This window comes from Pipistrellus kuhlii, unplaced genomic scaffold, assembly GCF_014108245.1.
Source record: "Pipistrellus kuhlii isolate mPipKuh1 unplaced genomic scaffold, mPipKuh1.p scaffold_m20_p_16, whole genome shotgun sequence".
Taxonomy (NCBI): Eukaryota; Metazoa; Chordata; class Mammalia; order Chiroptera; family Vespertilionidae; genus Pipistrellus; species Pipistrellus kuhlii.
The window spans coordinates 14,944,366-15,012,983 of NW_023425471.1; the positions used below are offsets into that span (position 1 = coordinate 14,944,366).

General features: G+C 39.5%; 2 protein-coding genes and 1 non-coding gene across 3 annotated transcripts; 1 reads left to right on the top strand and 2 right to left on the bottom strand.

Moving 5' to 3' along the window:
* Positions 1 to 26,406: 26,406 nt before the first annotated feature.
* On the bottom strand, positions 26,407 to 45,963 carry TASL (TLR adaptor interacting with endolysosomal SLC15A4). The gene is made up of 2 exons (XM_036440040.2): positions 45,735 to 45,963; positions 26,407 to 27,342 (listed from the first exon to the last, which is right to left on the bottom strand). Exon 2 carries the CDS (start codon positions 27,339 to 27,341, stop codon positions 26,448 to 26,450), a length of 894 nt encoding a protein of 297 aa, XP_036295933.1. The 5' UTR covers position 27,342; positions 45,735 to 45,963; the 3' UTR covers positions 26,407 to 26,447.
* Positions 45,964 to 58,093: 12,130 nt separating this feature from the next.
* Positions 58,094 to 58,793, top strand: LOC118720078 (barrier-to-autointegration factor-like). The gene has a single exon (XM_036440035.1). It carries the CDS (start codon positions 58,169 to 58,171, stop codon positions 58,427 to 58,429), a length of 261 nt encoding a protein of 86 aa, XP_036295928.1. The 5' UTR covers positions 58,094 to 58,168; the 3' UTR covers positions 58,430 to 58,793.
* A 1,831-nt stretch (positions 58,794 to 60,624) lies between these two features.
* On the bottom strand, positions 60,625 to 60,730 carry LOC118720304. The gene has a single exon (XR_004988398.1). It is a non-coding gene; the product is annotated as a U6 spliceosomal RNA (small nuclear RNA).
* Positions 60,731 to 68,618: the final 7,888 nt, after the last annotated feature.

Consider the following 68,618-nt stretch of genomic DNA (forward strand, 5'->3'; position numbering starts at 1 on the left):
CATAGCTAGTGTTCAGACCGTTTTGGGGAGCTCTGTCTGTGGTATTTGCTTGCTGCTACCTCAGCACATCTACACACTAGATTGGGGCCTGCCAGCCAACCTTCTGTGCTCATCCCCCTACCCCCACTGCACAAATTTGTGCACCAGGCCTCTATATAGTAATAGCTATTTATGGTGCCAGGTGGGTACTGGTAATACTGGAAGAAACACTTTGTAAAGTATATGATTGTTTAAGCACTATGCTTTACATCTGAAACTAATATAAAATAATAATGAATGAAAACTATAATTTTTAAAAATGTTTAAGATAAAAAATGTAAAGGGCTCTTTTGAGGATTGCAATATAAATAATCTCTTTCCTCAGAGAATTCCCAATATAGCAGGGATAATAAACATGCACAAATACTTATAATGTATAGAATAGCAAGATAACTGTCTTACAAAGGTGTCAAGAGTGCTATAATTCTCAGAGAAAGAAGAAATACCTTCAACACTAACCAGGACTGGGAACATGAGAGCATTCTAGTCAAAGAAAATGGAATAAACATGGGACCGAGGGTCTTCGGGAAGAGGCAGAGTCCACTTCCACTAGAAGTGAAGAGAGCCATTGAAGATAGTCTGAAAAACTAAATATGTAGAAGAAATAATGAGTGGCCATGAGTATCATGGTCAAGAATTTAGATTTTATAAAATAATCAAAGAGAATGTTTCAAAGAAAGGAAATAGCACGGAGGAACCTTAAATGCATATTACTGAGTGAAACGGGCCAATCTGAAGAAGCTACGAATGGTATGATTCCAACTATATCACATTCTGGAAAAGGCAAAACCATAGAGACAATAAAAATATCAGTGAGTTCAGGGAAGTGGGAGAGGGTAGAGGAGGGCAAAAAGGAAGAGATGAATAAGCAGAGCACAGAGTATTTTTACTACCCTAAAGTGTAGTAAAATTTTACAGAGTAGTAAAAATACTCTATATGGTACTATAATGACCACATATGGTTATACATTTGTCCAAACAATAGAATATACAACACCAAGAGTGAACTTTAAGGTGAACTATAGATGTTAAGTGGTTATGATGTATCATAACCTTACAAGAAGTACCTTTAAATATTTTTTTTATTTCTTTTAGAGAGGAAGGGGGAGGGGGAGAGAGATAGACACATCAATGATGAGAATCATTGACCAGCTGCCTCTTGCATGCCCCACACTGGGAATCAAGCCTGAAACCCAGGCATATGCTCCAACCAGGAATTGAAGCAGGACTTCCTGGTTCATGGTCTAACACTCAACCACTGTGCCATGCCAGCTGGGCAAAAGTACCTTTTTGATGAATGATATTGATAATGAGAGACACTATGTATGTGTAGGGGCAGGAGATAGGATTTATGAGAAATCTTGATAACTTAGTCTCAAGTTTGTTATAAACCTAAAACTGATCATTAAAAAAAAAACTCTTGCCCTGACCGGTTTGGCTCAGTGGACAGAGTGTCAGCCTGCGGACTGAAGGGTCCCAGGTTCGATTCTGGTCGAAGGCATGTACCTTGGTTGCGGGCACATCCCCAGTGGGAAGTGTGCAAGAGGTAGCTGATCGATGTTTCTCTCTCATCAATGTTTCTGACTCTCTATCCCTCTCTCTTCCTCTCTGTAAAAAATCAATAGAATATTTAAAAATAAATAAATAAATAAACTATTTTCCATTTGCAACAGCATGGGTGGAACTGGAGAGCATTATGCTAAGAAAAATAAGCCAGTCAGAGAAAGGTAAATATCACATGATCTCACTCATTTGTGGAATATAATGAACAACATAAACTGATGAATAAAAATAGAACCAGAGACATAGAAGCATAGAACAGACTGTTCAACTTAGGAGGGAAGGCGGGGGTGAGGGGATAAGAGATCAACAAAAGGATATGCATATGAGCATAACCAATGGGCACAGACAGTAGTGAAGTGAGGGCATGTGCTGGGGGTGGGGTGGGAGTGGCTAGGGTGAGGTCAATGGGGGAAAAAGAAGACTTGTGTAATACCTTAAACAATAAAGATTTTAAATTAAAAATAAAATAAATAAATAAACAAACTCTTTAAAAAGGAAGACATAGAGGGATTCCAAGATGGTCGTGGATTAGGTGAAAGCTACATTGATATTCCCGCAGGACCAAAGTGGAATTACAACTAAAATATAGAAACAACCAGCCGAAACTGGTTTGGCTCAATGGATAGAGCGTCGGCTTGGGGACTGAAAGGTCCCGGGTTCGATTCCGGTCAAGGGCATGTACCTTGGTTGCGGGCATATCCCCAGTAGGGGGTGTGCAAGAGGCAGCTGATCGATGACGCTCATCGATGTTTCTAACTCTCTATCCCTCTCTCTTCCTCTCTGTACAAAATTAATAAAATATATTTTTAAAATAATAAAATAAAATATAGAAACAACCAGCTGAATACTAGCTGGAGAAAACCCTTATAACCAAGCACAGAAAGTGGAAACCGCATAGAGACTGGTAGGAAGTGCAGAGGTGTGAGAGTGCTGTCCAGTCTCCCACAAACAGCAGCTGAAGTTCTGGGTGAATATCTCAGCTGTGGGGGGTTCCCACTGAAAACTCTGAGGTTTAAATTCCAGCAGGGCTCCCCAGCCCAGAGCACCAAAACTGAGAAAGATGCCCACAAAACACCTGGCTATGAAAAGAATCAAGGTTGCTATCTACCAGTAAGAAATGGTTGGAAATGAAGAAACCCTCTTAAAGGGCCAATGCACACAAAATTCGTGTGCAGCCACTTACTTTGAGCTTGTCAGAGGGCAGAGTGGACTGAAACGGTGTGAGCAGAAACCTGCTCAGTCACTGATCAACAGAGAGATGCAAATTAAAATGACAATGAGGTATTACCTCATACCTATCAGAATGGCTACCATCAACAAATCAACAAATAACAAGTGCTAGGGAGGATGTGGAGAAAAGGGAACCTAGTGCACTGCTGGTGGGACTGCAGACTGGTGCAGCCACTGTGGAAAATACAATAGTATGGAGGTTCCTCAAAAAATTAAATATGGAAGTGCCATTTGACCCAGTAATACCACTTCTGGGAATATATCCTAAGAAACCTGAAACACCAATCAGAAAGAATGTATGCACCCCTGTGCTCATAGCAGTGCAATTTACAATAGCTAATATCTGCAAACAGACGAAGTGCCCATCAGTAGATGAGTTGGGGGGAAATGCTGTGATACATTTACATCATCAAATACTATGCAGCATTAAAAAAGAAGGATTTCTTTAATTCCAAAACCAGATAAATACACTTCAAAGAAAGTGAGTTACAGCCAAACCGGTTTGGCTCAATGGATAGAGCCTCGGCCTGAGGACTGAAAGGTCCCTTCTGCTCAAGGGCATGTACCTTGGTTTCGGGCACATCCCCAGTAGGGGGTGTGCAGGAGGCAGCTGATCAATGTTTCTACCTCTATCTCTCTCCCTTCTCTCTCTAAAAAATCAATAAAATATATTTTTTTTAAAGAAAGAGAATTACAGACCAATATCCATGATGAATATAGATGCTAAAATCCTTAACAAAATATTAGCAAATTGGATCCGGCCGTATTTTATGCTAAGTGAAATAAGCTAGTCAGAGAAAGGCAATTATCACATGATCTCACTCATATTTGGAATCGAATGAACAAAATAAACTGATGAGCAAAATAGATCCAGAGACATAGAAGCGTGGCACAGACTATGGAATCTCAAAGAGAAGGATGCGAAGGTCTTCACATTCATATACACGTGAATGGGAAGAGATCAACCAAAGAACTTGTATATGTATATGCTTAACCCATGGACACAGACAATAGGGTGGTGAAGGCCTATGGCAGCGGATGGGGGTGGACTAGAAGAGGTCAATGGAGGAAAAAAGGGGACATATGTAACAATTTCAACAATAAGCATTTAAAATACATATACTAGTATATATTCATGTATGTGTGCTTATGCCTCATGCGCCATAGAATTTAACATAATCTCAATAACTTCTAATTCACCTCCTTACAGAATTACTGTTAGAATTAAATGAAATGATGTGTTTGAAGGCACCTGGAATACAGTGGTATAGTTTGACAAACTTACAGAGTAATAAAATGATGCTTGAAAAAATAGTTATAGCTATGTACATATCCTTATGATTCTTTTTAACATGACATTAAAAATGAACTTATTTTATTTTGATGAATAATACCTTGTAGCCTTATTAAAGTTCTAAATATTCTACATGCTGAAATGAAATTGTAGTACATTCCCTGGAGTATTTTTAATCACTATAAAAACCATCTAACTGCAGTGCATATTTTTTAGATGCGAGCCATATTTGAATTTGAAACTATGCTGACAGAGAGAAAATGCAGTGTTGATTAGCTTTCTAAGCCCCACTAGATTTTCAAGATAATCATCTTCTTACTTTACATTTTAGTTGTGTAAATGTGGCTTTAAACTGTTTCTATGCAATCTCTAAAATTTAGATTAAAAAGGTTCCAAACCCATAGGTCTCTGACCCCTTGCAGTAGGTAGTTGCCAAAGGTCTTCACATTCATATACACGTAGAATGTTAATTTCTCATTAACTAAATAATATGTTTCATGAATATTTGTGCCAAGCTTTTAAATATTACTTGCTCTTGGGGATTATTAAAATAAAAGATCAGAGCACTGGTATTAGAAAAGACCCTTGCTTTCAAGGAAGGAAAAACATATTTAAACTGAAAATGTTATTTATGGGCTCATATATCTGAAAAGTATATGAATAAATTCAGGCGTGAATAGTTGTAGGGACCCAAACCATGAAAATGGCACTCCATCTCTTTAAATATATCAGCTATATCTCTTGTCATTGAGCTTTATTCTCATGCATACTTTATCATTGTGAAGGTGGTGCCAATAGCTAGCTACAGGCTTATATAGGCACATTCCAAAAGTCTAGGACAAAAGGGACTGTCTCGCTCTCAACAGTCCCAGTAAAAGTTCAAAGACCACCTCTAACTGGGTAGTCCATGCTCATCTTGGAAGTATTTACTGTGGCAAGGGAAATGGGATGCTCTGATTGGCCATGCCTGAGTTACATGCTGACACCCAGAACCAAGAATTGAATCAAAATCATCCAACATGAATAGATTGAGAGTAGGAAAGTACAGATGCTTCATCATCGGAAAATTGGGGTACTGGAACAGATGCTGACCAAAAAACAACAAATGGCCATTATAGCATTACAGAATCCATAGTAGTAACTTGTAACAATGTATTTTCTCAACCTGTATGGATCTTAAAATGCTTTGATTCTTTAAAAGGTGTTCTTGGGGGGGTGAAATGGGGGTTGAGGACAAATATGTGATACCTTAATCAATAAAGAAATTAATAAGAAATATAAAAAATAATAATAAATAAATAAAAGGGGTTCTTACATTTGAAAAGCTTGAGAATCTCTAACCAATTAGTCTTTCTATAGGAATATATAAGTTGATATGATATAGATGAAGTACATGGATATCTAAAGTTTCTGTCTCTCAATTTATATGATTAGTATGATGCATTAGACGGTTGCTTTGAGACTTCCTGAGCCTGTAAGTCACTAGCTCAGTGAGTTTTTTTTTGGCCCATTCAGTAACTTCACAAATCATTGCGTTTTCCAGGGAGCAGGAAACACTATGAAAGAAAATGAAATAAAGCACATTTTCAGCAAGAATTTTCTTTCAATTGAAGTGTTTATTCTTGACTCTTCTGATGTATCCAGGTCAGCTGTTTACAGAATGAATTTATGAATTTTCTTAGTGCTATTTGAATTAGTTATGCATTTTACAGAGGAAGCCCTTTAATCATTTAGTACTTCCTTCTGTGAGAGAAATTAGCTCATAGGAATTTATGAGCTTGAATATTACAGTGCACTCTAAGTGAGCACAATTGTAATAATTATATACTCCTAAGTGGCAAATGCACACCTTCCACTTGTGTATCCTTCTAGCTACCTGGATTTCCATCCTTTCTTAGAAGTAACACCTTTAGCCTCATAATAGACTACTTCATAATTACTTTATGCATGTTTTTTAGAAAGTAAATACTACACATGGTAAAGCCCATTTTAATCATACATTCATTCAGCAATGTGCAGTCTTGTAGTTTAAATCTCATAAAATGCTACAGAAATGAAAAACTCCAAACTCTTCATAAAAAATATTATTGTGTCTCAATTACACTATAATATTTAGACCCCCACATTCTCTTCCCTAACAAGTTGCAATAAAATAGTTTTACATTAAAGATGATTCTGATGCATTTTTTTAAAAAGTTGATTGTTCAGCCGAAACCGGTTTGGCTCAGTGGTAGAGTGTCGGTCTGCGGACTGAAAGGTCCCAGGTTTGATTCCAGTCAAGGGCATGTACATTGGTTGTGGGCACATCCCCAGTAGGGGGTGTGCAGGAGGCAGCTGGTTGATGTTTCTCTCTCATCGACATTTCTAGCTCTCTATCCCTCTCTCCTCCTGTCTGTAAAAAAGTCTATATATATATATATATATATATATATATATATATATTTTTTTTTTTTTTTTTTTAAAAAGTTGATTGTTCAAAGCAAATAATGGATTAGTGATGTCAGAGGAATGGTGGTGTGAGAGAGTCCCTTGTCCTCTCTCCCTGAAATTTCAACAACTTAACCAATTACAATTCAACAAAGAAATGCCTGCTCAATATAGATGGAGACTTGAGTGACACATGCATTGGAACATCTAAAGGTGGGCAACTGGGAAAAAACAGGGAGATGAGGAGGAAGGAAAGCAAAGATGCCCCACAGCCCTGCAGCCAGGAGCAGGGAGAAAGCTAGCAGACACCTCCTCTGGCCAGGAGAAACAGAGAGCTGTGGGGGGTGGGAGGACAGCTCAATGGGGTGAGAGAAGATGGAGAAACATCGAGTCAGCAGATGCTTGACAGAGCAAAGGGTTCAGTTGTGCTTGTGACTCTCCACTACTGGGCAGGGCGGTGGTGTTTCAGACAAAGAAAGGGAACCACAGAGCCTTGCCTTTGTTTAGACTCCCAATGTTCTGGGCTGCAAACATTGTACAACTCCAGTGCCTGGAGGCAAGATGTCTTAGGACAGAGGGAGGTAGAGTATATGTCACTGAACAATGGATTGTTTGGAGTTGAGAGGGAGGTAGAGGTTTAAGCTCCGGCCAAGCCTGCCCAGGTGTTGCACCTGTGCCCTGAGTTCCTTGGAAACAGCTGAAATCACTTTTGTAAGCTTTGGGTTGTCATTGTAACTGTCCTAACTCCCTCTTGTGGTTTCTGAGTATAAATTTGCTATAACACCTGTGATCTGCACTTCAGTTCGGACTTGACCGTGGTAGAGTGCTGCAACTGCAGTCACTGGCCAGTTTATTAAGGGCTCACAAATTTTTATCTCTGTCTCTGGTGGTTGTCTCTTGCGAGTCGCCCCATAACATCAACACTCACCTCCGGTTGCCCTTGGAGTCAGGTCCTGGAGCAGATTATGTGTAAACCAAGAGCTGTTGCGGTAGAACTGTTGTTTCCCTCTGTGACTGATCCCCAGGAGGGGTGCTTGGGTGAAATCCCATGGAGGTCAGAGGTTGCCATTAAGGTGAGAGAAAAATAAAGTCCACCCCCAAATAGCATAGCTGTACTGTCTTACAAAAGCCACAGAGGTTCAAGACTGGGAGATAACAGCCCTAGCCAGTTTGGTTCTGTGGATAGAGCATCAGCCTGTGGAGTGAAGGGCCCTGGGTTCGATTCCAGGCAAGGGCAAGTACCTCAGTTGCAGGCTCCTCTCCTGCCCAGGCCCTGGTCGGGGCTCCTGCAGGAGGCAACAATCAATGTGTTTCTCTCAAATTGACGTTTCTCTCTGTCTTTCCCTCTCTCCTCACTCTCTCTAAAAAAATCAATGGAAAAAAATATCCTTGGGTGAGGATTAAAAAAAAAAAAAAAAAAAAAAAAAAAAAAAGACTGGGAGATTACAGAGGTTAAAAAAAAAATCTTGCAATTCAGCACCATCTATTTGGAAATATTTTATTGATGTTTTACAGAGAAGAAGGGTGAAAGAGAGAGTCAGAAACATTGATGAGAGAGAAACATCAATTAGCTGCCTCCTACATGCCCCCTACTGGGGATGTGCCTGCAACCAAGGTAAATGACCTTGACCAGAATCAAACCCAGGACCCTTCAGTTCACAGGCCGATGCTCTATCCACTGAGTCAAACCAGCCAGGGCATCTACTTGAAAATAGTAGAAAGACCTCTTCAGAGATAAATGCATTGGCAAAGGAGGACAGCAAATACCATGAATAAGCTGGATGGTAACGATCTGCCTGAGGAAGACATCCTCTGCAGTATGGGAGAATGACTCATTACAGGGAAATGGGCAGCTGCCTTCTGAGCTCTAACCCCAGATCCCTCAATCCTGACTTCTGCTCACATAGCTCCAGTCCACTCTGACCTCCATCTGCTGGATCATAAGGTGAGTGGCTCCACAGGGAGTTTTGTGCATTGGCCCTTTAAGAGAGTGCCTGCATTTCCAGCCATCTCTCTCACTAGTAGATAGCAAACCTGCTGCCATTTATAGCCAGATGTTACATGGGTACCTTTCTCAGTTCTGGTGCTCTTGGCTGGGGAGCCCTGCTTTGGGTGTAAGCCCCAGAGTTCTCAGTGGGAACTCCCCACAGCTGAGATATCCCTCCAGGCCTTCAGCTGCTTTCTGTGGGAGCCCGGCCAGCCCTTTCATACCCCTGCACTTCCTACCAGTCTCTTGCGGTTTTCACTTTCCATCCTTGGTTATCAGGGTTCTCTCCTGCTAGCCTTCAGTTGATTTTTCAGGGTGTTTTTTTCTGTTGTAATTCCAGTTTGTTTGTTTTCTGTTGTAATTTTTAGTTGTAATTCCAGTTTGGCCCTAAGAACATCTCAGTGTAGCTTCCACTTACTCTGCTGCCATTTTGGAATCTCCTCTCTCTTCTCTTTAGTCATCAGTCTACACAGATTACTGCTACATCTTCTTTGGCCAATGGCAAGGCCTTTTCGAGTGGGTTGTCTCTCTATCAAGTCTTCTCAGCCACAAGTAGGTCCTGTGTGGTCATATTTAAATGTTATAGAGATGTCTCAGGCATATTTGCCTCTATACTAGGGGTGTCGAATTCAATCAGAAAAGGGGCCAAAATCTAAAATCCAGCCTAAATCGCGGGCCGAATGGATTACGGAACAGTCATAAACTGTCATTGTGATGGAAACGCAGCGGAGTGCAGTGATGACAGCGCGGTGCGGGCCACATTGCAAGGCCTGGCGGGACGGATTTGGCCCGCGGGCCTTGTGTTTGACACATGTGCAGTCTATACCATTAGTAGGTGGATTATAAATGTTTCCCCATCTCAGGGACATCTGAAGATTTGACACTTGGTATAACTTCTTGCAATACTAAATCAAAGGATGTATAAAAGTATACTAGATCCGAGGTAAACAATGGTCCTAAGAAGGTTGCTATGTACTGAGCATGTTGTATGGGCAAGCTGTACATAGTTACTAAGAGTTTTTATTGGTTAAGTGTACAACCTGTGATTTATGAGATTCGGGAGCATTGGGAATAGAATCTAGTCATGCACTAGTGAAGATTTACAATACTATAAGAATATAAATGCTCAGGAAACCCCAGAACATCCTGGCTTAAAGTGGTCCATATACACTGAGTAGCCAAATTACAGATTATTATGATCTATGAAAGCATAATAATCTGGCCACTCAGGATGTGTGTGTGTGTGTGTGTGTGTGTGTGTGTGTGTGTTAGAGGCCCAGTGCATGAATTCGTGCATGGGTGGTCTGGCCAGCCTGCTTGCTGGTCAAACTCCTGGTGGAGGGGACAATTTGCATATTATCCTTTTATTATATGGAATATACACTGAGTGGCCAGATTATTATGCATTCAGAGATCATAATAATCTGGCCACTCAGTGTATACTCAACATCCTCTCTTGTGATCTTGCTAGCCCCTGGGTAGAATAATTAAAGACATTGAAAGCCAGGTCTGGGAGTTGTAAGGCCTGTGCTGTCAGTATGTATGCTGTTTTTCCTGTCCTGCATCCTTTGGTAAAGGTAGGTAAACTTGGTGCTATGTGAAGCCAATGGTACCTTTTGAATGTGATAGTAAATCTGAACCTAAACAACCTTTAATGGTTGTGGAGAATTCAAGTCTCCCTCTCCCACAAGGACTTGTCCCAAATTTGGCAGAGATGGACATGCAAAGGGCCTCTTTTCAGGAACTGCTTTAATACCCAAGCTCCTTCCATTTACAGATCTCTATCTAGGCTCAGGGGCAAAAACAAAACAAAAAACAACTATTACTGATGTTCTAATCTTCCAAATCTTTTGTCGTAAGCCATAACTTTGGCTTTGTGTGTGTGTGTGTGTGTGTGTGTTTTAATCAAAAGCCAACACTCTGGCTCTGTTGTCAGTGTGTGCTGTAATGTCAGTCCCATCTATGAGGAAGTAAAGGTAAAATGCCTTAGCTATCTTGGTTCTGTCTCTAAATATAAACCTGTCAAATGAGGCAGAGTATTATATTGTGGGTTGAAGAGCATATTTGGTACCAAATACGCCTTGGTTCACATCTCACTTTCAGCTCTTAGTGGCTGTAGCATATGCCACAAATCAATTCACCTCTCTGAGTCCTTTAATAAAAGCTGACAGTTTTAATTACTCTTTGGTTGTGCCCATTCTTCTTTCAGATACTCTAAGTTCTTCCCAATGCCAAAAATATTTCACTTCCCTTGCATGAAAGTAAGATGGTATATTTAACAATCATTCCCTTCACAAATTTAAAAAATGAAATATCATATTTGCACCTCCATCACCTCTGCTCCCTAGTACAACAAATTTTAGAAAACTCAGTGGCAGATGGAAAAAAGCCACACCTGTATCACTGAAACAATTTCTATCTCACTTTCCTAAACCTCTCCAATGTCTAGCAGTGCCAGATCACGGATCTATCGTACCAGCACATCTTTTCTTTAACCTCATTATCTCTTCAACCTCTGTCAGATTATGCTTACCAGAAAATGAGTACCTCTCTCCGCCCCCCCCATCTCTCTTTTTCTCATCTTGCTTATATTTTCTTTATATCTGTGATTATCCAAACAGCCTTGACAGAGGAAACAAATATTCTCATAAAAGTGATGATAATACCTATTTCACAGGTTTTAGAAAATATCAGGTGAGCTCATTGATTGGAAATCCCCTTGCAGATTGTAAAATGCTGTACACATTTAAGTATTATTGTATGGGTAGTGGTCATATTCATAATACTCCTGGCACCGCACCGGATAAATCCCATCAGGGATACAAAGCTGTCTGGCCTTGTCTGGCTAATTGTTGGAACAGGTGGTCAGAAGTTTATTTGCATCAGAGACTGAGATGCTCCTGGAAATTACCTCGTTTTGAAGACAGGAGGAAGCACTGTGAATCTGACACAGTTACAAAGCTACTGAAGATGATTAATTAATAGTGCAGCAGTTGGAGATCCTAGAAACCTAATCTCAATCATAAAGATCTGAAACCAATATTAAAAGTTTAATCACTGAAAGGTAGTAGTGATTCTGAGTACAATGTGGTGGCAGTCATTTGAACTTGCCCCCTCCATCTGAAGGATTCTTGGGTCATTAGGAGAAAAAGTGGCTGTAATGAACATCTAAACGATTCTTTTTAATCCTAGGAAATAATGGACCACATGCACTGTGGCTTTTGTATTCTAATGGAAGGCAGCATACACGAGATTGCAAAATGCCAAGAAGTGTTGGTACATTAAAAGCTCCAAGAATATTAGGGAATATTGGGGGGATAGCCAGGGTAGCATGCAAAGATGGATAAGAGAGAGCCTCTGAAATAACAAGTATATACTTTAGCTTGGGAATAGCATTAACATTAAAGAACCACTGAGAACAAATAAACACAAACCAATTAAGCCAAACCTACACCAAGTTCCTGAACTAGTTATAACTATTTTTGAACTAAAAATAATTCGCAGACCAGCAGAGATTTGTAGGTCACAATTTGATCAGGTATGAATTTGAGAATAAGTAATTTCTGTTTCACACACACACATACACACACACACACACACACACACACACACACGTATGTTATGCTCCTCTGAACTTTTCTGTATTACTACACTGAAGTTTCTACTTATTTATATCTAAAATACCTTCCTTCCTTAGTGAGATAGAAAAATGGAACTAACTTTATTAATTATTCCATTTTCCTTGAGAGTCTTCCTAAATTTTTAAATAATAAGAAAAATATTATGATTATTAAAAATAAACAAGTCCATGCATGTAGTATCACATTGTTTAGTTGAACGCAAATATTTGGCTCTTTGAAAACTGAAATTTCTCTTCTCTAGCTTGGGTTTCTAACAGACATTTTCTTCTCTAGACAGACATATACCCATTGTGTGTCTACATACATTCAACAAGGGCAAGACAGTAAAATTGCTATGTTCTCATTTTGTCTTGAAGTATTTTAGTTTTCACTTATCTCCCACAGTGCCAGAAAAAGATTAATGAATGATTCAGAAATAGAAGAGTAAGAAAATGCCTCCTCACATGGGGCACCATCTGCCGGAGCTGACCGGCAGACTCTGAGTGATGGATGAATGATTACTCTGACATATGTTTCTGTGAAAGAGAGGGCTAAGGGGCTGCTTGGCTATAGGAACTTGGCAGCCATGTTTGCCTGCCTTCTTAGGCTTTTATTATAACAACAGCTTGAACTAAAATTAACTACTAGATGGATGCTATCAGCAGGATAAGCATCCTTGAGAAAACACATGCATCTATAGTGTCTTTTAAACAAGGGCGTTTTGAAGTCTAATCATAAAGATTTCAGTAAAATGGCTGTGGGCTCAGACTTATTTGGAAAAGTCAAGGCAGGGTCTGCTGCCTTTGGCAAGGTTCCCCCTAGAGCAGCTGTCGCCAAACCAGTGTCACTGGTGGTCCGTGAGGTCTGAAAGGTTGGTGACCACTGCTCTAGGGGCCTCTGACCTTTCAGAGAATCCTCCTCATAGACTTTCCAACCAAGCACTGTGCTTCCCCACAAGAATATAGATTCTTCTAGCCATCAATAAATTGTTATTTGACTGTGAATAAACCACTCAGGTTTTAAACTCTGGCTGTAGTAAACAAAAATAATTAAAATTATTGCACAAGCATCATGTCATTAAAACATTTTTCAATGAATGCATTCTTATAATCCTTGAATCTTAGACCTAGAAGAGACTTTAAAAGTCATATAGTACAATATAAATTTTCAAAACCAACACCATAAATATAGTTCAATATCATTAAAGATAATTTGGAAAATATGAAAAGACAAAAAGTCATGTCTAATCCCATTACCCATTACGTAAAATCACTTTGAATATTGTGGCCTTTCTCCAGCCTACTTTCTATGCAAAGGTGATTCATCTCATAAAAACATAACTGTAAGTCATACTGGATATAAAATATTATATCATGATTTTGCACTTAATATTACAGAGTAAGTTTTTCTATACTGTTACATAATTTTCACAAATGATATTTTAGATAGTTTTATCAAAAAATATCATCAAATGTTCTACCGTAGATTACTTAAACATTTTTCTTTTAATTAATGTTTAATTTGTACATTAATTTACATGATAATAAATTACACTGAAACTAATGATTTGTTAAAATATATTGCCTATTCTGAGTCACTTTATGCTAACTCCATCTTTTACAACTGATATATTCTTCTTCACTCTACAAGATAGAATAAAAATTAAGTTTTAGTCCAACCTGGTAACTTCCATGAAGTCTAATGATTTAAACTGAGTTTGTTTTGGATGAGCCAATGTTTCAGGTTTTCTTTATATTGCCTTTTGTTTCTAAGAAGCCTGTAGGGCTTACTCTATCTACCTCATGGCACTAGGGAAAGAAGATGGAGTCCATAAGATGGTATTGATCTGATTCCAGCTCTGTGTGTTCTGCCGGCATTCGCTACTGAAAGCAAAGGTGACTCATTTTATAAAAAACATGCAACTTGTGACCTGTTTTCCTGACAATCTGGCCCAATCTCAGTTCCCCACAATGCCTGAGAAATCTCTGAAGTTTTGAAATGTGTGAGTTAGCTTTAGCTGCATAATAAACCACCCTAAAATTTAGTGGTTTCAAACAAGTATTGGTATTATGATTCAGCTGGGCAGTTCCTTGAATGGGCCTGTCGCAGGTAATTTCATCTAGGCTTCCTCATGCATCTGTGATTGGATGGCTTCATAGGACCCCATTCACATGTCTGGTGGTGGGCAAGGGCTATGGGGATTACTAGCCCACATATTCTTGGTTACCCGGCAGGCTAACCCAGACTTTTCCATATGGCAGCTGAGTTCCAGAAGCAAAAAGAGGGCAAAGTTCATGGCACAATTGCTTTTCAAGGCCAATTTTTTAAATTGATTTTTTACAGAGAGGAAGGGAGAGAGAGAGTTAGAAACATTGATGAGAGAAAAACATCAATCAGCTGCCTCCTGCACATCGCCCACTGGGGATGCACCCACAACCAAGGCACATGCCCCTGATCGGAATTGAACCTGGGACCCTTGAGTCCGCAGGCCGACACTGAATCCACTGAGCCAAACGGTTAGGGCGAGCCAATTTTTAAAATAATGTTTGCTAATGTCCCATTGGCTAAAGCAAGTGTTAAGAGTACACTACCAGCCGAAACTGGTTGTTTTTTTTTTCTTTTTTATAAGAGCACTGATCTGGCCCTAGCTGATTTGGCTTGGTGGATAGAGCATCGGCCTGTGAACTGAAGGGTCCTGGGTTAGATTCCAGTCAAGCGCACATGACCAGGTTGCAACCTCGATCCCCAGTATGGGGCATACAGGAGGTAGCCAATCAATGATTCTCTTTCATCACTGATGTTTCTCTCTCTCCCTTACTCTTCCTCTCTGAAATCAATTAAAAAATAAAAATAGTGCCAAAACTGGTTTGGCTCAGTGGATAGAGCGTCGGTCTGCGGACTGAAGGGTCCCAGGTTCGATTCCGGTCAAGGGCATGTACCTTGGTTGCGGGCACATCCCCAGTAGGGAGTGTGCAAGAGGCAGCTGATCGATGATTCTCTCCCATCGATGTTTCTAACTCTCTATCCATCTCTCTTTCTCTCTGTAAAAAAATCAAAAAAATATATTTTAAAATAAATAAATAAATAAAAATAAAAATAAAAATAGTAACACTGATCTGATTCATGAGGGCTCCACTCCTATGACCTAATCACCTCCCAGAGTCCCACTTCCTAATACCATCACCTTGAAGGTTAAGATTTCTCATTATCAGTATCATGCAGTCCCTAGGGCCTGGGTTTTATTATTATTTTTTAAGATATTTTTCTTGATTTCAGAGAAGAAGGGTGAGGGAGGGAGAGAGATAGAAATATCCATCATAAGAGAGAATCATGGATTGGCCACCATCTGCACGCCACCTAGAGGAGATCAAGCCTGTGACCCAGACATATGCGCTTGATGGGAATTGAACCCAGGACCCTTCGGTCAGCAGGTCAATTCTCTACCCACTGAGCAAACCAGCTAGGGCAGGGCCTGGGTTTTAATATATGTGATGGTAGAGTGGCTTGGCATTCAACATCCATTTCACCCTCTTCCTGTTCTGCAGAGGCCAGAAAGAAAAACTAGGCTTCCTTGCGATTAGAATTCTGGGTGTGATTTAAAATCAGGCCATCAGATGCATCCATGCAAAATTTAGAAAGTGGAAGTGAGACAGAGGCTAACTTCTGCTGCTTAAACCATTTTTGGTGGCAAACCTGGTTTTGTAGGCATTTGGTTTCCTGTGGCAGCATTGATAAAGGTCTCAGAATTCAGTCATAATGTTGAAACACAGATGCAGGGCATTTGTTTGTTTGCTTGTGTGGATCATAGCAGGAATGACACCGCTCCGGAGCTCACAGAAGCAGTTTCCTGATCATGATTGTGGCAATAACAGCAAATTCTGGAGCCAGGAGTCTCCTGACTATATAAGAGGCAGCAGTTGTCTTGATGGCCAGGTTCAGTGGTGAGTCTGTGGAAGTTGTTCCTGAAAGCTCAAACTAGAGTTGTTTTCTTCAGCTCTCCCCAGAATTCTATAATCTCTTCCTGCTTGAACTACTTACAGTGGAGCCTGTTAGTACAACTGAATCCTGGCCTAAACGATACACTAAAGGCAATTATAAGAATTTAACCCCCCCCCCCCTCCAATTTTCCCCCATTGACACCCTCCATCCTGCACCTCAGGCCTTCACCTCACTATTGTCTGTGTCCATGAACTATGCATATATGCATATAAGTTCTTTGGTTAATCTCTTCCCTCCAACCCCCTCTCCTTTTTGTATGTATATTATGTGAGTTTTGCTTTAGTTGGCCTGATGATCAAACCAACCAAAAAGTGTTCTTAACTCAAATTCCATTTTAGTGGTCAAAACTTGAAGATTGATTTTTTTTTAAAATCTCTGAATTACTGATGTAACAGCCTTATCTCCTCATGTTCATTACTACACATATTGCATCAGGCCAACTGTAACAGTCATATACAGCAGTCATATACAGCCCTGGTCAGTGTGGCTCAGTTGGTTGAGCATCATCTCATCCACTAAAAAGTCACCAGTTCAATTCCTGGTCAGGATTCCCAGTCAGAGCACATACCCAGATTTCAGTTCAGTCCCTGGAAGGCAACCAATTGATATTTGTCTCTTACATCGATGTTTCTCTCTCTCCCTCTTTCTCTAAAAAAAATCAATAAAAAGATATTTTTAAAAATATATACATATCAGCACAAAGAAGTAAAATTACCTTGACATATTTTTTTTTTTTTTTTAATATATATTTTATTGATTTTGTACAGAGAGGAAGGGAGAGAGATAGAGAGTTAGAAACATCGATGAGAGAGAGTCATCGATCAGCTGCCTCTTGCACACCCCCTACTGGGGATGTGCCTGCAACCAACGTACATGCCCTTGACCAGAATCGAACCCGGGACCCTTCAGTCCCCAAGCCGACGCTCTATCCATTGAGCCAAACCAGTCTTGGCTACCTTGACATATTTTTAAAGTACTGTACTCTCTCTGTTATCTACACTTTAAAACCATTTTTAGGATACATTCCCAGAAATGAAATTGCATCATGGACACTTCTCACTCTGAATATTTATCCTATCTAATAAAGAGGGAATATGCAAATTGACCATCACACCATAACAATATGACTGCCCCCACAGTGGAGGCAGGGATTCCATAACAGAAGATGGCTATGTCCATAGCAAAGGCCAAGTTCTCATAACAAGCCTTAACAAGCAATCAGCAGGGACCTGAGTCTGTGTGGCTCTGGGCTGGGGCATGGGACCTGAGGCTGCACCCTCCTGCCTGGTGGGCCTTGACAGGAGACCTCAGTTCACGGCCCCCACCTGGCAGGGCTTGACTGGGGACCTCAGGCCTCGACCCTCACCCTAGTGCTGGGCCAGAAACCTCAATCCGCACCCCCTGCCCTCGTATCAGGCTATGGGACCTGAGGCCACACCCCTGCTTGGCAGGACTTGATGGGGGACCTCAGACCATGCCTCCCACCCCAGCACCAGGCCAGATGACCTGAAGCCACACACCTACCCAGCTGGGCTTGACCGGGATGAGGCCAGCTGGGTCTGGATCTAGCCCAATAGGAGTGGGGCTGGCCGAATCTGGGCCTTGCACAATTTTGAGGCACAGGTGGGTGGGTGAGGACTTGACTCTGGTTCCCATGGTATGTCCTAGACTGTGACAGGAGAAATATTTTCATATACATTTTACTAATTTTCTTTCATCTCTGACACTTCTATTATAGAGAAAGGGCAAATAGCAATATTAAAATTATTTCCTCTAATTAAATCCTATTATGTGCATGAATTTCATGCACAGGTTACTAGTTTAATATAATTTCCTAAAGTTTTGCACCAAAGTATTTTGTTTTCACAATGTAAGATTCCTTTCAAGCATACATCCATTGCATATGCCATCCAAATAGGAATCCTGACAAAGGTTTGGAGCTTTTTTACTAAATTGACTAATAAATGATGGTCTCTTATCATTGTCTTAATTTGCATTTTTGGTCACCGAGGATACTTGAACCATTTACAATATTTATTTGACTAAATACATTTCTATTTGTTAATGGAGTCTTTAAAGTCTGAAACACTTTTGTGTGTAGAGTAAAAAATTACCACGACCTGGACTTTGCTTTAATGTTCAATTTATCAAATGTGTATGTATAATGAGCAAAACTGGGAAAGTCACTTTTTCTTAAAGACATAAAGATTAAATGCTGCCTTAATTAAATTGACTTAAATAAATTAAGCTACAATAACAAATTTAGTGTAACTAATGTTTTTGAACACTTGAGAAACCTTATCAGCAGTTTGAACATTTCAAACAGCAGAAAGAACATGAATAAATACAGTACGGTGATTATAAAACTCATTCCTACAAAATGACTGCTCAAGTTTCAGTATCAATCAACATGCCAGATTAGGACAGTTGGCTCCCTCAGCTGAAACCAGTCTCTGAGAGGTCACTTTAAGCCTTAAAGTGAAGGTATGGAGAAAACTGTGAGAAACCCTTCAGAGGTTCAGCCCACTGGTATGGGTGTTTTCAGAAATTAAATCAGGGCAGTACATAAACAGTGCTGAGGATCTGAGGAAAATGGGTGCACATGGTCTGACCTAGGGCTGGTGCCTTCTCTGAAGTTTCTGCAGTTGGGGAATGAGTTGTTGAAGAGAAAGCCTTGACATGAATAAATAGCTTGGTGAAGTGAGGAGAGATTAAAATGGGGCTCCCCATTCGAGGGGGCTTGTTTCCTCCATAGTGACTCCTAGAACTCATTTAAGTGGGCCCAGACTGAGACCTGGCTGCTGACCCTTTCCCCATAGCCATTGCTTGGAAGTAGCCTGTATTACGGAAAGTATGATTTCACAGGCCATACACTAGATATCTGAAGATCTCAATCTTTATACGTATTATGAAGTGAAAGAAGCCAATCTGAAAAGGGTATGTACTGTGTGATTTCAACTATAGGACATTGTGGAACATGCAAAGTTATAGAAAGAGTGAAAAATCACCGGTTGCCAGGAATTAGGAGGGATGAATAGGCAGAGCACAGAGGATTTTTAGGGCAGTAAAACTATTCTGTATGATACTATAAGAGTGGATACATGTTATTATATGGTAATCAAAGTCCATAAAATGTACAACACCACGAGTCAGCCCTAAGATATACTATGGACTTTAGGTGATAATAACATGTCAATGCAGGTTTATAGGTTGTAACAAATGGACCACTCAGGTGCTGGATATTGGTAATCAAGGAAGATGTGTGTGTATGGGTCCAGCTGATATATGGGAACTCTGTCTTTTTTTCTCATTTTTGCTGTAAACCTAAAACCACTCTAAAAAATAAAGTGTATTTTTAAAAAGAAAAAAAAATAAGTTAAAGGTATGTGCAAACATTTCACAGAACAGAAAACACTTATAATCATTAAACATATGTAGAGATTTTTGGTTTCATTCATGGTCTAGAAAGTATAAATCAAGGCCCAAAAGAAATACCATTTTTATATATTCCACTGGCAAAAATTTTAATGTTTTGCAATGTCAAGATTTGGCAAGGATATGGATTGACAAGCTGTCTTGTATATTACTGATGAGAATGGATTTATCTCTTTAATTTGAAAACATATAGCCTTTAACCTAGCAATTAGACTCTTAGGTCTAACAGTTAGTGAGGTCAGTGGGAAACCTAGAAAATTACCAGTGATGTGTATATGTAGCTATATGGGAAAAAGAGCTGAGAAGTTTTCAGAGAGAAGTGTTAACATTCTTGCTACAAAGTTTTGTCACTTATTGACTACTATAAATCTGCTACCATTTATTTATTTTATTGTATGATAATGCATTGTATTTTGTACTAAGCCTTTTGGTATGTAAAATGGAAGATTAAGTGTAATTAAGAACTGAATTTTCATTTCTCAAGAAAAAATGGTGAGCCTGGCCGGTGTGGCTCAGTGATTGAGCATCGACCTATGAACTAGAGGACAGTGGTCAGCAAACTCATTAGTCAACAGAGCCAAATATCAATAGTACAACGATTGAAATTTCTTTTGAGAGCCAATTTTTTTAAACTTAAACTTCTTCTAATGCCACTTCTTCAAAATAGACTCGCCCAGGCCGTAATATTTTGTGGAAGAGTCACACTAAAGGGGCCAAAGAGCCCCATGTGGCTCTCGAGCCACAGTTTGCCGACCACAGAACTAGGAGGTCACAGTTCACTTTCTGGTCAGGAAACATGCCTGGGTTTCAGGCTCAATGCCTAGTGGGGGGGGGGGGGGGGGTGTGCAGGAGACAGCCAATCAATGATTCTCTCTCATCATTGATGTTTCTATCCTTCTCTTCCACTCCCTTTCTCTCTGAAATCAATAAAAAAATATTAAGAAAAAAACATTTGTCATCAGCCACAGCAATCACAATGACATTACCGACTACATGAAAACACAAATCTGCTGAAAAAGCACCAACATCTGACAAAATTTTATAGTTATTTTATAACTGTACCTGAGAAAGATCAATGGTACATGACACTTCACTTTTCATTGAGATCAAATACCCATTCTAAATTAATTTTTCTAATTTTCAGTTCCATTGTGCATGTATAAAAAAAGCTAATGTAATTATTATAAATAGGCTTGTGCCAAGAACAAAAGAGGAATTGCTCATGAAGTTAAATGACCCCAGATGCTTCAAATAGAAAATCGGTTAATTCCAATAATGGCTCATTTTTTTCTATTTAATTTATGTAATTAAAATAAATCTTTGAGTGTTCATTCTGTTGAAGATGAAACATCTGACATTACTGTCAATGCTATTATAAATTAAAGAGTTATTTTTTTTTCTTTTTTGCTTGATTGCTGGCAACTTTATAGAATCAGGGGTTTAATTGGATGCCTGAGTAAGTGAAATTTATGGCTGTGGAGTTTGTGGTACCAAGGTTTACCTCAACCTATCTGAGGGAGCTCTGGGGATCACATGAGAGGGAAGCACCTCTGGGGGCCGCTTGCAGACTGGGTCACAGGTAGAGCAAACAAACCAACTGGGATAGGAACCCATGAGCCCCTTTAGCTCTCTGGCTTCATCTAAGGGTAAAAGTATGGGTGTTAGACCAGCACCTGGCATTAGACTGGAGGAATCAGATGGGACCTTGGTTCAGCAGTCTTGGTACTTCAGTTCCAGCTAAGAAAGAATTCAGAGGCAAGACTCAAACTATAAGAGAAAGTTTATTTAGAAAGTCACAGAGATAGAAGAAATGAACTGTAGGAAAAAAATTAGCTCATGAAACAAGTTACTGAGGCAAAAGAAGGGCCCTTGGATCTTAGGAGAAAGAAAGACAAAGAGAATATGACTGTGGAGAGGGGGAAGGAAATGCACAGGCATGCTCAATAGAGAGAACCATCAAAATGTTAAACTTTGAAAACAAAGTCTTTACTTTTGAGAGGAAGGAATGATTACTAATTTTGGTAGAGCACAGTATTATGGTGAAAAACACAATGTGCTCACTAAATTAAGAAATCTATAAAGCAGCCGGGACCGGTTTGGCTCAGTGGATAGAACGTCGGCCCGCGGACTAGAAGGTCCCGGGTTTGATTCCGGTCAAGGGCATATACCTTGGTTGCAGGCACATCCCCAGTAGGGGGTGTGCAAGAGGCAGCTGATCGATGATTCTCTCTCATCGATGTTTCTAACTCTCTGTCCCTCTCAGTTCCTCTCTGTGTAAAATCAATAAAATATAAAATAAAATAAAAGAAATCTATAAAGCAAAATGGTATTCAGAATAGGTCATAGTGAACACAAAATTAATAATTGTATCCAAACTATGAATAATAGTCTACCAATTGAAATGAAAGCTGTAAATATTTTAAAGTATTTTTTTGAAAGATAGAATGAGCGAACTATAAAATATTTATTATGAAGGTGTTATTGAAAACTTCCACAAGGAATGCAGCCCTGACAATGCCTTGATTTAAGCCCAGTGATGATTTTGGACTTCTGACCACCATTACTGTAAGATAATGTTTGTGTTGTTTTATTTATTTTTTTGTGTGTGTGTTGTTTTAAGTCATTAATTTTGTGTTAACTGGTTACAGTATCAGTAACAATTCATTCATTCAGCTCTGATTATATCATACCAAACCCTCTCATGCCTCTGCCTAGAACACATCTCCCATCTATCTGCCTAGATCCAATCTTGTTCTTCAAGAGTAATTAGGCCCACCTGGCCAGTGTGGCTCACGCTGAGCATTCACCAGGAATGGATGTCCCCAGTTCGATTTTGGGTCAGGGCAGATGCCCAAGTTTTGTGCTCAATCCCCAGAGGGGGGCGTGCAAGAGTCAGCTGATCGATAACGTTTCTCTCATCAATGCTTCTATCTCTATATTCCTCTCTCTCTCTCTAAAAATCAATAAAAAACATGTTGAAAAGGAAGTGTCACAACATCTCTATCCTCCCAATCCAAGATAAAAAAAAAAAGAAAGAAGAAAAAAAGAGTAATTAAACCCATCATTTCTCCTCTTTTCCTTGGAATCTTTGCCTACACCAGGCTCTTCCACTTTCCAGTGTCTCCTAACATGTCTCCTGGTCAGCACTTATCACACTTGGGTTGCAATCACTGATAATTGTATTCCTGTTTGTACCACTTTGCCAATTTCTTGCTTATTGAGTGGCTTTAGTATTAGTTCTCTAGTTATTTACTAGGTCTCTCCAACAATATACACCGAGTGCCAGATTATTATGATGCCTGAATGCATAATAATCTGGTCACTCAGTGTATATTCTATATAATAGAGGGCTAATATGCAAATTGTCCCCTCGACCAGCAGGCAGGCCAGCCAACCACCCATGTCCCGTCTCCCTGGCCAGGCTGGCCAGACCCAACCCATGCACAAATTCATGCACCGGGCCTCTAATATATATATTAGTTCAGAGATCTTAATAATCTGGCCACTCAGTGTAGTAAGCTTGCAGAGAACAGTGCCTACTCCTCTGTATATGTATATGTATGCACACACAGGTGTGTCTTCTCTACATATGCTTAATGAAAATCCCCCCTAGAAAAATAGAGCATCAAATTAAATGCTCATTGAAAAAAATGAGCCAGTCAACAGGCACACCTTATTTTATCACATTTCACTTTATTGTGCTTCACAGATGTATTTTTTACAAATTGAAGCCAAAACCCTCCACCAGCAAAAATATTATAATTCACTTTATTGTGTTGGTCTGGCATTGAACCTACAATATCTCTGAGGTATGTCTCTACTTTGTAAAAAATTATTTCTTAGTAAGTAAGCAAAAGGAAAAGTAATCATGATAATATTTTATTATATTGCATTTTATTATACTATTTACTAACTTGCTATAAGAAATTAAAGCTCATTATTCAGTCAATTTTTTTCTGAAGGAGGAACTCTCAATAGCACATTTTTCTAGTCAAAATTTTGTTCTTCATATTATTGCATTTCATTTTGGCCATCAGATGCAGTACCCCATACAACCAAAACTTATTTATTCATTTGACATGTATTGATTGGGTATCTACTATGAGCAAGTGATTTTTGGGACATGGAGAAACAAATGAATAAATCAAGGCTTATATTCTAGAAGGGGGAAGATATGCAAATAAATATTATCAAGTAAAACATGATAAAGAAAAAAAAATGAAGTAGCAGAATGGTAGAAATTGAGTTCTTTGCCCTTGGAGTAGAAAACCAGTCTTTAATGAGGCAAACATAGTGGTCAACACAAGAGGAGGTGGTAGTGGTTAAGAACCAGGATTTTCAGGTTAAATGGAACAAGATTTAAATCCAGTTCCACCAGTTCCACCCCTCATTGTGTGCCTCTGGGCAAACTCCTTAACTTACCTGAGCCAAACTGGCTCTTCTGTTAAAAAAAAAAAAAAAAAAAAAAAAAAAAAGGCACTTTCTCTCATAAGGTTCTTCTGAGAATTATATAAGATAATCCATACAAAATGCTTTATCTGGTGCCAGACACATAGCAAGTAATTAATACATAGCAGCCATTATTATGATATATTTTAAACAGTGATTAACATTTCTGAATAATTACTTAACCGGGTTTCCTTATACAATATCATACGTTGTTTTTTTTAAAAAAATCATTCACTCTACAGATACAAATACTTAGAAATGTAGAGGATGCTGTTCTGCTCCACAGATCCCTCCTTCTGGGTGAGGAACTCATTCCTTCAGCAGCTGTCAGAATTCGTCTGCTGAAGACTCACACGTGATTCCCACTTTGGGAATTTTGCCCTCCACTAAATAGCCTCAGCTAAGGTTATGTCTCCTTTCTGTCAAGCTGAAGAACCAAAAGCCTTGGGTCTATTTTGAAGGCCCACCCAATACCAGAACCTCAGACTGAGGTGGCCTGAGGCCTCAGTGGAAACCTCTTCTGCTTTCCTTACTCCATCACAGAGGTTCCCAACACTCCCCAATAAACATGCTCGCCAGTCTCCATCCCAGAGTTAGCTTTCCCCAGAGAAGCTGGATTAAGCAAAGCAAGCATTATATAGGCAAGGCACTGCTGTGGTGCTGTTTTGGCAAACTTCTTCTGTAAAAAGACCATAGTGTTTTAGGTTTTTGGTGGGCCATCTGTTCTCTGTCACGTGTATTCAGCTCTGCCATTCCAGGATGAAAGCAGCCATAGACAATACATAACTGAATGGGTGTGGCTGTATTCTAATACAGCCTTTTTTATGGGCACTGAATTTGAATATCACAATTTATTCATGTCACAAAATATTACTGTGATTGGCTTTCCCATTTTTTTTAAATGGCTTAAAAAATTCTTGGCTCCTGGGAGCTTAAAATTGATGTAACTAGATTTACTGTGGTGATAACTTTGTAATATATACAAATCTTAAATCATGTTATATACTTAAAGCTAATATACTGTTATATGTTAATTATATCCCCCAGTAATTGCGGGCACATCCCCAGTGGGGGGTGTGCAAGAGGCAGCTGGTCGATGTTTCTCTCTCATCGACGTTTCTAACTCTCTGTCCCTCTCAATTCCTCTCTGTGTAAAATCAATAAAAATATATTTAAAAAAAAATTATATCCCCCAGTAAAAAACAGGTGGCAGGCTAGAGTTGGTTGATTTTGCCAATAGTTTGCCAATCCCTGAACTAGGGGAAGGAGGTAAAGCAGGGCAGCACTCACAAAGCCACCATTCTGGTGCATGGATTTACAGAATTTGATATCTTCGGACCCTAGACCTTGCAACCTTGTCTTTGGGATACAGAAAACCCCTTCCTGGCTCCAGAAGAGTCAAGAGAGCATGAAGAAAAGGAAGAGCCCTAGCTGGCTTGGCTCAGTGGATAGAGCATCAGCCTGTGGACTGAAGAGTCACAGGTTTGATTCCAGCCAAGGGCACATGACTGAGTTGCCAGCTCAATCACCAGTGTGGGGTGTGCAGGAGGCAGCCAATCAATGATTCTCTCTCGTCATTGATGTTTCTATCTCTCTCTCCTCCTCTCCTCTCTGAAATCAATAAAGAAATATTTAAAAAAAGAATATGAGAAAAATAAGATTACTAACTTTGTATCACCAAGAAAATCATATATAGCAAAATCAAAATAGTTTAATATTCACTCTGTGATATTTTCCATTTAGGACATTTCATCTCCACTAGAAAACAGAATTAGGAGATTTGAGTGGCTCTTGTGTGGCTATATCTAAGTAACCATTCCATTTGATAATAAAAACACAATTGCAACTTGCTACTGTTTTCATGTTTATAGAGAACATAATTTTAAGTGATTTCCTGATACAGAATAGAAAAGAGAGAAAAACATATTTTGATACTGAACCTATCTCTCTACCCAAATATAGCAGCCTTCTTCAGTTTATTTCCCTCAAGAAAAAGCAACTTGAGGGACTTTATGAATAACAAACATTTTTAACTCTTTACCCTGAAATCTTTGACCTTTTACTTTTGCCATGATGTGTGTTCTTTTTGGTTTGTCTTCTTTTTCAATTTCTATACTCCTTGAAATGAATCTTACCTTTGCTTTTTTGATCATTTTTATTTTTTTGCTTTGTTGCTATACAACCCTGGCTTTGAAAGCACTCTTTATAGCTCCTTTTCCCACATTCCTTCATCATGTGTAATATTATGAGATTTCCTCTTAATTCACACCTGACCTCCAGCCAATGTTTACTTCTCTAGCTCTTGACTCCTTCACAACCCCCTCCTCCACATTCTCAGAATAAATGAATGAAGTGTTGTTTTAGCTGTGAGAGTTGATAAAGGGGAATGGAAACATCCTCCCCATTATGGATTCACATTGCTATACTGTGAAATATGGAGACTAGGAGTACTGATCTCAGTGGACACCAACTGCAATAGGCGGTTAATGACTATATCCCTGGCTTTTGAGGTCTCCAGATTCTTCTCTCTCGACACTTGGAGGCTAATTTGGTCCACACTTGTCATGATGAGTTCAGATGCCAGAATCTGGGTAGGGGAACTGTCATGAAACACGGTGTCCATAATGTACTGTTTATATAACTCCACCACCTTCTGTTCCAGATACTCGTTCAGCACAGCATTAGAAATAGGCTTCTGCATTTGCAGGCTGTTTTTCTCCTTGATGCTGGTTATTCTCCAGTAGGATGAATACCGCTGGATAGGTTTTTGGGGCAAGTCACTGGGCTGAGTAGAAATGGAATCCTCCATTGGCAAAGGAATCTCAGATGATTTCAACAAAGGGCCAGATTCAAAACTACTCTCACAGAGAAAATCTCTGGTCACCGAACTAATGGCCATCACTTGGCCCCCTGCAATATGTAAGTCATTGTAATTCTTGCAAATACTTTTGCAGGAAGGTGGAACCAAGTAGGTCTCTCTGCTGGGGTGTCTACAGATTTCAACTGCAGCCAAGTTGGGGCTTTCAAACAAGGGGTTGGGATTTGTCTGTAGCACTGCGATTCTCTGGTTTTTACTGTGTTGGCTCTCTCTTGAATGCACTGAAGAAATGAACTTGCCAGAGGATTTGCAGCTCAGGTAGAGACTTCCGACTTGGGATTCATCCACAGAGGAATAGCAAAGAGCAGCAGAGTTAGTCTCTTCTACCTCTTCCTCAGCCACGTTCTCATTATAAGATGCACAATTCCAGGGGGTGTCATTCCGGTAGGCAAGTCCACTGATGTACCCTTCCGACAGCATTCTGGAAAGAGAGTTCATAAGTAACAATGAGGAAAATGAAGACTGGATTTTTTTTTAGTTGACAGTTGATGTACCAAAAAAGTAAAGGAAATAGTCATTTCATTCATTCACCAAGCCATTACTAATTTTGTGCCTGCTTTGTACCAAGACTATGGCGTGTGCTGGAGATAGAAAGATAAATAGTACACAGTTCCATCCTTCAAGAAATTTCCACTATGGGTTTGCCCCGCTTGGCTCAGTGGTTGAGAGTCGACCTATGAATCAGGAGGTCATGGTTTGATCCCTGGTCAGGGCACATGCCCAGGTTGGGGGCTCCATCCCTAGTGTGGAGTGTGCATGAGGCAGCCAATCAATGATTCTCTTTCATCATTGATGTTTTATCTCTATCTCTCCTTCTCCCTTCCTCTTCAAAATTAATAAAACTATATATAAAATATGTATGGGAAAAGATAAACTAGATGCAAACAGTTCCAATATTATATCACAGATGGTTCAAATCATGACAGGCACAAAGAAAGCGAAGAAGAGGAGCTCCTAACACCACCTGTGGATAAGGGAAAGGAGTTACGAATATGTCACAGAGAAGATGACATTTCATCCAAATTGTGAAGACTAAGTAAGAGTTCCAGCCATAGGCACAGAGTTATAAGAGAATATGGTGTTGTGGCCTATTCATACACCAAGATGCTGAGCATAAGCGGAAGGGTCTGGGAAAATAGGCCGGAATTAGGTCGTGAAGGGCATTAGGAGTCAAGCAAAGGCATTTGCATCCTGCCTCAGAGGAAATGGAGAGTGATTGAGAAGCTGCAAATTGAGAAAACAACATACCCAGTGGGTTATGAGAAAAACAATGAGACTGATTTTACTGAAAATAGAGCAATATTTTACCCATCTTTGGATTTTATCCCTCAAAACTAGCACAGTTGTTTGCATTTAGGAGAGACTGAAAAGATATTTGTTCGTTTGAATTAAATACCTGACAACAATGCATGGTATGAAATTAATTCACTATCAACCCATCATGAGGGACCAAAAAGCCTCACCAACCTTTGCAGCCCAGCGTACTTCTCACAATAAGTCCTAGAGATGTCTCTGCACTCAACTGAGGTGTTTACCTCTACCCTAGTTACCAAAAAGATTTCCTGACCATGGGCTTTCGCTACAACTGCCTCCCCTCCCCACCCCCAGCAATTGTCAGCTGAGTCTGGAGTGGCTAGAATAGGCTAGAAAGCAGCAGCTGCATTTTCTAAAAAAAGGAACACACTGACATTCTTGGCACTGGGCGCTAGACAACAAGGAAAACTGATCCTCTTTGTCCTTGAAAGCTGGGCTTCCGAAACAGACCTGTCAACATGAACCTGCATTGAAAAGTCAAATTAGGAAAGGATTATTTTAACCATACATAAAGGTCCTTTTTTAGAATATTAGTGCCTCTTTTATATTCATGCAGTTATTTCCCAAGTAAATGTTTAATTGTATAAAAAAAATATTACAGATATCTATAATAATAAAAGTGTAATATGTTAATTAGAGCAGACATCCTTCTGAACGTCCTTCTGTCCTTCTGGACAAAGCTGGAGCTGCAAGGGAAGGCTGGGTCCTGGGTGCCAGAGGGAAGCCGGTGCCAGCAGCCAGGGGAAGGAAGGCCTACTCTTGCACAAATTTCATGCACCAGGCCTCTAGTAATGAACATAATTGTTTTAATTGTATAAGAGTAATATTTTCAATGTTTATTTTCTCTTTTTTGGAACTATTCCAAGACATATTCAACAAATGTATCAATTATTTAAATGTTTATATTCCAGGTATAGTCGTGTACCATAATGATACAAAATTAAAGGTCTACAACAAATCCATAAAGTAGTGCTGGTAGGCTGGACACAGTTATAAGGATAAAGAAAATGTTTTTCTTTCCTAAAAAAATTGTTCTAAGTGTGTTTCTACCCTTGACAAACTGAACATCCAGGTGAAAAGGCAAATCTTTATAAACTAGTACAGGAGAAGATAATTAACAGAGCAAAAAGGTTTACAAAAATGGCTTTATAGTGAGGCAGTTATTTCCCAACCCTCCCCCCAGTACCTCCCCCCCCCCGCCAAGGCTGCAGCTAAGGCCTTCCCCTTTCAAGGCCTCAGAACATCATTGTATATAGAAAACCAGAGCAGAAGTCCAACTTTCAGCTTCTGAGTTTCTAAACTGGCCTCAGAAACTCTCAGAAGAAACCATCGTTTTTGAAGAAATGGCTTTTGAGATACCACAACCTGAGCTTTGATATAACATATATATTTTTAATTTATTTCAGAGAGGAAGGAAGAGGGAGAGAGAGAGATAGAAACATCAATGATAAGAGAGAATCATTGATCAGCTGCCTCCTGCACAGGCGCCAAGTGGAGGTAGAGAAATTACCATGGATGTCAGTGTGACTACATGATGACAACCAGAGATACCCCCCACTCCCCTGTCCCCAACTGACCCTATGGCTCTATGTAAGCAAGCTGGAACTTAGAGGCAAACCCAAGGAGGACGAAGCCCTGAAGTGACTGAGGACATCCTGATTGACAGTCATTACTTGGGAGAATGTAAGCTGAGCTCAAAAACGAGATCAAATTGAGGTAGAAAAAAGCAATGATTTTCAGGAAAAATAGCTGGTTAGTCATATGCATGTATTTCCCACACCCTGAACATCATTAGAACACCAGTAAGTGATTTTTTTAAAGATACAATCCACAAAACGAGGGAGAATAGGAGAAGAGACTAAAGCAATTACATTTTAGAACTAGAAAGCAGGAGGCCGAAGGTTAATGAGTTAGGAGACCTAAAAAGGCTGAATCTTACAATACCCATGGGAAAACCTAAGTGCCAATCTGATTTAAATTTTCCTAAATATCTAAGGATTGGTAGCACCCTATACACTTTGGAAGTAAGGTAAAGCGAGTGTATCTAAAATAAGAAAGATTCACTTAAAGTCTATTGAAAAGGCAGTCAGAAACCCAGATCCTCTCTCTCATTCCAGGTAGCCAGGTGACTATCTCCCATCTCCATTCCCAAGGGAAAACTTGGAACTTATTCTTTGAAAACTTAAGGTTTCTGAGCTATGAGATGCCAGCTGAGGGTTGAACTACTGAACCAATAATAGATTAAACATACGCATTTAGATGCTGAAATCCATGATCTCTCTCTCCCTTTTGCTCTCAGAATACTTTCCAGGCAGGATATTGTGAAGACCGTTTTGGGGAATCAGACTCGCCTGAGACCAATTGACATCAGAGGTTCCCCCAACTAAATGGGGCACCCAGATCACCCTTCATTCAAGTTTATAATCAATAGACCCCATTTAGCTTTTTGGATCCGTAATCCTTAACATTCTCAAGGCAATAAGGATAATATTGCAATCTTGAATTGTGAATGGGATGCTAATGGAAAACATTCTGAAGTTCTTGAAAATTAAAAATGTTATACAATTTTAAAACTCAATAGAATGGCTAGAAGATAAAGTTGAGGCAAACTCTCATTTTGAAAGTAGAGCAAAACTATAAGATGGAAAATAGTAGAGAAAGGTTAAAATTAGAAAACCAATCCAGGAAATCTATTATCTGAAGAGTAGAAATTTCTAGTTCAGAAAGAGGACAGAGTAAACAGAAGAGAAATTCAAATAATTCAACAATATTTCCCAGAACTGCAGGACATGAGTTCTCAAAATACTAGATAAAAATAGACCACGCCGCTTATTATTATTGTGAAATGATATAGAATGCCTGAACCAAAGTGAAAATACTATACATTTCTAGAGATTTTAAAAAGTGAGGGGGAAAAAATTCAATAACCAGAATCTTCAGACTTCTCAACAACAACATGAGAAGCAGGATGATCATGCAACAATATCTAAAAATTATTGAACAGCCAAAACCGGTTTGGCTCATTGGTAGAGCATCAGTCTGTGGACTGAAAGGTCCCAGGTTCGATACCGGTCAAGGGCATGTACCTTGGTTGCGGGCACATCCCCGATAGGGGGTGTGCAGGAGGCAGCTGGTCGATGTTTCTCTCTCATCGACGTTTCTAGCTCTCTATCTCTCTCCCTTCCTCTCTGTAAAAAAATCAATAAAAAATATATTTTAAAAAAATAATAATAATAAATAAAAATTATTGAACAACCCTGACTGGTGTGGCTCAGTGGATAGAGTGTTGGCCTGCGGACTGAAGGGTCTGGGTTCGATTCCAGTCAAGGCCATATACCTTTGTTTTGGGCACATCCCCAGTAGGGGGTGTGCAGGAGGCAGCTGATTGATGTTTCTCTCTCATCAATGTTTCTAACTCTCTATTCCTCCTCTCCCTTCCTCTCTGTAAAAAAATCAATAAAACTTTTTTAATTCTTGAACAAAAGTTATTTCAAACTAGAACTGAATGACCAACTAATCAATTAAGTATGAATAGAATAAAGATATTTTAAAGTCAGCATCTCAAAAAAATAAATAGATAAAGCTGAAACCTGTTTGGCTCAGTGGATAGAGTGTCAGCCTGCGGACTGAAGGGTCCCAGGTTTGATTCTGGTCAAGGGCATGAACCTTGGTTTCGGGCGCATCCTCAGTGGGGGGTGTACAGGAGGCAGCTGATCGGTGATTCTGTCATCGATGTTTGATGTTTCTAACTCTCTATCCCTCTCTCTTCCCCTCTGTAAAAATTCAATAAAATATATTTTTAAAAATAAAAATAAAAAATAAATAGATAAAGTCAACGTCTCAAATAGTTTGTCTTCTGGCAACTTTCTCAGAAAGTGAATGGAAGGTGTGCTCCTCTGAAAGGAGTAAGTAAATGAATAAAATGGAGACAAGGGGTTACATGAAAACAGGAGAGAAACGAAGGGGCCCTCAGACTAGGAGAGCCTGGTCCCCTCTTCCAAACCCTGCACTGGAAAGGGCCCCACTCCAGCCCTCCCGTGGTTGTGCCCCTGCTCAAATCACCCAGACCCAATCTCAGAGTTTGCACTGGCTTCTCTCCAAACCCATCATGACCAGAGACAACTTAGGGTCTGGACATGTACCCATGCCAAGGCCCAGTAATAATGAAGGGGCTGCTTCTTGTTGGGGCTGTGGATTGAAATTGGATATGTGGGCTGAGTATGAGGTGTGGCTAGAACTAGGAAGAGAAGATGAAAAGGCTGCGGCTGAGATATGCAAATCAAAACGATAATGTGGTACCATCTCACACCGGCCAGGCCAGAATGGCTATCATCAACATATCAACAAACGACAGGTGTTGGCGAGGATGTGGAGAGAAAGGAACCCTCGTGCACTGCTGGTGGGAATGCAGACTGGTGTAGCTAGCCACTGTGGAGAACAGTATGGAGTTTCCTCAAAAAACTGAAAATGAAACTCCCATTTGACCCAGTAATCCCACTCCTAGGAATATATCCCAAGAAACTGGAAACACCAATCAGAAAGGATATGCACCCCTATGTTCACAGCAGCACAATCTACAATAGCTAAGATTTGGAAACAGTCTAAGTGCCCATCAGCAGATGACTGGATGAGAAAACTATGGTATATCTACACAATGGAATACTATGCTGCCATAAAAATGAAGGAATTCTTACCATTTGCAGGAACCTGGATGGAATTAGAGAACATCATGCTGAGTGAAATAAGCCAGTCAATGAAAGAAAAATACCACATGATCTCACTCATTTATGGATAATAAAGAAAATTATAAACTGTTGAACAAAAAGATACAGAGACAGTAAAGCATCAAACAGAATGTCAAATTACAGCGGGAAGGTTAGGGAGAGGTAGGGGAGATAAGAGATCAACCGAAGGACTTGTATGCATGCATATAAGCATAACCAATGGAAACAAAACTCTGGGGGTTGAGGGCATGTATGGGAGTGGGGTGCGGGGGGTAATGGTAAGATATGTACACATATAATATCTTAATAAAAAATAAATAAATAAAAGGTTTTTGGGTTTTTTTTTAAAGGCTGGGACTGAGGCACCCCATTTTTTGTCCTAGGCCCAGGAAATGTCAGAGAAAGCCCTACCTTTACTGAAAGTAAAGGACATTCCAGGATGAAAGCTGTATAATAGGTTCAAAAGGCAACCTGACTGCCCAGCCGGAGTGGCTCAGTGGTTGAGCAACAACCTATGAACCAGGTGGACATAGTTTGATTCCCGGTCAGGGCACATGCCAGAGTTTTGGGCTCGATCCCCAGTAAAGGGCGTGCAGGAAGCAGCTGATTGATGCTGTTTCACTACATGGTTGAGTTGTAAATAGCTTTTTTATAGTCATAACAATATATTAATATAAGTTACTGAAAATTGATCCAATCAAATTTAAAGCGTAACCACAGGATTCTAATAAAATTGGGGAATGAAGATAGTTTTAGCACTGATAGTAATGTAATATCAATAAAAATTGTCTTGGGCATTTTCCTATATGTCCAGACTGAGTAGCCAGTGAAAAGAACAGGACAAGGAGGTATATATTTGGTGAAAGTCCAGGCAAGAAAAATAACTAAATCCTTACTTTCATGGTGGCAAGTCAATAAATAATGCCCCATACTGAAAAATCCAAAAGTTGCAACACATACATGCTATTTAAAGAAATGGCAGTAAGCCCTAACCAGTTTGGCTCAGTGGATTGAGTGTCAGCCCGTGGACTAAAGGGTCCCAGGTTCAATTCTGGTCAAGGGCATGTACTTTGGTTGCAGGCATATCCCCAGTGTGTGTGTGTGTGTGTGTGTGTGTGTGTGTGTGTGTGTGTGTGCAGAAGATAGCTGATTGATGTTTCTAACTCTCTATCCCTCTTCCTTCCTCTTTGTAAAAAAATCAATAAAAATTTAAAAAAAGAATAGCAATAAAATCAAGTAATTATTCAAAGGAGATTAAAATAGTTGCTTCTTCTGCCGAAACCGGTTTGGCTCAGTGGGTAGAGCGTTGGCCTGTGGACTGAAAGGTCTCAGGTTCAATTCTGGTCAAGGGCATGTACATTGGTTGCGGGCACATGCCCGGTATGGGGTGTGCAGGAGGCAGCTGGTCGATGTTTCTCTCTCATCGATGTTTCTAACTCTCTATCCCTCTCCCTTCCTCTCTGTAAAAAAAAATCAATAAAGTACATTTAAAAAAAAAGAAATTATAAAAAATATAATAAATAAATAAAATAAAATAGTTGCTTCTGGAAAGCGGGTGTCGGGGTTTTTTTTTTGTTTTTTTTTTTTTCTTCTTCATTGAAAACATCTTAAAATTATTTGACCCAAATTGTGTATGTGTATAACTTTAATTAATGTTTTAATTAAAATAAGAATTAAAGAAAATATTTTTCAAGTCACTAAGAGGGGGAAAGAAAGGAGCATTTCCTGCATAGCTGAGTTTGTGGTTGAAGATAGAGCATATTCTAAAGGCAACGAAGAGAAAGAGAGATCACTGTGTAAACAATAAACTTTTATTTGGCCCTAAAGTAAAAGAGGAATTTGAACAGGCAGTGAGAAAGGGGAAAAAAGCCTTGGAGAGAGAGAAGGTCAAAAAAAGTAGAGGCCTGTGTTGTCATTCTCATGTGGTCAGTAACAGACACCAGTCTGGGTAGGATGCAACTGTTATTTCACCGTTATGGTTACCTAAGAGCCTTTACTGAAATGTTACAACTTCCATAATCACTTTTTTTTTTTTAATTTTTGTTGTTGCTGTTAATCTTTACCTAAGGATAGTTTCCCATTTATTCTTAGGGAGAGTGGAAGAGAAAGGGAGAGACAGAGAGAAACATCGATGTGAGAGAAACACATTGGTTGGTTGCCTCCTGCACATGCCCTGACCAGGGCCCAGGCCAGGGAGGAGTCTCCAACCACAGTACATGCCCTTGACCAGCATTGAATCCAGGACCCTTTGGTCCACAGGCTGATGCTCTCTAGCCACTAAACCAAACTGGCTAGGGCTGCAGAATCACTATTTATCATCCCTGTTCCCCTTCAGACACACCCCAAATCTCCCACTATTTATCCTATGTCTTTTCATAATAAATAATCAACCCAAATTCTTACATTTTATGTGGATACTGTTTATGAGTACTCCAGTAACCTCTACTCTTTCACAACAATGAAGAAAGAGGATCTAGGATATTGTTTTGAGTAATGGGCCCTTTGCCCTATTTGCCATTTATTGATAACTTGGTTGGTAGTACTTTTATTCTAATGGAATAAAAACCAAGTATGGTGCTCAAGGCAGGTCCAATAAATGGAAAGGCAGGCAGTGTGCCCTAATGTCTAGGGATTGATAACCTGAAGGCTAAAGGACAAGATTCCTATGAGGGTGGAGGAGGAGATAAGGTCAGAGAGGTAAACTGGGTCGTGCAAGGCTGAGGCCACTCCATTTACCCTGCAGACAATACAAAGCTTTGGCAGTTTGCTGAGCTGATTCACGGCATGATGAAATTGATCAGTAAAGTACAAGATGAATTTCAGCAAAGTAAGATTGGCGCTAAGGACCCAAGTTAGGCAGGGATGAATTCTGCAGCCTCCAGCGTGATTGAAACAGGATCTAGGAGGGGAGGTAGCAAAACAGGAAGAGAAGGAATGAACTTGAGAGACTAAGAATATTGGACATCAAACTGAATGAGAGAACCCAGGCCAGTTTGGCTCAGCGGATAGAGCGTTTACCTGCAGGCCACACGATCCCAGGTTCAATTCCAGTCATTGGCACGTACCCCAGTGGCAGGCTCCTCCCCAGCCTGGGCTCTGGTAGGGGCTTGTGCAAGAGGCAACCAATTGATGTGTTCCTCTCACATTGATGTTTCTGTCTTTCCCTCTCTCTTCCATTCTCCCTAATGGAGTGAGGATTAACAAAACAAAACAAAAAAAGTGAATGAGAGAATGGAGTGAGCCAAAATTAATTTTGAGTCTGGGCATGATGGCAAATGGCACCAGCATTAGCCAAAATGGGGAGATCTAGAAAGTGAGCTGTAGGGTTTAGTTTAGTTTCTTTTGAGTCTGACAATGAGGTACACACTCTGAGTGCAAGGGTCTTACGCGTTGGACATTTAGGCAGGGTGCTCCTTAGAGAGGTTAGTTAAAGTCAACAGTAAAATCAGCTCAAATGTGGGCAGTAGGACTTCATCTTGGGGGCTTGTGGAGCCTGTGAGTGTTTGGAATAATTGTTGTGAGGAGCCTGCCTTGAACAGTTCAAGGAGGAAATGAGTAACAGCAAGAGCTGCAGTATCACGTAGCTTTGTAAAAACTACAAGAGCTTCAAATGTATTAAACAAGTAACATTTTAAAAATTCACATTCACAGGTAAAATTTAGTTATGTAGGGAGACTCACAAAGGCAAAAGAAAATTATTGAACTAGTAGTCAAGGGACCAGAATTCTAGTTCTAACCTTGTCACTAGCTGTGGTTTTAGTCTAGTTAGGGACAAGTTTATAAAACACTGTAGCTAACATTAGTACTAGCTACAATCCTGATATTATCACAAGTGGTGTGATTTTTGTGTGTGTGTGTTTTTTTGTTTTGTTTTGTGTGTGTGTGTGTGTGTGTTTATTTCAGAGAGAGGAAAGGAAGAGGAGAGAGGAATAGAAATAACCAATGATGAGAAAGAAACATAGATTGGCTGCCTCCTGTCCACCCCCTACTGGGGATCAAGCCTGAAAGCCAGGCATGTGCCCTAACCAGGAGTCAAACTGTGACCTTCTGGTTCATGGGTCGATGCTCAACCACTGAGCCATACCAGCTGTGCCTAACTGATTTTAATGTAATAAATCAATGGATCCCCATGAAGATTGTAAGATGTAGGTACTATTATTATATCCATTTTATAGATGTCAAAATTAAGTAATGTATCCACAGTCACCAGGCATTCAAACACTGGTAGTCAGAAAATAGAGCCCACACTCACTTGTTGCTTAACTGCTCAGAGACTCAAGTTCTCATCTATAAATTAAATGCTTACCTGTGGTATTAAAATATATAGATTCCCCTCAAACTTTAATATTGCAGGGGTTTATGGCTGTATCAGGAGAATAGAAAGAGGGTTAGGTGAGCATTACTCAGAATCGAAATTCATTTCTGAAAAGTTAGCAGCAGAGGGCAGCAGATACTAGTATGCTAAAGCAGTTTTTCCCAAAGATTGTTCTAAAGCTGTGCGAAGAATATTGAATGAAACTCATAAACAAAAATTATACAGATGTTAACTAATTTGATCTTCATTAAAACTCTTTCATGTACCTTTAGAATGAAAAGTGTTGTACATTATGACATTCTAAAATCTAAAGATAAAAAAATAAAGTTATTTGGTTTTATTTTTTATTAATTGTTGGCATTTTTCTTAGTACATTTCAGTGATTATCTGTGAAATTCTTGTAATATCAATCAGTCTCTTCAAAGGTATTACAAAATTTATATTTCAAGCAAATGTTAACATTATTAGACTTCATTTCATCTGAGACACTAAAACTTGACTCAATGGATTACTTCAATTGTTCAAAGATATTTTATCACTTGACTTTTTGTTTCTCATCATAGAGAAGCTATATATGTATATTTTGAATATATATAAAATGTCTAAATATATTTAGAATTCTCCATGACTGGTTAAATGTAAAGGAAAAGAAACCCAAGGACATTTGCAGATGAAATGTTCTAGGCAAATTTAGCCTACATTAATCATTACCAGACAGGGGAATACCAAAATTAACCTGATGTGCAAATTCAAAACTTAGACATATGTGCTAAAGTACAGTACTTTGTTAAACCATTTACTTGGTTTCAGAAGAAACTGCAATATAAATTCTTCCTTCTACACTAGCATTTACATAGTTTCTCAGAAAACTGTTGTTATAACTTCTGCACATAAACACACTTTTAATTTACACCCAAACAATGCAAGCATGGGTTTCAAGAGAAAATATAAAGAGGAAAGACCTTTACAAGAGAGAACCTTTGGAAAAACCTAAGTTAGGGATCAGCAACCTTTTTAAGTAAAGGGCCAAGTATTTAATATTTTAGGTCTCTGTTATAACTATTCTGCTATCATAGCAGGAAAGCCACCATAGGTGATACAAATGGGTATGGCTGTGTTCCAATAAAGCCTTATTTACAAAAAAGCAGAGGGCCAATTTGGCCCATAGGCTATGACTTCCCTATGCTAAACCTAAGTCAAAAAGGAGATGCAGCCTGGCCAGTGTGGCTCAGTGGTTGAGTGTCGACCTAGGAACCAAGATATCCCAGTTTGGTTCCTGGTCAGGGGACATACCCGGGTTGTGAGCTCGATAGCCAGTAGAGGGCATGCAGGAGGCAGCTGATTGATGATTCTCTCTGACTATTGATGTTTTGATCTCTCTCTTCTTCTCCTTTCCTCTCTGAAATTATATATATATATATATATATATATATATATATATATATATATATATATATATATATTTTTTTTTTTTTTTTTTTTTTTTTTTAAACAGATGCAATAAGTTGGATAGGGCATAATAACAAAAGCAATTGCGTCAGGTGCTTTCCACACATTATCCCTAATATTTCAACAATTCTTCATGTTAGATATACAGGGTTGGGCAAAAGTAGGGTTATAGTTCTTCAACTAGAAAGTAATACAATAATTAATAAATGATAATCCTATGTAATAAAAGAATAATATGCAAATTGAGCATACCTCTGCTACACCCACCAGCCATGCCCATCAGCCAATCAGGAGTGAATATGCAAATGAACCCAACCAAGATGGCTGTGGCCACAGAGAGCAGGAGGGAGGCTTGGGTTTCCCCAGCAATGGAGGAAGCCAAGCTTTCTGCCTGTCTTTGCCGGCCTAAGCTTCCACTCAATGCTACAAAGTTTTAATAATAGAAGATAAATAAATCTCAACAAAAATAGTGGCAACCACAAAGCTGAAGATGGCAGGAGGCTAAGGTTTCACCTGGCAATAGAGGAAGCCAAGCTTTTGCAGCCTTGGCCAGTCTAGGCCTCCACTCAAGGCTACAAAGTTTCAATTATAGAAGATAAATAAATCCCAACAGAAATGGATGCTGCCACTGAGCAAACAGAAGGCTTGACTCTGCTCCAGGCTGAAAAGTTTCAATTGTAGAACATAAATAAATCCCAGATACCAGGGCCTCCACTTGGGTCACCAGGGGGTGTGGCCGGCCTGCAAACCATCACAGGCCCCTCGCCCAGGCCACCCCATGCCCTAAAGCACATGTGTCAAACACAAGGCCCGCGGGCCAAATCCGTCCCGCCAGGCCTTGCAATGTGGCCCGCACCGCACTGTCATCAATGCACTCTGCTGCGTTTCCATCTCAATGACAGTTTATGACTGTTCAGTAAACCATTCGGCCCGCGATTTAGGCTGGATTTTAGATTTTGGCCCCTTCTCTGATTGAGTTCAACACCCCTACCCTAAAGGAACCCCCACACTGATCCAAGGCACCCTTCAAGGCAAACTAGCTGGTCCCCACCCATGCACCAGGCCTCTATCCTATCTAATAAAAGAGTAATATGCAGATTGATCATCACTTCAAGACACAAGATGGCTGGCCCCATGTGGTCAAAGATCTTGCCCTAATGTGAACACAAGATGGCCACCACAAGATGACCAACAGGGGAGGGCTGTTGGGAGGGACCAGGCCTGCAGGAGAGGGCAGTTAGGGTTGACCAGGCTGGCAGAGGAGGGAAGTTGGAGGTGACCAGGCCTGTAGGGAAGGGAATTTGGGAGCAAACAGGCTGGCAGGGGAGCAGTTAGGCATCAATCAGTCTGGCAGAGGAGTGGTTAGGGAGTGATCAGGCTGGCAGGCAGAAGCAGTTAGGGGCAATCACAAAGGCAGGCAGGCGAAAAGTTGGGAGCCATCAGTCCTGGATTGTGAGAGGGATTCCAGATTGAAGAGGGTGCAGGCTGGGCTGAGAGAATCCCCTTCCTGTGCACAAATTTCATGCACTGAGCCTCTAGTACAAGAATAAATTTTGTGTTTTGCATACTCACAACTGTAAACCTACTTTTACCGCACCCTGTATATCATAATCTGGGTTTTCCAAATGAGAAAATTGATATTTGGATATGACAAAGGACCTTCCCAAGGTCACAAAGCAACTAAGTACTAGAGGCAAAGGTCAAGTCCAAGTTTACAAACTCCAAAGCATGTGGTATGATCTTTAAGCATATCAGAATACTGCACAGTTGAGAGCAGTAAATATCACAATCATGACAAGCAATTCGTCCTTCCAGGAAAATGGTAGCAACCCTGACTCTATTTAATAACAATAGCACTACTGAATAAAGGAAGGAAGATGCAATGAAATTCAGAAAGAAAAGCTCCAGGAAGACAGCCAATGCCCACTCCACAGGACTACAGATAGGATCCAATCGTGTAATAATGCTTATGTCTTTGACAGACACAAATGATTTAACCTCTGATGTGTGTTTTTAATTTTTATTGATTCCAGAGAGGAAGAGAGAGAGAGAAAGATAAAAACACCAATAATGAGAGAGAATCATTGATCAGCTGCCTTCTGCACACCGCCTACTGAGGATTGAGCCCACAACCCAGGCATGTGCCCAGACTGGGCATCAAACTGAGATATCTGGGTTCCTAGGTCAATACTTAACCACTGAGCCACATCGGCCAAGCTAACCTCTGTTATTTTAATATAACCATATGAATATTTTCCTTAATCATTTCCACTGCTATAACCTGGCATCATCTCACCCCTAATATTACAAGCAGAGTAATTTAATATAACAGGTGCCCTGTGTAACAGCTTCCAATCACTTCCAGAATAGAGTCCATACAGGTTAGGTCCTCATTATGTATGATCCTTATCTGCCTTCTCAATCTCATTTCTGCCTTTGCCTCACAAGACCCAGAAACTTCTCCCAGTTTCTCCCACACTCCATGCCCATCCCAGGTATTTGTGCATTTTTTCCTTCTGTCCTGAGACCCCTAGTTCCTATCTATCCCCTCTCCCACTACCCATATCTTTCAAGTCTCATCTCCTATATCAGCATTTTAGAGCTCCTCACTATTCATGCAGAATCCATGTCCTCCAATTAGAAAGAAATTCTTGATTCTTTTTTCCCTTACCCCAATATACAGGGGTGAGCAAAAGTAGGTCTACAGTTGTGAATACTCAAAACAGTTTATTCTTATATTATCTATGTATTAATTATCATACTATCAACTTTTAGGTCTTATTATTCTGTATTTTTACTTATGATTTACCTTTTATTTTATTTTTTTAATATATTTTACTGATTTTTTTACAGAGAGGAAGGGAGAGGGATAGAGAGCTAGAAACATCGATGAGAGAGAAACATCGACCAGCTGCCTCTTGCACACCCCCTACTGGAGATGTGCCCGCAATCAAGGTACATGTTTCCAATTGGAATCAAACCTGGGACCTTTCAGTCCGCAGACCAACCCTCTATCCACTGAGCCAAACCAGTTACGACTAGTTTATCTTTTAGATAATGATGGCTGACAACTTAACCAATGAAAGTGGATACTCAATAGTAAACAATACTGGAAGACAGAGAATGCAGAAAAGGTTCGACAAAAATGTGCTCAACGATTTGATACACCTTCATTAAGAAGACAGTTTACAAAATATGCTATAAATTTGATGAAACTGGCTCCAAAAAGTGGTAAGCCAGACAGTATTACAACCAGGAAAATGAAATGTTAGTGAGTCAGGCATCCCCCACAAAAGCAAAACAAAACACAAAAAAACAAAGAGTTTCTATTGAGTTAGGCATTTCCCATAGATCTTTGAGTCATCTAATGCAATGGTTAGGTTTGGAAATGTGTCAGGCAAGATTGCCTCATGGGTATTAAAACATGATCTGGATTACAGTTTACAATTCTGCGAAGTGGTTGTGAATTAAGAGAAGGCCGTGTCATCACTGATAAAATTGCGTGGTCCGACGAAGCACCTTTTAAAACTTTCAGGTGCTGGAAATTGACCCAACTGTGTCTGCTATTCAGGAGAAAATCCCCATGTAATGATAGAACCATTGAGTCAGCCAGGGATTACAGTTTGGGTGGGTTTTTGTATAAATGGATACTTGGACCTATTTTCTCCATACAACTATCACATACAACCTGTATCTCAGCATGCTGAGGGCCAGTGTTTTACCACAATCACAGAGACAGCCTGATATTGATGGCTTCTTCTTTCAACAATACGGAGTTTGTAGAAACAGTGTGTGTTTCCTAGTGAACAATTACCCAACAGTGAGGGCCAGTGGCATGCCACCGCGATCACCAGACCTCACCCCAGTGGACTTCTTTGGAAAGTTGTTCAAAAATAAAAGTTTTGCCGAAACCAGTTTGGCTCAGTGGATAGAGCGTCGCCTGTGGACTGAGAGATCCCAGGTTCGATTCCGGTCAAGGGCACTTACCTTCATTGCAGGCACATCCCCAGTGGGGGGTGTGCAAGAGGCAGCTGATCGATGTTTCTCTCTCATCAATATTTCTAACTCTCTCTCCCTCTCCCTTCCTCTATGTAAAAAATCAATACAAAAATATATTTAAAAAAATAAAAAATAGTCTTTTCGCAAAAGCCACATAAGGTGGATGATATGATTCACTGCATAAGTGAAGCATGTCAAAAAATTGATGATAATAAATGTGCCAAAGTGTGCTTGAGTATAGCAATTTGACTACAACAGTGTGTATATAATGAAGGCCAGCAACTTGAGCCCTTACAAGATTGTACCTAAGTGCACTGTGCCACTGTGATATTCTTTTGGGTTAACAAAGCTATCATAATCAGCATAACCTGCATGTCTTTTTTCATAGGAACAACTGTAAACATACTTTTGCCAACCCTTGTATTTATCAGGATTGCGTGAAACTTTAGCAAAATCATCTGCTCTTTTAAACAGCAAAATCAGCCGAAACCGGTTTGACTCAATGGATAGAGTGTCAGCCTGCGGACTGAAGGGTCCCAGGTTCAATTCCAGTCAAGGGCATGTACCTTGGTTGTGGGCACATCCCCAGTGGTGGGTGTGTAGGAGGCAGCTGATGGATGTTTCTCTCTCATCGATGTTTCTAACTCTCTATCTCTCTCCCTTCCTCTCTGTAAAAAATCAATAAAATATTTTAAAAATAAACAGTGAAATCCATCATCAATCATTGGGACAGTCCTCTGAATGAAGGAGTAACTGGCAAGAGCAAAAGGAAAGCAGGCAGATTGGGGATCGGTAGCAAGTGGGGGAGTCAGAGGCGATACGCAGCAGAACATCCTATCCCTGGAAGAACAATTTACGTGCATGCAAACTAGGTCATCTGATAGGCTGGGTTGAGAAACAGTGCACAAAAGACCACAACCGCACAATAATGGAGGCTGAGGGATGGGGCTTCCTCCCACATGACAGGATATAGTTTTATGGAACTGAAGACAGGAAGACAGCATCTGCTGTTCCATAGAAGGTCTTGGGCCTAACTAGTTGGGGTGCGATTTGGGTCCCACCTGTCAGCAGGTCTGCTTATATAGATCTATCTTTTAACAGTTACATAAATCATACATATACAGACACAGCTTATGTTAGCAAATCATTTCTCATAGTGGACATTGGGATTTTTCTTGTGTTTTCATTATGTGTAACCACTGTGCATGCTTCCATGAATGCTTTCTTAGGCTCGCCCACTTTGGAAAAGCTGAATTATTATATCCTAGCTATTGCAAATTGCCTTTCAAGTGGCTTGGGAAAATTTATTCTCTCACCAGCAATGTTTGAGATTAACTGTTTCCACTGACATTCCTCAACACATTATTATTATTTTTAAATTTCCAATCAGGTAAGCATATTTATTTTTTTTGTCTCAAATTTGAGGGTGAAGCAAACGTTCTTGAAAGGCAATTTGCAATATATATACTGAGTGATCAGATTATTATGCGTTTAGAGATCATAATAATCTGCACTCAGTGTGTGTGTATAAACTTTACACACCAAAATTTTGGTAAGGATTAACAACTACTGAAGGCAAATTTACATTCTATCATGTTTGAGAAGTGCATAGAGGGGAAATATCATATATCTAAGATAATCATTAGGCATGTGATTAAAAATGGTTCAGTAACTTGAAATAACTACTGAAAACATCCCATCAAAATGTTATCAGAATTAGTTCACTATCTTTGTATAATATGAATATTTTACACCAATTTTAAATATAATTTACTCCTTCAAGAAACTTCTCAAGTTCAGAAATGCAAGGTTCTTACACTGACCTTTACAAGCAATGTTCTGAAAATATCCATATGAATATACTGGCCAACCCAGGTCTATATTCAAGACAGATACATGTGCACAAGAAAAAGAATGTTTGACTAGATCTAAAGATAATTCAAACAATTTCTTTTCTGTTTTTTGCTAAGATCAAGTGTAAAGATAATCCAAACAAAAGCCCACCTGTACAAGCACTGTCTTTAATAGCAACAAATCACCCAGATGGCAATTCTAAAAGCATCATCACTCAACCTGAGAAGGACAAACATCACATGATCTCACTTATTTGTGGAATCTAATGAACAAAATAAATTGACCAACAAAATAAGACCCGAAGCAGGGAGGCATGGAACAGACTAACATACCTTGTACCTGGATGTGGGGTTGGTGGGACGAGAAGAGATAAACCAAAGAACTTATATACTTACATGCATAGCCCATGGACACGGACAATAGGGTAGTGAAGACTTGGTGAGAAGGGGCTGGGAGGAGGGGGTAGAGGGAGAATGAGAGATATCTGTAATACTAACAGTAAAAAATATATTTAAAAAACATAAAATAAAGCCATCATCACTATAGATCACATTCACTTTGAATGTCCTGCCACACAGAAAAACACTTATAAGCTCACAATGAATAACTAAGAGTCGAATCCAATTGGAATGTATATGATTGTATTCCTCTCTAAAATTACATCACTGTAACAATTCAAGAGTTGTGCTCTCTCTGCAAAATTCTGTTATTCTATTTAAGTTTTTTTAGCCTGTGAAATTATATATATATTTTTACTTTTATGAAAGTACAGTTGGCCTTCTTTTAAAAACACATAAGTTAAACCTGTGAAGGAATTAGTGAATGAGGACTGAATAAATTACCCAACAAATATTTGATCAGATCAATCAGTTGTGTTTTTTTGTTTTTGTTTTTGTTTTTTTGTTTTTTTTGGCTGGGGGATATTTTACCAATGCCTCAAATGTGAACATGAGGAGGTAAGAGAAGAAAGTGTTTGACTTAATTTCTCGTTATTGGATGTTTACTTAAACTCCCACTCACCTCTGATTTGGTAAACTAGAAAAGCATTTTACATGTCCTAAGATTGGATCTGAGTTCTGATATTAAAGAAACTAAGTATGAGAAGAGAAATGAAAGAAAAGGTTAGTAGGTACAGAGCCTGTTGCCTCATTTTCTTACCTTCACTAACCAATCTGCTCCTTTGGTGCTGCAGAAACACGATTGACCATACGAAGATGAATAAGCCAGCCAGTGCTTTATCCAGAAATGTTCGCAAGCCTTTGGTGAGTATTCCTTTCGCTGATGAAAACCAAGAAACTAAGCCGCTCATTGCATTTCCACTTTTTTTTATGACTGATCCAATGGAAAAAGAGTCGGTTTTGCTCATCTGATTTGTTCTAAAGAACAGTGGGAAGTCCCAGAAAGGAGGGGGAGGTGACAACTGACAAACCCAAACCCAGCCACAGAAGGGTGTCTCTTCCTCTTTTTCAAAAAATGAAACCTATCTATGAAACTGTCTCTGGTTAAAATAGTTGATCACTACACATTATATGAGCCCTATCCATGTACATTTACTCTTATAACTAAATTCCCTGGGGCCTCTCTCCCAAAAGAGACCCAAAGTCAGATACAACTTAGAAAGTTCTCAGTTTTATCACTAATTATCATTTTTAAGAAGTATTATTTCTTAACTGTACTCATAGTCTTTAAAAATGCAAGTTAAAACCATTTTCTCTCTCCAATTAACAAAAGTTTTAAAAAAAATCAATAAAATACTTAGTGGCAAGGTTTTGTACAAACAGGCACTATCATACACTATTGATCAGACTGTAAACATGTTTAGGGCAACTTCCCAGTCTCCATCAAAGTGTTTGTTTTAATATTCATATCCTTTCACCCAACAATTTCATTTCTATAAATTTATCCATGTGATATATTTGCACCTGTGCACAGACATGTAAAAATATATTTGTAGCAACATAGGTTAAGAATGTAAACAAGTCCAAGCCAGTTTGGCTCAATGGATAGAGAATTGCCTTATGAACTGAAGGGTCCCAGGTTCAATTCTGGTCAAGGGCACATGCCCAGGTTGTGGGCTCAATCCCCAACAGGGGGTGTGCAGGAAGCATCTGCTCAATTATTCTCTCTCATCATTGATGTTTCGCTCTCTCTCTCTCTCTCTCTCTCTCTCTCTCTCTCTCTCTCTCTCTCCCTTCCTTCCTGAAATCAATAAATTTTTTTTTTTAAAAAGAATGTAAACAAGTGGTGGGGGCATTCAGAATCAGGATATTGGATAAACAAATTAAAGAATATCCTTATTGTAGAATACCATGCAATTGTTAGAGTGAGGTAGTTTAATGTCTAATAATAAGAGGAAATCTCCAAAATAGATTCTTTTTTAAAAATAAATCTTTATTGTTCAGATTATTAGAGTTGTCCCTCTTTATCCCCCAATAGCTCCCCTCCACCCGGTTCCCACCCCACCCTGTGCCCTTCCCCCCTCCCCTCCACTGTCCTTATCCATAGGTGTACGATTTTTGTCTAGTCTCTTCCTGCACGCCCCACACCCTTTCACGCCAAGAATTGTCAGTCCACTCCCTTTCTATGCCCCTGATTCTATTATATTCACCAGTTTATTCTGTTCATCAGATTTCTATTCACTTGATTTTTAGATTCACTTATTAATAGATATGTATTTGTTGTTCATAGTTTTTATCTTTACCTTTTTCTTCTTCTTTCTCTTCTTAAAGAATATCTTTCACCATTTCATGTAATACTGGTTTGGCAGTGATGAACTCCTTTAGCTTTTTCTCATCTGTGAAGCTCTTTATCTGCCCTTCAATTCTGAATGTCAGCTTGGCTGGGTAGAGTAATCTTGGTTGTAGGTTCTTGCTATTCATCACTTTGAATATTTCTTGCCACTCCCATCTGGCCTGCATAGTTTCTGTTGAGAAATCAGCTGACAGTCGTATGGGTGCCCCCTTGTAGGTAACTAACTGTTTTTCTCTTATTGCTTTTAATATTCTCTCTTTGTCTTTTGCACTTGGCATTTTAATTATGATGTGTCTTGGTGTGATCCTCTTTGGATTCCTTTTGTTCAGGGTTCTCTGCGCTTCCTGGACTTGTAAGTTTATTTCTTTCACCAGGTAGGGGAAGTTTTCTATCATTATTTCTTCAAATAGGTTTTCAATATGCTCTCTCTCTTCTTCTGGAATCCCCATAATTCTGATGTTGATATGCTTGAATTTTTCCCAGAGGCTTCTTACACTATCTTCATATTTTTGGATTCTTTTTGCTTTTTGCTTTTCTGGTTGGGTGTTTTTTGATTCTCTGTATGTCAAATCTTTGACTTGATTCTTGCAATCCTCTAGTCTGCTGTTGGATCTCTGTATATTATTCTTTATTTCAGTCAGTGTATGCTTAATTTCTAGTTGGTTCTTTCTCATATCCTCCAGGGTGTCACTAAATTTATCAGTGGTTTCTAGAAAATTCTTTTAAAAACCTTATAACCATGGTTTTGAACTCTATATCCAGTAGTTTGCTTTTCTCCATTTCTTTCATTTGTGACATGTCTTTTGTCTGTGCATTTTGGCTGCTTTCCTGAGTTAATAGAGTGGCTTTGTATGTTAGATGTCCTATAGGGTCCAGTTGCTCAGCCTCCCCAGTTACGTGAGGTGGACACTCTTGGTGCACCCCTTTGTAGGCTGTATGCACAATCTTGTTGTAGTTAAGCCTTGATTATTGTTGGTATCCCAGGGAGGAATTGACCTACAGGCCAATTAGCTGTTAGAATAAGCTGTGTCTATGATGGGAGAACTTCTGTGCTGGAGACTCCCTATGTGGCAAGACTTGCTTCAGTGAGACTTTGGCACTCACTGAGTCTGCCCCTTCAGTGTATTCCTATGGATCGTAGAAGTTGTAATCTGGGCGGTCTCACTCTGATCACTGGATACACTGGCTCTTGGATCTCCAAGGAGGTGCTAATTTAGCCTCTGCCTTAGGCCAACCAGCAGGAGCTACAGAGAGATCTGTAGATTCCTCTTCTTTGTTTTGGTTATGGTGGTGCCCAGATGAGGCCCAGCTGTGAAGCAATGCAAGCTGCTGTGAGACCTTACGCCTTCTTTTGGATGTTCTGGGTCTCTCTGACTTAGCTGCAGTTTGTTAGGTAAGTTTAGATTTCAAAGGGCCAGGCCATTCATATGCAAAAGCCTCTGCGCATAGCTTGGAGGGGTCAGGGTCTCAGGGAATCAACAGGGCAGATCAAACAGCTATGGCTGATCCTCAGTCCTGCCCTAAGATGCCCCTGGGGTCTCAGTGTCCCACGGTAATCACTGCAAGCACCTCTGAGAGAAAGCTGCCCTCGAGTTCCACAAGCTGCCAGACATACCAGTTTCTTCCTGTATGATTCTGGGTCCCCAGAGTCTCGCCCAGAACTGGAGTTCAAAGCAGTCAGGAGCTTGTGTATCCCTCCCAATTGAAAAAGACAACAGCATCCTCAGTTGCCAGCCTTTTTTGCACACACAGCTCTATACCTCTGCACTTTACTTCTGCACCTCCTCTGAGTCTCAGTGTGCTTTTCTCTTCCCTTCTAGTTGTAGAATTTCCACTCAGTCAGGCTTCCTGTGGTTCTGAATGATGTCCATTTTTGTCTTTTAGTTGTAGTTTTGAAGTGATTGTGTAAGGCAGCAATTTCAGGTGTTTACCTATGCCACCATCTTGGTTTCTCTCCAAAATACATTCTTTACTAAGAACATAATATAGTCCAATTTGTATTTTTAAAGCATTTGCTTATACATAGAATGTTTCTACAGGGATATACAGAAAACTAAAAATAAGTAATTGCTTTTGAAAATGAATTCTACTTTTTACCCTATACCTTTTGAAATTTTGACTTAAAAACTAGTAGTTTAAGTCATATTTTATCCCCGTTTTATTTTCCAATTACAGTTGACATTCAACATTATATTAGTTTCTGTGTATAGCATAATGGCTTGACTTTTATATAACTTTTATATAAGTGATTCCTCTAATAAGTCTATCTGGTAACATACATAGATATTACAATATTACAGGCCCAGTGCATAAAATTTGTGCATGGGTGGGATCCCTAGGCCTGGCTGGCGATCAGGGCCAATCTGTGGGGAGACTGGTGGGGCAATTGAGGCCTCTACTTACACCCACCTTGGCCTGGTGCCACCCACTCACCTGATCCACCATCCCACCACAGTCCCACTCTCGTGGGGGCACATCAAGGCCAGTAGTGCCTTCACTGCCATCCAATGCCAGCGCCAAGTAGCCAGTGCCAGCCATGTTCCACACCACCCTCTGGTGGACAGTGCACATCTAACTCCTGATCGGCTAAATTCTTGCCTGTGGGGAACATTTGCATATTAGCCTTTTAATTATATAGGACTAGAGGCCCAATGCACGAAAGTCATGCAAGAGGCTCAGCCCTCACAACTGCAGTAGTTTGCCTCGGCCCTTGTAGCCTTGAATTCATCCAGAGGTTCATCCAGAATGTGTCCAGAAGGTCATTAGGCAATCTGGTATAGTTAGCATATCACGCTTTTATTATTATAGGTTATTGACTATATTCCCTATGCTGTACTTTACATCCCCATGACTAGTTTGTAAGTATTATCTTGTACTTTTTAAACCTTTCACTTCTTTTCCAAGTCCTCCAAGCCCTATCCTATCTGGCAACCATCAGTTTGTTCTCTGCATCTATGAGTTTGTTTCTGTTTTGTATGTTCATTTATATCACTTTTTAATTTCCACATATAAGCAAAATAATATTTTGTCTTTCTATGCCTGACATTACACTTAGTATAATACCCTCTAGGTCCATCCATGTTGTTGTAAATGGTAAAATTTCATTCTTTTTTATAGCTGAATAATATTCCATTCTATATATGTACCATTACTTTTTTATCCACTAGTCTACTGATGGTCACTTGTGTTGATTCCATATCTTGACTATTGTAAATAATGCTGCAATGAACAATTGAGTGTATATACTTTTTTTGAATTAGTGTTTTAGATTTGTTCATATAAATACCCAGAAGTGGGATTGCTGGGTCATATGATAGTTCTATTTTTAATTTTTTGAGGAACTTCCGTACTGTTTTCCATAGTGGCTGCACCAATTTGCATTCCCACCAACAGTGCACGAGAGTTCCCCCTTTCCACATCCTCGCTAACACTTTCGTTTGTCATTTTATTGATGATAGTCATTTTGACAGGTGTAAGGTGATATCTCATTATAATTGTAATTTGCTCTGATGATTAGTGACGTTAAGCATCTTTTCATGTGTCTACTGATGTCTATATCTTCTTTAAAGAAATACCTATTCAAGCCCTTTCCTCCTTTTTTAATCAGATTGTTTGACTTTTGGGTGCTAAGTCATATGACTTTTTTTTTTTTTTTTTTGCTTTTGCTTTTATCTTTATTATTGAAAGTATTAGTGATGTCCCTCTTTCCCCCCATTGACCATTTTCACCCAAATTCCTTCCTCTTTCCAGGCCTTCACTGCACTGTCTGTCCATGGGTTATGCATATATGCATATAAATTCTTTGGTTAATCTGGATATTAACTCTTTATCAGGTGTATCATTGGTGAATATGTTCTACCTTTCAGTAGGCTGTCTTCTCATTTTGTTGATGGTTTCCTTTCCTGATGTCAAATTTTCTTCATGCTATTTCTATTATGATATTATTCATTCTTAGTTTATCCCCAATCCTCACCATATTATTGCCACCCTGTATACCTTCTACTCACTTTCAAGTGTTCTTAGCAGCACTCTCAAATTCCTCAACAGTTTCTCTTTCTGTCATATCCTACATGCCAATTGCCAATTCAAGATAAAATCCATTATTGCCTTTCCTATAACTATAGAAAGGTATATATGTATAAGTTAAATATTTATGTACATGCATATATGTGAATATACACAACTGATCACTTCACAAAATTATTTCATCAAATCTCAACTTCATGAAAAATACCAAGGCCCTTTAATCATTAAATTTAATAACTTCTTCTACATTTCTATTATACAGTATTTGACACTGTTCACTAATCTCTTCTCTTTTTTGTAGTTCATTTTTAAAAAAATTGTGTACAGGTAAAAAGTGTAAATGGTACAAAAAGATTTGCATTAAAAATTAATCATCTCCTCCTATCTGATATCCAGCAATTAGGTCCCCTCCCCAGAGCAATTACTATTGTCAGCTTCTTGTGAGTCAACCCAAAGATTATAACTATCTTATTTTATATACAAATGTTAGGATACTACCGTGTTTCCCCGAAAATAAGACATCCTCTGAAAATAAGACCTACTTACAGGTTTCCTTCTAAGTGAAATATAAGGCATCCCCCCGAAAATAAGGCCCCTCCTAGGCTAAACATGAGAGATTTGGTCCACTGATTCTGAAAGAAATGGAGTCACAAGAAATTCACCAGGAAATTCAGGAATTGGATTGTTATGATGATGTTCCAGAAGATGATGACATGATTGTCATTGAATAAATGAGTAAATTCTTCATACTGTAAGATTCACAGTTTGTCTGGTTTGTGCTGACAACTACCGTACTACCATATTGTATACAAGTAATAAATTTCTTTTATTTTCATTTAACAATAAATGTGTACTGTATCCTTCTTCATGGAAAAATAAGACATCCCCTGAAAATAAGACCTAGCACATCTTTGGGAGCAAAAATTAATATAAGACACTGTCTTATTTTTGGTGAAACAGGGTGCATATGCTATTTTATCCTTTATCTTTTTTGTATAAAAATTTTAATGCCAGTCTATTAGAGGGAAGGGGAGGGCAGTTTGGGAAGCTGCATAAAAAAGGTGAAAAGATTAAGGGGGAAAAAATAGTCATAGACACAGACAACAGTATGGTGGTTACCAGAGGGAAAGGAGGGTGGTAGGAGGTAGAAGAGAGTAAAGGGGGGATAAATGGTGATAGGAGACTTGACTAGGGGTAATAAACACACAATATTTTATACAGATGATGTATAATAGAATTGTACACCTGAACCTATATAACTTTATTAACCAATGTCACCCCAATAAATTAAATTTTTTTTAAAATTTCAGCCCTAGCTGGTTTTGCTCAGTGGATAGGGCATCAGCCTGAGAACTGAAGGGTCCCTGGTTTGATTCTGGTCAGGGGCATGTACCTCGACTGCAGGCTCAATCCTTGGCTCCAGTTGGTGCACATGTGGGAGGCAACCAATTGATGTAGATGTGTCTCTCTCACATTGATGTTTCTCTCTGTGTGTCTCTCACCCTCCCTTCCACTCTCTCTAAAAATCAATGGGAAAATGTCCTTGGCTGAGAATTAATAAAAACAACAACAAAATAAAAAGTAAAAATATTCCATTGTTATTACATGCAGATTGCCCTCATCTTTTTTAAACAACTACATAGACATCTAATACATGGATGGTATAGTAATACTGTATCTACCCAGTTTTGTTGTTGTTGTTGTTGATATAGCCCTTCCTTTAGAAAGGTGTCCCTACTACTCTGTTTCCCTGAAAATAAGACAGTGTCTTATATTAATTTTTGCTCCCAAAGATGCACTAGGTCTTATTTTCAGGGGATGTCTTATTTTTCCATGAAGAAGAATACGGTACACATTTATTGTTAAATGAAAATAAAGGAAATTTATTACCTGTATACGGTACGGTAGTACGGTAGTTGTCAACACAAACCAGACAAACTGTGAATCCTACAGTTTCAAGAATTTACTCATTTATTCAATGACAATCATGTCATCATCTTCTGGAACATCATCATAACAATCCAATTCCTGAATTTCCTGGTGAATTTCTTGTGACTCCATTTCTTTCAGAATCAGTGGACCAAATCTCTCATGTTTAGCAATAGCACTGTCTTTTAATGAGTACTTCTTGTCAAGGTAGCCTGCTTGCAGTGCATTTGTAATGCAACTGTCAGTGATTTTTCTCCCATGAATTCTTTACCCAAGTCACAATTTCTTGCAGTTTAGGTTTCACAAAGTTTCCACGCTGATTTCTCTCCATTCTATTTTCAATGTAGTCATTAATTTCCATACGCAAATTGTCTTTGAATGGCTTGTTTATTGCAATATCAAGAGTCTGGAGATAGGCTGTCATTCCTGCGAGAATCATTATCTGAGCTATTTTCCTTTCACGAAAAATGTCTTCATGTCTTTAGTGGGGTGAGTGCTGGCTGCATCCCAGACTAGCAGACCTCTTTGGCTCCCTCGCATAACAAGCGGCAGCATTAAATCGATCCACTTCCTTATAACTGCTTGTGTGGCCCAGGCTTTTTCAGTTTCAAGAATAAAAACGCCCAAAACATGTTCATTCTTTTCCTTCTTGCCCTTAGAAATGATTAAAGGTGGGATTTTACTGCCATCCAGACGAATTGCCAAAGTACAGGAAACATGTGCACTTTCCTAAGCAGTGGAGGGAATGTATACTAAGGAAGCACCCCACTGTTCAATTGTTGTTTGAGATGATTGGCCCATAAACACTGCAGTTTCAGCCATAGTAATCATGTTGGAAAGATTGTATTTAGAGAAGTTAGCATCATCAATAAAGGACTTGAATGCAAGTGCTCGCTTAATAACTTGAGTATCTTCCAACCTAAACAATGTTGTAGATCTTCTTAAAGACAGTTCACTTCGCTGAAGGAAATTATCCAGCCAGTGTTGTGATGCTTTGAAGTCTTCGGGGGCTATGTCAAACTGTGGTGCCATTGCAAGGGCAAATTCTTGAATCTGAGCCTTATTCACAACCAAAGCCTTTGCTCTCCTGTCAACAACCCATTCACAGATCAGGTCTTTCAGCTTGGAAAATAATGGTTGCCGACCTGATCCACACTTGCGCTTTTTAGCATTTCCCTTGTCCACTTGTTCAGTGAGGTTACCATACTCTGCTCACCATTTTCTGACCAATCGTATACTCAACATCTTCTCTTTGCAGAAAGCAGTAAGATTTTGGCCCCAACAATCTTCCACGATTCCTTTCTTGTACTCCATGGAGTAGCTTTTTCTTTTTGCACTCATTTCTAGGGACAAAAAAAAAATAAGGAATTGGGGTATCAAGGTGGGGGGAGGGGGATTACTTAAAATGACACAGGGGGGATTAGAGGGGGGAATCAAAATGGCACAGGAGAATCAGAGGGGGGATTACCATTTTAGTAACCCCTTTTGATCCTCCTGTGTCATTTTGATTGCCCCCTCTGATCCTCCTGTGTCATTTTAAGTGATCCCCCCCCCACCCCTGTGCCACTGAATACCTTCCCCAGACATCCTCCCTACCCCTTTATCAGACATTTACCCCCTGGGGCATGCCTGGGGACTGGCACTGGGCTTGCTGGGGCCTGGATCTGGGCTGGAGCAGGGTCTGCCACTGACTGAGAACCTTCAGTCATCATGAGGGCAGCCGCGAGCATCAGGTAGTGTCATCAGAGACAGACCAGCACTCACCACCTTTGCCGCGTCCCTTCTGCTCTAATCCTCCTGTTCTTCTACACGCATCTGCGCATCTGCGAAAGTCTCCTCCTCTCTCCCACCGGACCTCTCACTCTGACCTCCACTCCGCCTCCACACAGCAGTGACGTCAGGACTTCTCGTAACATCACTGGTTGCTAGACGCCAGTCAGGGCGGCCCTAGTGACCAGTTTACGGTAAATTAATTTTCATTCTGAGACAGAGCCTAGTGGGGCCTTATTTTCAGGGGGATGCCTTATATTTCACTCAGAAGGAAACCTGTAAGTAGGTCTTATTTTTGGAGGATGTTTTATTTTCGGGGAAACATGGTACCACCCAGTGGATTTTGTGTCATTGTACACTGCTAGTTAATCTCCTGCCTCCTCACTTTCTACTTTCTAAGCTTTTTAAATGGTCCCCTATCAACTTTCTATTTCCTAGAACTGAAATTCTTGCTTTCCCCCTGGTAGCTTAATAGTAAAATCATCATTTACCATATATTCCATTATCTTATTTGGATCACCTGTGAATTGGTACCTCCAGTACTGGCATCTCTCTCCTATTATCTCCAGATTCTCATTAGTGGATATTTGACTGCTACACATATACAAGCTCACATAATTTCTTTTTTAAAATGTAATCTTTGCTGAAACCGGTTTGGCTCAGTGGATAGAGTGTCGGCCTGCAGACTGAAAGGTCTCGGGTTCAATTCTGGTCAAGGGCACCTACCTTGGTTGTGGGCACATCCCCAGTGGGGGATGTGCAAGAGACAGCTGGTCAATGTTTCTCTCTCATTGATGTTTCTAACTCTCTATCCCTCTCAATTCCTCTCTGTGTAAAATCAATAAAATATATTTTTAACAAAAAAATGTAATCTTTGACCCCACAATTTGCATGCTTACTTATCTTTATAGCATTACCCAAGATTAGTATGTTGACTCTGTTTTCACCTTATCTCTGATCTCTGCAAACAATTAATCGCTAATACTTGCCAAGTTGACTTAACAGATCAGAGTAGTTTATAACTGAATTTGATCTGTACCTCTAGGAAAAGTGAGCAAAGTAAAAGCCCTACTGCCCATACAGCAGACATAATGGTAAAAAAAAAATAATAATAAACTTTGTCAAAGCAATGTATAATGTAACATCTTTAAAGACACAACTCCATTTACCCATATTCATTTTTCAGTTTATCTTAGTCATTTTTATATTTCTTGCAGACACAATTACAGTATTATATATAAGTTTTAATGCATTTCCTCTGCAGAAGATTAATTTTAGTTTATATTCTATAAAAAATTAACTTGAACATTTAGGAGTTTAGGGACATATTATATATTCCAGAGAGTAAAATTAATATGACATTTAAGATTCTTGGTTATACTTCAGTAGGTCTAATTTACACCAAAGAAATCTATAAAGTAAGCTCCAGGGCAGTACTGCTTATCTTGGGGACAGGATGACATATTATAATTGCTTTATTAACTACAACATTCTGATTTCCTATGAAGCTGTAATGGCTTGTTGCGCACTAGAGATTCTGTTACTTAGAATATAATTGATTGTAATATATACTGTTTGCTCTTGAATACCTCCCATTTTCCACCTCAGGGATTTTCATTTCAGCATCAAATAATATGATTACTGCATTCATAATGCTTCTGAAGCATTTTGAAATTTTTTCCATTGAAAAATAATTCAAAATTGAAATATGACATAAATTAAGGGAGCAAATTGAATTTAATCCCATATGTTTCATTTTAAGGCCATGTATAGTGTATAGAATAGCTCATCCTTATTGAATATTACCCTGTAGTTGGCATTAATCAGAGGTAGCAAGGCAAGTACCTGAATACTTGAGGAATTGACAATCCCATGAACTATTTTGATTTCTGTTCTCTAATTGTCAGTTTTTGGTATTACTTGACATTCTCTGACTTAATAATCTAACAACAATCCCTAACATCAAAATACAAATCTTTATTATTAAATCCAAAATAGATTACCCTGGAAACTCTTGACAGAGTCTTCTTACAAGTTCTTGCTTCTTTTTGCCCATTTTTTACACACTTCTGCTCCTCTTTCCTAGTTTTCATATTTTCTCTGTTAACCAGTTACCTCTCCCCCCAGTCAGTGCTTGGGAACAGAGACACTTCCTCCTCAAGTCAAAATACTTCTTCACTTCCTCTATCATAAATTGTTCTTCAAAGAGAAAAATACATGTTTTGTTCCTTAGTTGAGCAACTGAGAATTTCCTGATGTTGTTTACCTATTCTTTGCATTTCACACAAATGAATATTTGTATGAACTCTGCAAATATTTATTTTAAGACCAGGACGCCAAAGACACAACCAAATCTGCGGAGAATCTCAATTTTCAGGCATCAGTTCCTACTGGAAACCCATCTATCTTATTATCCTTTCTTTTGTCTTCCTTTCAGACTTTTAAAAGAATGCAGGCAAAGGGAAAGTTGGACCTCTTAGTATCTCTTCTTACAATATTTGTGCCTCTCTAAAAGACTGAATTAAATGAAAAAGATATATTAGTATGGTGAAATTGGATTTTGATATCAGATGGATTCCATTCTCCTTAGTAGTTTCTACAGTTTTAGATAATCTGAACTGTAACCCACCAAAATGAACAGTAAAACTTCAAATCCAAAAGTGATAGTGGGCTCCCCAAATTCATCTTTCTCTCCAGCCTGATCAATTTAAGACCATGGCTTTGCAGGGCAAAAGCCCCAAGCAATTTAAATACTGCTCTATACTCATGCTATTAACGAAAACTTTAGTTTCTGTCACCAAGCAATGGTTAGAATTTTATAGGACACTTCACGAGAGCCAATCAAACAGCTAGCTAGCTCTTAGGTCTTGGCCCAAAGGTAAAAGGGCAGAGAAAAATTAAACCTCTGTAATCTTTGTGAGCTCTAATCCCACCAGATTGTGCAATTTGGGTAGATTTTCTGAAGGAAGAATTACATACTCCAAAGCCAAGTACAAGTTTTTACCACCCCAGAGAAAATTCCAGATTTTTAAAATTTGATATTCTGATCCGCGGGAGCAGCCAGCGGCGGGAGAAGCGGTTATGGGAGCTGGAACTGCCGATCAATCCTGATCAAGATGACAACCTCCCAAAAGCACCAAGATTTCGTGGCAGAGCCCATGGGGGAAAGCCTGGCCGGGATTGGTGAAGTCCTGGGCAAGAAGCTGGAGGAAAGGGGCTTTGACAAGGCTTACGTGGTCCTTGGCCAGTTTCTGGTGCTAAAGAAAGACGAAGACCTCTTCCAGGGAGTGGCTAAAGGACACATTGGCGCCAATGCCAAGCAGTCCTGGGACTGCTTCGGGTGGTGCCTTGGAGAGTGGTGTGATGCCTTCTTGTGATGCTCTCTGGGGAGCCCCCAATCCCTAACCCCAGCCTTGAGTCTCCAGAGTTTGCAGGTGACTGGGGGCTACTCCCTTGTCCTCTACAAGGGAAATGATTGCTGTCTGCTCACCACCAATGGCCTTCGGGTTTCAGGGGAGTTCTCTCCCCTCACCATTTCAACTTTTTTGGAATTCTCACTCTTGCATGCATCTCCCTTCTCTTTCCCGCCAGTTTCAGGTCAACAACCAGCTTTTCTGAGTGGATTTCTGGCCCCTACCCTCTCCTCTGGTCTGTTTAATGACATTTGGCTTCTCTTTTGGCAAAACAGTCACTGTCCATATAAAGTTTTTAAAATCAATAAAGTCAGTGGCCTTCCAAAAATAATAAAATAAAATAAAATAAAATAATAATAAAATAAAATATAAAATAAAATAATAAAGTAATAATAAAATAATAAAATAAAATAAAAATTGATATTCTCCTTGGAATGTTTCTTCTTAGTTCCCCACCCCCTTGATTCTATTTTTATCATGTCATTGTACTGACTCATGTTTATAAAAGTAACCAGGGACTCGTGAGACATATGGAGAAGAAACTAAAACTTAAGCCCAAATAACATTATTTCACAAATCAACAGGGAAGTGAAAATAGCGCTGTTGAGCCCTCAAATCTTCAGATTTCCTCCCTTTGTGGAGAAGCTTCTGGGAAAGAAATTTTTCACCCCTATCTCCTCCTGGCCACATCAAATCCTCCTTTGGTTCCTGTCCCATTAGAATAAATGCCAAATGAAATGTATATTGTATTATAGATTCAAGAGCTAGATGTGTTTAAGCAACTTCTATTTGCAAGTGCCATTTGCAACAATAAAATAATTTATATTCTTATATTCTTTATAACTCTTTCCCTTGTTCTTTAACTCCTAGGGATGAAAAGAAAAATTTTGAGGCTAGTGAAAAAAGAAAAACACCTTTCAAGACAAGTTTCAAACCAACAAGTCCCTCTGTATTGACATTTAGTAGAAATCAATTCATTCATTTTGAAGTTTAAAGAAGAAAGAAGCCTTTTCTGTTAACTCCCTTGAAGGAATTACTATGATGCGTATAATGTTGCAAACTTTATTTGGGGGGGCTCTTTATCAGAAATCCCCATCAAATACGGAGACTAGTTGAGGATCTAACCCATTGGATATGCGTGCTTAATTGCCAAAATACTATGGCAAATCAATGTACAGATCCCTTGGCTTTACTTTATCTTTTAAAGCAGTGTTTCTCAAATGTTGACATGCATATGAATCACCTGGGAATCTTGTTAAAATCCGCCTTCAATAGGTCTGGGGTTGGGCCTGACGTTCTAGTTTTCCAGCAGTCTCCCAGAAATGGCAATGAGTGCATCTGCATAGCACCACACTTTGAGTAGCCAGGTCTTAAGGTACCTGCGTTTTTTAATCTTAACATGAGGCTTTATTCATAGCAAAAGTTTTTATATAGAGCATACCTGCTTCATGTGTAGTTCTGACTAGAATGTTTGATTTATGTCATTTAATTCAAAATAACCCTATAAAGTACGGTTTTGTTAAATAAGAAAAGTTTAGCTTTCAGAAAAGTTCATTCTTGCAGAAACCGGTTTGGCTCAGTGGTAGAGCGTCGGTCTGCGGACTGAAAGGTCCCAAGTTCGATTCCGTTCAAGGGCATGTACCTTGGTTGTGGGCACATCCCCGGTAGGGGGTGTGCAAGAGGCAGCTGGTCGATGTTTCTCTCTCATCGATGTTTCTAACTCTCTCTCCCTCTCCCTTCCTATCTGTAAAAAATCAATAAAATATATTTTAAAAAAGAAAAGTTCATTCTTTTGCCCAAGGTTGCACAGCAAGTAAGTGCCAGGGATGTTTGTTTGTTTTTAATCAAAAAAAGGAGGAGGAGGAAGAGGAAGAAGAAGGAGAAAGCAGTATACTCTATGTATTATATACAAAATCTTGTACAGAGAACTTTGAGAGGTGAGGAAGTTTCTACCCTTGGGAAATCAATAGTAGTATAATGATAGGAATTGGACATATACAGGTGTAGGCAAAAATAGGTCTACAGTTATAATACAGTAACTGATAATACAAGAATAGACTCTGTTAGGTGTACTCACACCTGTAAATCTACTTTTGCTTATCCCTGTACATAAAAAAGATAAATAATGTTTTTTTATGTTTGTTTGGGTTTTTCTTTTTTTAAATATGAAATGCTTCATGAATTTGTGTGTCATTCTTATTCAGAGGCCATGCTGATCTTCTCCATACTATTCTAATTTTAGTATTTGTGCTGATGAAGCAGCACAAATAACAGTTTTTTAAGTGTTGTGCATATTGCTATTAATAGTGTAAGGTAAAGCAAGTAATTTTTTAAAATAAGTTTTTGTTGTTCATATTATTACAAATGTTCCTTTTTTTCTCCCCCCCCCCAAAAAAAAACAAGTAATTTTTTTCCATCAAAGACAGTTTAGGCAGCCACCAATTTGGTCCATGTGACTTGCAGCTTCCCTGGGGGCTGCCATTTTGAAACCTCAAAGGTTTAAATGAGCCAATCAAGAAAGACTGTGAGACTAAGCTCCAATCAAGAGTGAGAGACAGATGCTGAGTACAGAATAAAATGCCCAGCCAATGGCCAGCTCAGTGTGTGTGCTTTCAGGGCTCTGCAGGAGTAAACATATTTGCCTTGCTGTCTGGCTCCCGAGTATCCTTTGTGTTCTACCAGAGCCCCTGGTTTTAGGGGCTTGCCTTATTTCTAACAATAGGAAAGGAGCAAAATGGAGGCCAGATATTATAAGCATGGCCATCTGGGAAGCTTTACCGGGAAGCTGCAATTTTACACTCCCTGGGAACAACTGGTCCATCCCCTGCAGTTCCCTGGGGGAAGTGAATGGGCAAATGGGAGATGAGCGCATGTGCAGTAAGTTGTGGTGGTGTAGGGAAGTGGATTGGCTAGAGGGGGTGGAGCCAATACAAGCGTGCAAAAACTTAGATTGAAATCCCTAGACAAAGGAATCTCCTCTCTTGTTCCTCTGGCTTTGCTCCTGCTTTCTTGCACTCACCCTGCTACCTCCATAGCCATGTGGACCCCATCACAATGGACTACAGCTGGGAACACAAACTAAGCTAACCTGATGCTGGACCAGACTGTGCAAATATGGAACAGAGGATCTGGGCAATGGCTTTAATCCTAGCTCTGCTAAAGTCACAGCTGGACTTCGCCAATGGCAGGATGGAGGGAGAGGGAATCTTGGAAACCTGGGGGGTTAGTCCCACACAAATAAATATCACTCATTCTCCCATGTAAGTCCCATGTAAGTCTCCCAAATATCACTCATTTTCTCATGACATCACAAATAGCCCACATCCCCAGGCAACAGGTGGGGACACAGAGGGACACCCCTCCAATAACACAAGATCAAAGACTAGTGAGTTAAATAGTAATAAAACTGGAAAGGAAACATTAATCAACAACATATTTCTGTAAAATTACTTTGGATTAACTCATTAATTTCTGTTGTGTTAAACTACAGAAATAGTTGTAATAGAATTTAAAACTTAACACTAGAAGAGTTAACAGATATAAAGCATATTTCAAGAGATTAAGTGACAAGCGCACCAAAATGGAAGGCCCCAGTGAACCAGTGTTTTTCATGCCTCTGCTTATATCTCATTTGCTCACATCCCATTGATCAAAGCAAATCACATGATCAACCCATGCTCAAAAGATTCTACCTCTGGCCCTGTCCGGTGTGGCTCAGTTGGACACCTTCCCGTGCACTGAAAGGTTGCTAGTTTTATTCCCAATCAGGGCCCATGCCCAGGTTGCGGGCTCAATCTCTGGTGAGGGAGAAGCTTTTAAAAGATTTTCTCTTGCTGAAAACAGTTTGGCTCAGTGGATAGAGCGTCGGCCTGTGGACTGAAAGGTCCTAGGTTCGATTCCGGTCAAGGGCATGTACTGTGGTTGTGGGCACATCCCTGGAAGGGGTGTGCAGGAGGCAGCTGATCGATGTTTCTAACTGTCTATCCCTCTCTCTCCCTCTCTGTAAAAAAATCAATAAGATATATTAAAAAAAAAAAAAAAAAAAAAGATTCTCTCTTGCCCTAGTGGGTTTTGCTCAGTGGATAGAGCATCAGCCTGGGGACTGAAGGGTCCCAGGTTTGATTACAGTCAAGGGCACATGCCCAGATTGTAGGATTGATCCCTAGTGGGGAGCATGCAGGAGGCAGCCGATCAATGATTCTCATCGTTGATGTTTCTCTCTCTCCCCCTCCCTTCCTCTCTCAAATCAATAAAAAATATTTTTTAAAAATATTTTACCTCACCAAAACTGGTTTGGCTCAGTGGATAGAGTGTCGGTCTGCAGACTGAAGGTCCTAAATTCAATTCCGGTCATAGGCATGTACATTGGTTGTGGGCACATCCCCAGTGGGGAGTGTGCAGGAGGCAGCTGGTCCATGTTTCTCTCTCATCAATGTTTCTAGCTCTCTATCCCTCTCTCTTCTGCTCTGTAAAAAATCAATAAAATATATATTTTTTTTAAAAATTTTAAGATTTTACCTCTTTTCTAACTGCCACTTGTACGTAACAATGAAGAGGAAGGTGGAACTATTCTGAGACTTGGTGTTAATGACAGGGAGAGAGGTCTCCAAGATATATTCAAGGCCTCCACTTGTATGATTATGTAATTCAAAATTCAAACTTGTCGTTTTAAAAAGTCTATGAGCTAGCTGCTTACGTTAAAAAAAATATATACATATTTTTCACTCCCCAGAGGAAAATACTCTTTTCAGCTATATTGTTATCTTTTCTGGCAGAACTTAGTTTTTCTTAGAAGTTTTTATAAAGTTTTAGTATGAGTCTCATTGAACACAAGCTACATTAAAGAAATGTCTACATAGAATTATTAATATTTTTATACTTTTTAACATTGAGCTCTAGACAAGCGATCACTACTATTATTGAGCATTTATTATGAGCCAGGCAGGCATTAAGCAGTTAGCAAGTAAAAACTAGTAAGATTTCATCTCTACCTCCACTCACTCGTAATTTAGTGATTTCTTTCTTTCTCTGGCCAGAAAAAAAAGAAGAAAAAAAAAGAAGAAAGGAAAAAAAAAAAAAAGAATCACTGAGGTGCTGCAGACAGGAAATTACCATTTAATACTGTCAGAGCCTTCTTCCTGTTTTACCCAAAGATAAAAAGTAGGAATTTGAGGGTGTGTTTCACTTCTCCACTGTGATTCCCATAAACCACTTTCTGGTTCTCACTCTAAGATTATCCTTTGAACCCCTCCTTGAATCTATTTGTCCTCTTACAATTGATGAGGAAGTGAAATTATATTTACAAAGCTTTTATCCTGGGTACAAGACAATCAAGAAAAACTGGTTCTTGCCAGTCCGCTGACATAGGTCTCTCTGAACACTTGGTTTGAGGAGTCAGCTGCCAATGCGGAATTCACTTACTCAACCCAACTGTAGAGTGTAACTTCCTGCAAAACTGCATGAAATTTATTAGAGTGACGTGGGAAAAAAGTCCCCCCATATAAGAACAGTACCTTGGTACCTTGGTAGCTCAGTTGGTAGGAGCCTTGCCTGATACACCAAGATTGCAGGTTTGATCCCTAGTCAGGGCGACATACAAGGGTCAAACAATGAATGCAGAATAAGTGGAACAATAAATCATTTTTTCTCTCTCTCAGATCAATTTTTTAAAAATTAAGAATAGAGAGATGAAAATCAAAACAACAATGTGGTACCATCTCACACTTGTCAGAATAGCCAACATCAACAAATCAACAAATGACAAGTGTTGGCGAGGTTGCGGAGAAAAAGGAACCCTCCTGCACTGCTGGTGGGAATGCAGACTGGTGCAACCATTGTGGAGGACAGTATGGAGTTTCCTCAAAAAACTGAAAATGGAACTCCCATTTGACCCAGTAATCCCACTCCTAGGAATATATCCCAAGAAACTAGAAACACCAATCAGAAAGGATATATGCACCCCTATGTTCATAGCAGCACAATCTACAATAGCTAGGATTTGGAAACAGCCTAGGTGCCCGTCAGCAGATGATTGGATCAAAAATCAATGGTACATCTACACAATGGAATACTATGCTGCCATAAAAAAGGAATTCTCATCATTTGCAGCAACCTGAATGGAATTAGAGAACATCATGCTGAGTGAAATAAGCCAGTCAGTGAAAGAGAAATACCACATGACCTCACTCATTTATGAATATTAAAGAACATTATAAACTGATGAACCAAAAGACAGATATAGAGACAGTAAAGCAACAAGCAGACTGTCAAATTACAGCGGGGAGGGGAGGGAGATCTGGGGGAGATAAGAGATCAACTGAAGGACTTGTATATATGCATATAAGTACAACCAATGGACACAAAACTCTGGGGAGGGAGGGTATTTATGGGAGAGGGGCGGGCAATGTTAAAATATGTACACAGATAATAATTTAATAAAAAAAGTATTAAGAATAGTACCTTGTCAAATAATTAACTAATTTGTCTTTATTCTTTTAAAATTTAAAGTCATTTCTGCATGCAAAATCTCACATTAAAAAGTAATTTCCCAGGGGAAGTTTTAAGGTGTGTGCTTCAAACCTTTTGGATTGAATTGAGTTGAATAATGACTTCGCCACCAACTAATGCCTCAACTAGCCTGCCGTCAATAATGAAGATGTTGGGAAGAGAATGGTGCAATATTTCCTAAAAGTTGTCTCATTTTAAGACTCACCTGAGGTGCTTCTTAAATAGGCAGATTTTCCACCCACTTGCTGTGGAGATTTGGTTCTTTTTTTTTTTTTTAATATATTTTATTGATTTTTCACAGAGAGGAAGAGAGAGATAGAGAGTTAGAAACATCGATGAGAGAGAATCATCGATCAGCTGCCTCTTGCACACCCCCTATTGGGGATGTGCCCGCAACCAAGGTACATGCCCTTGCCAGGAATCGAACCCGGGACCTTTCAGTCCGCAGGCGACGCTCTATCCACTGAGCCAAACCGGTCCCGGTGAGATTTGGTTCTTTAAATCTAGGAAGACAACTGGGACTGCTAATATTTAACAAATGTCTCAGATGATTCATATGATTGGGCAAAACTGGAAAACAGTACAGCAGGGAAATAGTTTTTCTTTTTTTAAAATATATTTTATTGATTTTTTTACAGAGAGGAAGAGAGAGGGACAGAGAGTTAGAAACATCGATGAGAGAGAATCATCGATCAGCTACCTCCTACACACCCCCTACTGGGGATGTGCCCACAACCAAGGTACATGCCCTTGACCGGAATCGAACCTGGGACCTTTCAGTCCGCAGACCAACGCTCTATCCACTGAGCCAAACTGGTTTTGGCCGGAAATAGTTTTTCAACCTTGAATGCACATTAGTATTACCTGGAGAGTTTGAAAATATATATATGTATATATTAATGCCCAGTCTTGGTTCCAAACCTAGAGATTCTGATTTAATTTATCTACAATAGGGCCAGGCATTGGTATTTTGAGAGTTTTGTTTGTTTGTTTCAGGTATTGGTATTTTTTAAAAGCTCCCCAGTTCAATCTAGTGTTCAGCTCTTCTAGTATTCAGGAATAATGGTCCAACCCTGCTGGTGTGGCTTGGTGGTTGAGCGTTGGCTTATTAACCAGGAGGTCACAGTTCAATTCCCAGTTGGGGCACTTGGCTGGGTTGTGGTCTCAATCCTTAGTATGGGGCATGCAGGAGGCAGTCAATCAATGATTCTTTCTCATTGTTTATGTTTCTCTCGCTCTCCCTCTCCTTTTCTCTCTGAAATCAATAAAAATATTTTTTTAAAAGAAAAAAAAGGAATAATGGTCCAAAACAGTAGTTCTCAAATAGTTTGGTATCAGGATACCTTTACACATGTAAAAATTATGATGGATGTCAAAGAGCTTTTGTTTTCATAGGTGATGATATTTTTCAAAATAGAAATTAAAACTAAGAAAAATTTTTATATTTTTAAATTCATTTAATAATCACAATGATAGACCCATTAAGAGTAATATAAATAACCTAGCTTTAAAGAAAAGATTATTTTCTAAAAACACTAATCAAAAGAGTAGAATTAGCCGGTACCGGTTTGGCTCAATGGATAGAGCGTCGGCTTGGGGACTGAAGGGTCCCGGGTTCGATTCCAGTCAAGGTACCTTGGTTGCGGGCATATCCCCAGTAGGGGGGGGTGCAAGAGGCAGCTGATCGATGACTCTCTCTCATCGATGTTTCTAACTCTCTATCTCTCTCCCTTCCTCTCTGTACAAAATCAATAAAATATGTTTTAAAAAAAGGAGAATTATTTCTTATTTTTACAAATCTTTAATGTTAGCTTATAGAAGAGAGCTAGATTCTGCATTTAATCTATTGGGATATGTTGTTTGGGCTGAAAATTTCAACTGAAGTATATGAAGAAAATTCAGCCTCTCAGAAATATGCAGCTAGAAATGGAAGAGTACTATATTTTTTTAAAGTTTTAATATATATTTTTATTAATTTCAGAGGGGAAGGGAGAGGGAGAGAGAAATAGAAACATCAATAACGAGAGAGAATCATTAATTGGTGCTTCCCGCACGTCCCCTACTGGGGATCAAGTTGGCAATCTGGACATGTACCCTTGACAGGAATTAAACCCTGGACCCTTCAGTCCACAGGTTGATGCTCTATCCACTGAGTCAAACCAGTTAGGGTTCAAGAGTACTGTATTTTCATAGACATTTCCAGTTAATTGTGCATATTATTTTTTGACACAACACCAAAACTCAAAAAATGATTATTTCTTTTTTTTAAATATATTTTATAGATTTTTCACAGAGAAGGGAGAGAGAGAATTAGAAACTGGTGAGAGAGAAACAAAGATCAGAAACATCGATCAGCTGCCTCCTACACACCCCTAAATGGGATGTGCCTGAAACCGAGATACATGCCCTTGACTGAAATAGAACCTGGGACCCTTCAATCCGAAGGCTGACACTCTATCCACTGAGCCAGACCAGTTAGGACAAAAAAAAAATGATGATTTCTTAAAGGTAATTTGTAATGTGGAATCTGAAACCATGTTAATGAACTTACATAGTCTTCTATGTTAAAATCCATTCATTCTCTTATACTTCAAATATACCTTTTACTCATTCATGATTTTATAACATTTGCATTAGTCATTTGAATAAATACTGGTTCACTAAGGTATGCAGCTCTTTCAAATGCTGACACATTTCAGCCCAGCCCGTAGGGCTCAGTGTCAGAGCACCCACCCAAGAATCAGGAGAGCACTATTCCAGGTCAGGGCACATGCCCAGGCCACAGGCTCAATTCTCAGTAGGGGGCGTTCAGGAGGCAGCCAACCAATGATTCTCTCGCATCATTGACGTTTTTCTCTCTCCCTCTCCTTTCCTCTCTCTGAAATAAATAAAAACACATTTTTTAAAATACTGACACATTCCATATTTTTAATTAAAAAAATTACATTTGTTAATGCCATGATCAATATCATCAGAAAAGTCTTTAAGTGTTGGTGTTAGGGGCATAAATAGAAAATTGGGTCCTGACTGGCTTGGGTCAGTGGATAGAGGGTCGGTTTATGGACTGAAGGGGTCCCAGGTTCGATTCCGGTCTAGGGTATGTACCTTGGTTATGGACACATTCCCAGTAGGGGGTGTGCAGGAGGCAGCTGATCAATGTTTCTCTCATCAATGTTTCTAACTCTCTATCCCCCTCCCTTCCTCTCTGTAAAAAAAATAAAATAAAATAAATAAGTAAAATATATTTTTTAAAAAGAAAAGAGCCGAAACCGGTTTGGCTCAGTGGTAGAGCGTTGGTCTGCGGACTGAAAGGTCCCAGGGCATGTGCCTTGGTTGCGGGCACATCCCGGGTAGGGGGTGTGCAAGAGTCAGCTGGTCGATGTTTCTCTCTCATCAACGTTTCTAGCTCTCTATCTCTTTCCCTTCCTCTCTAAAAAATCAATAAAATATATTAAAAAGAAAAGAAAAGAAAATTGGGAACCAGCTGCAATTATAAGAAATGTTAATCAGAGAGAAACCAAGATGGCGGCATAGGGTAGACACCCGAATGCAGCCTACCACAACAAATTTGAATTTAGAACTGAAAAACAGGGGAGGCATTGCCCTGAAGAGCCAGACGGCTGGCTGAGAGGAGGCTCTGCCATCT

What these genes read in the sequence shown, in the direction of transcription:
- TASL (XM_036440040.2), bottom strand. Translation starts at nt 27,341, where the DNA reads ATGCTGTCGGAAGGGTACATCAGTGGACTTGCCTACCGGAATGACACC.
- LOC118720078 (XM_036440035.1), top strand. Translation starts at nt 58,169, where the DNA reads ATGACAACCTCCCAAAAGCACCAAGATTTCGTGGCAGAGCCCATGGGG.